Source organism: Entelurus aequoreus, linkage group LG13 (genome assembly GCF_033978785.1).
Source record: "Entelurus aequoreus isolate RoL-2023_Sb linkage group LG13, RoL_Eaeq_v1.1, whole genome shotgun sequence".
Classification (NCBI taxonomy): Eukaryota; Metazoa; Chordata; class Actinopteri; order Syngnathiformes; family Syngnathidae; genus Entelurus; species Entelurus aequoreus.
This window is the reverse complement of record NC_084743.1, coordinates 43,730,754-43,802,842: the sequence shown is the minus strand read 5'-3', so window position 1 is coordinate 43,802,842 and position 72,089 is coordinate 43,730,754. Positions and strand designations below refer to the sequence as shown.

Here is a 72,089-nt window from a genome sequence, read left to right as displayed (position 1 = left end):
GAGGCACAGACAGGAGGGATGTCGTTTAGCACTATATTTACTCATATATATATATATATATATATACACAATATATATGAAAAATAACGTGAAGTGTGTAATTAATCTGACAGTGTGTGGTGTGTAACTATGTGTGGAAATTAACTGAGCATTACCCTGAGTGTTGAGCGAAAGAGAGACGGAAGTCCAATAGGGGCAGAGCAGGCTCGTGGATCCGTGAGACAGGCAGGAAGTCGGGGCGATAGAGAGGCGTCGAAGGTCTGTGTCCAAGCGGGAGGTCGAGATCCAAGAGGCAGCTAGGGAAGCAAAGGGAACGCGGGAAGACGAGACACTCAGCTCGTGATGTGGGAACGAGGGCAGGTTGCAGGGAGGACAATAAGGAGGACACAAGACAAACACGACGGGGGAGAAACACAAAGAGAGAATCCATAGAGCTAGATGGTCGCTTACGGTACAGGAACAGATGCCTCCGTTCTGGCCCGGGATAGCAGGTTGTGCAAGCTTATGAAGACAGGTCCTCTAATCAGCCACAGGTGCGCTGATTGCTGGTGATTGATTGCAGCCACTTGCTGCTGCCGGACTGACATGCGCCTGGCGTGCTCCTGGAAGTGCGCTCTGCGCAGAGCACACATGAATGCGCACTGACGTGCACCCGGGCCGTGACAATCCCTGTGATATTTCTACCTGAATAAATGCTTCTGCTATTCTGTACATTACATGTTGTACAAGTTAATGGTCTTCATATTTCTGTGTGGCCTGCAGACCTGCAGCGAAGCCGGTCCTGGCACACCCCGCTTCGCTGCAGGTCCCCAGGCCAGGACCCCCCACAAGAACCATCCGGATTGTTAGAGGCGCAAAGTTCAAAAGCCAGCATTTTATGATGGTATGGGGTGTATTAGTGCCCAAAGCATGGTTAACTGCTCCCCTCACCTCCCAGGGGATAATGAAGGATAATGGGTCAAATGCAGAGAATAATTTCGCCACACCTAGTGTGTGTGTGTGACAATCATTGGTACTTAACTTTAACTTACAAATCTGTGAAAACACCATTAATTCTGAAAGGTACATACAGGTTTTGGAGCAACATATGTTGCCATCCAAGCAACGTTATCATGGACGCCCCTGCTTATTTCAGCAAGACAATGCCAAGCCACGTGTTACAACAGCGTGGCTTCATAGTAAAAGAGTGCGGGTACTAGACTGGCCTGCCTGTAGTCCAGACCTGTCTCCAATTGAAAATGTGTGCCGCAATATGAGGCCTAAAATACCACAACGGAGACCCCGGACTGTTGAACAACTTAAGCTGTACATCAAGCAAGAATGGGAAAGAATTCCACCTGAAAAGCTTCAAAAATTGGTCTCTTCAGTTCCCAAACGTTTACTGAGTGTTGTTAAAAGGAAAGGCCATGTAACACAGTGGTAAAAATGCCCCTCTGCTAACTTTTTTGCAATGTGTTGCTGCCATTAAATGTTAAGTTAATGATTATTTGCAAAACAAAATAAGTTTCTCAGTTCGAACATTAAATATCTTGTCTTTGCAGTCTATTCAATTGAATATAAGTTGAAAAGGATTTGCAAATCATTGTAATCTGTTTTTATTTACAAATTACACAACATGCCAACTTCAATGGCTGCAGGTGTCATAAGGGCTAACATAATTACTGGTATTGGTTTACCTAATATGCCTTCTTTGTTAGTTTCTCTACAGACTGTGAAATTGTATTTAAACTCATATAGCATTTTTAATTCTGGAATAAACTTGTGTGTGTGTATGCGCGTGGGTGCGTGAGTGTGTGTGTGTGTGTGTGTGTGTGTGTGTGTGTGTCTATGCGTGTGTGTGTGTGTGTGTGGGTGTCTATGCGTCTGTGTGTGTGTGTGTGTGTGTGTGTGTGTGTGTGTGTGTGTGTGTGTGTGTGTGTGTGTGTGTGTGTGTGTGTGTGTGTGTGTGTGTATGGCTTGATATCAAAAGCGTTTAACACACAGCAGCAGTGGGAACTAATGGTGTCCTAACAAATGCATATTCTTTGCTCACTTCCTAATTTGGATGTTGTACACTATGTGGAGCATTAGTGACCTCAGGCAAACCTAAGAGAGACAGAATCAGAGCAGGGGAAATATGGCATACAGAGAAGCAGGGAGAGTGCGAGAAGGAGGCAGATTGCTTGAAATATAGCCTGCTAAATAATTCAGCTCGGCTGGAGTCTGGAGGTAGATGAATGTTACGGAAAGCGGGGAGTGCTCTAAGCAAGGGGATTGCCTTGGGAGACGAAGAAACATAATTGCTGCTGTTTGAGGATCTATGGTGGCAGACAAACCGCAATTTAAAGCACAATACCACAATTATAACACAACACAAACTCAGACCACAACTGAAAATTGGCACAATAAAATTGAGGCACTGCAACCTTTACTGATCTGCATGAATCACATTTTGAAGTAGCAACATAACATTGGGCTTCTGGCAAATGACGCCATAATATATCAACAAATACATTAATTATTTGAATTAAAATCAATATAAACTAGAAACCAACCTTAATAGAATAGAGCATGAGACAATGACAAAACTACAGGTGGCTACTCTTGTTAGGTGCAGTTAAAGTACAAGACGAGCAATAAATAACACTTTAAAAATAAATACATGAATACTAGTACGAACAGCAGTGTAACAAAAAAGTTTTTACCTGTGGGCAATTAGGATATTGAATTTAGCCCAATATCCTACATTGTTTTTACTGTTGCTGTTCGTACTAGTATTTATGGATTTATTTTTAACGTGCTATTTATTGCTTGTCCTGCTCCAAAATCTCTTCGCAGCAGATTGAAAAAGTGCCTACCACGGGAAAAGCTGTCTGCCAGGATTTTCTTTGCTCTGCCAAGGCAGCGAGATCGAAGAATGTCCTCTAGGGAGGGTAGAGTGCGGCCAATAATCTTCTCCGCTGTCCTGGTCTCCCTCTGTAGGGCCTTCCTCTCTGCAGCAGAGCAGGCATCAAACCGGACAGTTTCAGCTAGTACACAGCTCTACGGTGGCTCCTTAAAAAGATACCTGCAGTTTCTCCTCAAGTTGATTTCTCTGCAGCACACAAAGGAAGTGGAGTTTCTGATATGCTTTTTTAACCAATGCTGAAGTGTTGACAGTCCATATGAAGTACTCTAGATGTAATGTAAGTTCCCATGAACTTAAAAGAAGCCACTGTTATTCTTCTTTTACAACAAGGGGAGCATGTTCCACACTCTGTCTCTTAAAATAACAGACTATCTCCTTGGACTTTGTGATGTTCAGTTTCAGCTTGTTCTTGGTGCACCACCCTGCCAGCACCTGTATTTTCTCTCTGTAGGCTGTTTCATCACCCCCAGTGATCAGGCCCACCACTGTGATGTTGTTGACAAAATTGATGATGGTATTCGAGGGGTGAATAAGGAAATGGTCATACAAATCTAAGGAGTAAAGGAAGGGGCTCAATATGCAGCCCAGAGGGGAGCCAGTGCAGGGTGGGTCAGTTGGTCAAAATTTTCAGATTGTTTTTATCCAAGAGAGGGGGTTGACTCAGGAAGCTCAGCTTCTCCACCAGGATGTCAGGGGTGATGGTATTGAACGCTGTGCTGTAGTTGACGAACAGTATCCTGACATAGGTATCCAGAAGTTCTAGATGTTGAACATCTGAGTGGAGAGCAGTGGCGATAGCATCCTCTGTGGACCAGTTTGATCTGTAGGCAAACTGGTGTGGATCAAAGTTCTGGGGGAGGCAGGCTTCAATATATTGGAAAACAAGCCTTTCAAAAACACTTCATAACCACAGACATCTGTTACGGGTCAGACCCCTGCCGTCTGTGTGCACCTGGGGACACGCCACGGCCGCGCAAATCCAGGGATGCGCCACGCGCGTCTCCGCCCTGCAGCAGCCACCAGCTGCAATCACTCACCGGAGAGCTGCACACCTGGGACTGATGAGGGCGAGCCGCATAAAGGGACCAGTGAACCCAAGGATCGGCGCGGGAACTTAGTTTTCTCATGTGACCCGTAAGCGAAGCTTTAGCTCTCTCTCCTTGTTTTCCTCTCCGTGCCTTAACCCCCCTGTCTTCTTCCGTGTCCCCGCAGTACCCTCCGTCGCCTGGACAGTGAGCTGTGCGTCTCACTTTTCCCTGGATCTCCCCCCTGTGTTTTTGGACTGCCTTTCTTGTTCCTGACTCCTCGCTCGCCCCTGGACTTGACGCCCCGCTTGAATCCTGGATCACCTGCCTGCCCCCTGGACTTCCTCGTCTCTCGTTCAACACTTTGGTAACACACACTTCAGTTAAATTCTACACATAGTCTTACACCACACACAATCTTATTCTAGTTCACACTCCATTTCCTTAGTTTAGTCGCATTGTTTATTATTATTATTCTTATATACTGTATATTATATTTATATATATATATAATAAAACATTATTCATACTTTCCCCTGGTGTATGTTTACCGTCACCTCCCTTAGTAAACACAACAGTAAGTTCCCGCCAAATGATATATAAGGAGCTGACGGTACAGTTTTTCTTTAGCTCCGCCCCCAGTGACAATTTTTCTTCCTCCTTTCTTTTTGCCGCTCTCACGATGGTTTTTTCTTTTCAATCCACCCTGGAAAAATTTTCTAGCCCACCTCAGAAAATTCATGGACTGTTTAGCAGTCCTGTAGGGATAGAAGAATTTTCTCGTCGCCTGGACACCCTCCTCCCACCCTTAAAGACTGTTCCTCAGTCAGCAGGAAGCGTCTGGCATCCGCTTTCGGAGGGGGGAATGGTACTGGTGGCTGTGCTGGTGTGGGGGCGCAGCTGCAACCAGACAGACTTTCCTCGGCCAGATTTATTCCACCTATTTTTTGTTTTTCCCAGCCACAGCCACCAGCCCCCTGGCTAGCCCCTGAGCTAGCACCATCCCCTCGGCTAGCCCCTGAGCTAGCACCAGCCCCTCGGCTAGCCCCAGCCCCTCAACTAGCCTCCGAGCTAGCCCCAGCCCCTCGACTAGCCTCCGAGCTAGCCCCAGCCCCTCGACTAGCCTCCGAGCTAGCACCAGCCCTTCGACTAGCCTCCGAGCTAGCACCAGCCCCTCGGCTAGCCTCCGAGCTAGCACCAGCCCCCAGGATAACCCCCGGGTCTCCACCAGCTCCGAGGCTGGCCCCGACCTTCGCACCTCGGCCTGCAGCGCCGACCTCTGCACCTCGGCCTGCAGCGCCGACCTCTGCACCTCGGCCTGCATCGCAGATGACGTCCGCTGCCTCCACGCTGCCGATGACGTCCGCTGCCGCCACGCCGGCGATGACGTCCGCTGCCGCCACGCCGGCGATGACGTCCACTGCCTCCACGCCGGCGATGACGTCCACTGCTTCCACGCCGCCGATGACGTCCGCTGCTTCCACGCCGCCGATGACGTCCGCTGCTTCCACGCCGACGTCTTCCTGTTCCACTTCACCTCAGACAACGATGTGCCCTCCTCTTCGTGTCCAGCGGGCTGTACCATGGACACACCCACGGCCGCGCAAATCCAGGGACGCGCCGCGCGCGTCTCCGCCCTGCAGCAGCCACCAGCTGCAATCACTCACCGGAGAGCTGCACACCTGGGACTGATGAGGGCGAGCCGCATAAAGGGACCAGTGAACCCAAGGATCGGCGCGGGAACTTAGTTTTCTCATGTGACCCGTAAGCGAAGCTTTAGCTCTCTCTCCTTGTTTTCCTCTCCGTGCCTTAACCCCCCTGTCTTCTTCCGTGTCCCCGCAGTACCCTCCGTCGCCTGGACAGTGAGCTGTGCGTCTCACTTTTCCCTGGATCTCCCCCCTGTGTTTTTGGACTGCCTTCCTTGTTCCTGACTCCTCGCTCGCCCCTGGACTTGACGCCCCTCTCAGCCCCACGGACCCCCGCTTGAATCCTGGATCACCTGCCTGCCCCCTGGACTTCCTCGTCTCTCGTTCAACCCTTTGGTAACACACGCTTCAGTTAAATTCTACACATAGTCTTACACCACACACAATCTTATTCTAGTTCACACTCCATTTCCTTAGTTTAGTTGTATTGTGTATTATTATTATTCTTATATATATTATATTTATATATATATATATATATATATAATAAAACATTGTTCATACTTTCCCCTGGTGTATGTTTGCCGTCACCTCCCTTAGTAAACACAACAACATCAGTGCCACTGGCCTGTTGTCATTCAAGTATTTTATGGCTGTCCTTTCGGGAACTAGGATTAGAGTGGCTGCCTTGAGAGAGGGTGGGACTTTGGCTAGTGCCAGGTATGAATTAATTATCCCTGTACTTCTGCCAGCAAGTCTGCACTGTTCTGAAAGCACCTTTTTTCAACATTTATTTACCCAGAAAAGTCCCATTGAGATTAAGAATCTCTTTTTCAAGGGAGTCCTGCACATCCATACACCAGTGCAGGTGCCATTGGGGGAAAGACACAATGGCCGAGATTAGGATAGCGGAAGCTGGAATCGCACCTGGAGCTCTCAAGTTGCTACCATCCGAGTCACGTCGTGCACTGTATGTCATCTGGCTCAGCCGCTTTACGTGAGTTTATATCCAATCAGTGCCCGCCTCACCTGAGCCCTCCTGCAACAAACTTACGAACAAACAGAAATCTTCCATATGCCTTCTTTCACGGCATAGATGAGATGTACCGAAACTGACTTTGACGTTGAAATATGCGCTGCCTCACGGAAACACCATAGCTGTCGTAAGTACATTTCTGCAGGCTGTGGATACTTAAAGGCCAACTGAAACCCACTACTACCGACCACGCAGTCTGATAGTTTATATATCAATGATGAAATCTTAACATTGCAACACATGCCAATACGTCCGGGTTAACTTATAAAGTGCAATTTTAAATTTCCCGCTAAACTTCCGGTTGAAAACGTCTATATATGATGACGTATGCGCATGACGTCAATCGTTGAACAAGAAGTATTGGTACCCCATTGAATCCAATACAAAAAAGCTCTGATTTCATCTCAAAATTCCACAGTATTCTGGACATCTGTGTTGGTGAATCTTTTGCAATTTGTTTAATGAACAATGAAGACTGCAAAGAAGAAAGTTGTAGTTGGGATCGGTGTATGAGCGGCTGGCTGTAGCAACACAACCAGGAGGACTTACTTGGATAGCAGACGCTCTAGCCGACGCTAGCCGCCAACCGCACGGATGATCGGGTGAAGTCCTTCGTCCTTCCGTCAATCGCTGGAACTCAGGTGAGCACGGGTGTTGATGAGCAGATGAGGGCTGGCGTAGGTGGAGCGCTAATGTTTTTATCATAGCTCTGTGAGGTCCCGTAGCTAAGTTAGCTTCAATGGCGTCGTTAGCAACAGCATTGTTAAGCTTTGCCAGGCTGGGAATTATTAACCATGTAGTTACATGTCCATTGTTTAATAGTATTGTTGATCTTCTGTCTATCCTTCCAGTCAGGGATTTATTTATTTTGTTTCTATCTGCATTTGAGCCCAATGTTATCACGTTAGCTCAGTAGCTAAAGATCTTCGCCGATGTATTGTCGTGGAGATAAAAGTCACTGTGAATGTCCATTTCGCGTTCTCGACTCTCATTTTCAAGAGGATATAGTAGCCGAGGTGGTTTAAAATACAAATCCGTGATCCACAATAGAAACAGGAGAAAGTGTGGAATCCAATGAACCCTTGTACCTAAGTTACGGTCAGAGCGAAAAAAGATACGTCCTACACTGCCTCTCTAGTCCTTCACTCTCACTTTCCTCATCCACAAATCTTTCATCCTCGCTCAAATTAATGGGGTAATCTTCGCTTTCTCTTTCCGAATCTCTCTCGCTGCATTGTAAACAATGGTAAAATGTGAGGAGTCCTTCCTCCGGTGACATCACGCTACTTCCGGTATAGGCAAGGCTTTTTTTTATCAGCGACCAAAAGTTGCTACCTTTATCGTCGTTGTTCTCTACTAAATCCTTTCATCAAAAATATGGCAATATCGCGAAATGATCAAGTATGACACATACAATGGATCTGCTATCCCCGTTTAAATAAAAACAATTCATTTCAGTAGGCCTTTAAGTGACACATGGATGTGATGCTGGATAACAGTTCACTTAAAAAAGTGCCAACTTTTACCTCTCAGATTGATTGATGTGCCCATCAGAGACAGATGAACAATTCATTTGTCAAGGCGATCATTTCGCCGCCTATTGTTGTCAAAATGTGATCCTGTGACTCCTTAGCCATGTCAGGCAAAGCTTGGCCGACCACTTCGGTGTCGCCAAAGTACCCACAATGTTGGGGGAATTCTAAACAATACTTAAAAATAAACATATTGTAAAACAAAACGTTACACCGTTCAAAATTGCAAAGCAAAATACTGTTTGAAACCGGGGAACCGGAACCCCTCAGACATGTCAGGTTGACGGACATTTTAGTCAGGACAACGATCATGTTTAATGCAATACATGTATAATGAAAATAAATCATAACTTTTTAACATGAATTTTCAACTGATTTTCATGCATTTTTCTTTATTGCCAGGCAAAGCAAGCAGAACTTAAATCAAAATCACTAAGTTTATTATGATCAAGTACGTCAGATGATTTGAATGCCTTAGCTATCTACAGTATATATGTTAAATGCCGTAAACCGTATCTTGGTTTAGAATTAGTGGCATATTATTCGAACTCCAGTGACTCAGTGACTTTGGACTTGACTCAACCTTTCTTGTCTTGAGACTCGATTTGAATTTGGTATTGAGGTAGAGATGGGATTTATGGCTCCTGTGGAGCAGTTCCTTTCCAAAAGCTGTTTAAAATACTGGCTAGTTATAAAGTTTTTTTTTTTTTTTTTTTTGCTTTTTAAAAAGGTAACGTAGCAGTTATAAGATAACATGTTGAGCAGAATAATTTAAATTTACTCAAATATTACTCTATTGGAATTGGAATTAATCAGAAATGTTGGCTATAATTTTATTTACGTTTTGTTCTCATTTTAAACATTCCTTAAGGTGGTGCCATATCCACACGCTTTGAAAATGACATCAATATGTATAATTTTCTATCACTTAAAAAACCTAGCAATACAAAAAAATGCACAAGTAATAAGTAAACATAAAATGTATATACGTAAATAAAAGCATAAATGAAACGAGACTAACAATCAAGACTTGATGAAAATGTGAATACAAAATTGTACAGTACAACCTACTAAATGAACTATAAAAGTGGATCAAAATAAATAAATTAAAACAATTTAAAGTAAAAAAAATATGAATTGTACAGAACGATTTACCTGTAGTGTGTGCGCTTAAATTTATTTAGACAACAGAAAAATTAACTCTAAAAGTGGATCAAAATTAATAAATTCAAACAACTGAAAGTAAAAAATATGAAAAGGTGAAGCTAAATGCTGCTATGTTCTGTTTCACTCATTTTCTGGTCCAGTTGCCAGTCGGGTGACGCCCTATCTGCATGTGCATAAAAACAACGTCTGTCAAATGAATGGCTCGCAACTGCGAAAGGGTTCTCATCGTCACTTAAAAGAGCCATTCAATGGACTCGATTTGTTCTCAAATGTCACATTTCTACATTAAAGATTTTTGATAGTTAGATTTTGATTCTTCTGTTTTCATAAATATTTTATATTTTCTTATCTAATAACTGCTGCGGTAATTTAGTTTTATATATTATTTGTAATGATAATAAAGCTTTCTTACATGCACAATTCTTTCTTCCAGTGTCTAACAATCTAAAAAAAGCATTTGCATTGTGTCAGTTGCTTTAGTAGTATCCAGGTTAAACTTTTATTTTGAAGCTTGATTTGCACTGAACAGTAAGTGATTATATTCACGTTGTAATAGAATAGAATAGAATAGAATAGAAAGTACTTTATTGATCCCTGGGGGAAATTCAGCACCACAGTTCACTCACAATAGACAATAATAATAATAGATAATATAATATATATAATACATTATATATATAATATATAATATATAAATAATATAAATATATTCCACATATACTCTACATTTAAGTGCAGTCAAGGAACATATAAATGATAAATGATAAATGGGTTGTACTTGTATAGCGCTTTTCTACCTACAAGGTACTCAAAGCGCTTTGACAGTATTTCCACATTTACCCATTCACACACTGATGGCGGGAGCTGCCATGCAAGGCGCTAACCAGCAGCCATCAGAGGCAAAGGGTGAAGTGTCTTGCCCAAGGACACAACGGACATGACTAGGAAGGTAGAAGGTGGGAATTGAACCCCAGTAACCAGCAACACTCCGATTGCTGGCAGAGCCACTCTACCAACTTCGCCACGCCGTCCCTATGCATAACATATGCATTATACAGTCTGATGGCTGTCGGTATGAAGGACCTCCTGTGTCGTTCTGTGTTGCATTTTAGGAGTCTGAGCCTTCCACTTAACGTGCTCATTCTCTCTGCAAGGTCCGAGTGTAGTGGGTGGGAGGTGTTGTCCATAATGGCTTGGAGCTTTGCTAGACTTCTCCTCTCTGACACCACCGCCAGAGAGTCTAGCTCCACTCCCACCATGTTACTGGCCTTCTCTACCAACTTGTCCAGTCTGTTTGCGTCCCTCGCTTTCAGCCCGCTGCCCCAGCAGGCCACGGCGTACAAGAAGGCGCCCGCCACCACCGACTCGTAGAACATCTTCAACATCTTTGTACAGACGTTGAAGGATCCTAGTCTCCTGAGGAAGTAGAAGCGGCTCTGTCCCTTCTTGTAGATTGCCTCAGCGTGTTTTGTCCCATTCAGCTTGTTGTCCATGTGTACACCGAGGTATTTATAATCCTCAACCATGTCCACATCGACCCCCCTGATGGAAACAGGGGTCGCCGGAGTACTCCTCCTCCTTCCCAGGTCCACAACCAGCTCCTTGGTCTTCGTCACATTAAGCTGGAGGTGGTTCTTTCCACACCATGTGACAAAGTCCTCCACCTGTGCCCTGTATTCCTCATCATCACCATCCTCAATACACCCCACTATCGCAGAGTCATCAGAAAACTTCTGAAGGTGGCAGGACTCTGAGTGATAGTGGAAATCAGTGGTGTAGATGGTGAAGAGGAAGGGGGAGAGGACTGTGCCCTGCGGGGCCCCAGTGTTGCTGACCAGCATGTCAGATACACAGTCCTGCAGTCGCACGTACTGTGGTCTGTCAGTCAGGTAATCAACAACCCAGGACACCAAGGGGGCCTCCACCTGCATCGTCTCCAACTTCACACCCAGAGGCACATAACAGGGGTTGAGGTAAACAAGGTTGTGGTCTGACCGGCCCAGCTCTGGTAGTGGTATGGAGCTATACGTATCCTTGATGTTTGCGTACAGCAGGTCCAGGATCTTATTTCCTCTGGTGTGGCAGCTGACATACTGAGTGAAGTTGGGTAGTGATTTGTCCATAGTAACATGGTTAAAATCCCCCGAGATGAGGATGAGAGCTTTCGGGTGCTTGGTTTGTAGTCTGGCTATCGAGCTGTGGATGACGTCACTGGCAGCTGCAGCGTTAGCAGAGGGGGGGGATGTATACTGCCATCACGATAACATGCGGAATCTCCCTGGGCAAATAATGTGATCTGAGTCCTACAGCTAGCATCTCTATATTCGGGTCACAGTGGCGCTCTTTTATTGTGATATGACCGGGATGACAATATTTGTTATTAATAAACAAAGCAAGCCCCCCTCCTTTCCACTTGCCGTTGGTTCGGTTCCGGTCAGTGCGCACCGTTTGAAACCCGTTTATAGAGATGTTACTATCCGAAACATCGTCGTGCAGCCACGTCTCAGTAAAACACATTAGGCTACACTCACGATATTCTTTCTGACTAGCGGCAAGCACCGACAATTAATCCATTTTATTTGCCAGAGACGGCACGTTACCCATGACGACAGAAGGAAGATATGGTTTATATCTCCTTCTCTCCCTCTTCGCTTCAGCCTCTTCTGTCTCGAGCGTCTCCCTTTCCCTTGACAGCCACGACCACCTCCATAAGTCCTTTTTAGCTTCTCCAGGATCTGGTTAGTTAGTGCCGGGTCCATTAGCTGGATGCTAATAACTGGCGTCGCTAACAACTGTTCCCTGGTGTATATAAAAGAGTCTCTCCACTGTTGTCCGTCTGAGCTCTTCAGTAGCGTCCCCACCGTCAGTTGGACGAACAAAACACGTCTAAACTGCATGTTTAGAAGGGCACGACTAGGTAGAAAGTAAATGTAGAGTAAATGTAAAAATATAAAAAACTATAAAGCGAACAAAGAACAGAAACAAAAGACAAAGACGGAGCAAACTGCAGCAGCGGCCGTCTAGATCAACGCATGCGCACAATATATAATGCTCCCAAATTCAGTACTTTTATAGGTACCGACCAAATTTTATGTTGACAAAAGAACAATAAGCTGACATACGGGTTGTCGAGTTAAACGGTATCGTCTTGAACGGGTTCCATTGCAGTCCAGTGCCAATAATAATAATTATACATACATTTGTACAATGGGACAAAAATACTTCCCGATTTTTTTAATAGGGGATTCAGGGACAGAATTTTTCTTTGAAAAAAGAGCACTTCTTTTTCTCCTTAAAACGCAGAATAAATTATTTAACACTTTAAATGCCTCAGATAGGAGGCATGGTGTTGACAAACCTTCCGGAATTTTACTGTATATTACTTGATCAATTGGTGCGTTTTAGATGGTGTTAGAAGATGGAGAGCAGAATGGTTTTCATGCACATATTGTGGGCCAAGACAAATTATTGGGACGTGTTGAAAGGGATAAAGCACATATTGGAATATGAAATAATGTCAAATCTTGCACAAGAAAGGAGTAAGTGTTAGGACATTATGGAGTAAATAACAGAGAGATTCACACACTATTCAAGATGGCAGTAAATAAGCTACAACATATTTTTTAGATTTGTAGTGAAACTTGTCTAGTAATAATTTTTAGTGTGTTGTTCTGTGTTAAAACAAACATACAATTCCCTTCCTCCTCAGTAATTTAACATATTTTTATGTGCAGTGCGTTACATACAATATCCCTAAGTAACACATATTCTGTATTTGCTTTCCCCCCCACATGCAGCAATTGTAAACTGTTTAAATATTTCCCCTGGATTTTTTCCCCCATTTTCTTTGTGGATTACATGCATTGTACATCACAACTAAGACTATTCATAGACTCATACACATGTGCACACACTCCAGAGTGTAGGGCTCTGGGGGAATAGAGCATTGAGGAAGCTACAGTATGAGCCTTCACCAAGCAAGGTCTGTCTGGTGCCATGGCAACCGGTGCAGATTACCCCACTCTCTCCGTCAGACGGAAAACGAGTGAGATGGACACGCGCACACACACGCATGCACACACCAACAGGCATATGCAAATATATGAAGGGATCTCTTTGTGCAGATTTAGAGGTCACACCTTGTATGAGCTTCTGCACAAAATGTGTGAAAAGTATTTATATATTTTTGCAACCATCTGAAATTGGATGCTTACTGAAGCAAAAATACACTGAATGAAAGGTTAAAATGCAAAAGGTGTTGCAAAGGAAAAACAGGAGCTAGCAGGGGAGTTGGTAATGCAATGAAATCGAGAACACTGCAAGGTTGAGATGTGTATAATGAGGCCTGAAACAGAAATAAATATAAATATATGTCAAATATCATACTGTGTGAGATGAAGAGCTCTTTGTGCATGCATGTTTACAAACACATGTTTTACACATCCATCACATAATTTATTCACAGCACATTGTTGTATTTACAATTTCAATCTACATGATTTACTTCTCAAAAAGATAACATCAAGACATTAATAGTGCATAGAGTATCTTCATGGTATGGTTGACAATGTTGTTATTTCATAAACATTTTTTGCAATTTCTTTCATTACTTATCACATTGAACAGCCATAAAGGCTATTACTGTCTAATCTGAATTACTTTAAACAAAGCACAATAAGTGAACGTATGCAACATGTATCAGATATTTCCTATGGCTCTAAGAATTAGGGCTGTCTTTGACTAAAGATTTTTATAGTCCAATCTTATACGTTAGATTTTGGCCATAGTCGACGGTCAGTCAAATATGCGGCGTCCTTTTAAATGTTTTTGTTAAAGAGCACAGCTAATGAGGATCCCCATGAATAAACGTATTGTGATGATACGTAGTACTATACACTAGTCACTAGGTGTCAGTAACCTCAAATAGATGTACTGTATGTATACCCGCTACATGATGTAGAAAAAAAGATAACAACTAGAAACTCGGAAATGTGACTCTCACAAAGTTAATAAAAGAAACATATAAAAAGAAAACAGTCTTTCACTTAGGAGTAAAAAACAGATCTCATTTTCAACTTTTTCCACCTTGTAGAAGAAGGGTAAAACACTCAGATAAACACGGTAGAGATTGGATGGTTTAGTGAGGGTCTGGGGGAGTGTCAAGAAGACGATCAAACTTGACTAAACAGAGGAAGTAAAATCATAACAAAGTTTCCCTAAGTGAACCTGCAGAAAGATTATTACCATCGCCAGAAGGGAGAGTGAGGAAGACCTCCTGCCCGAGCAAACTAGTGGAAGCTACACCTCCCCCGGATAATGCGGTGGTATGACGATCTCCGTGTCTGATGGAGATTAGTAAATTTGGGTGTTCAATGTCCGACAATTGGATTTCTAGGTTTATAGTCAAGTCAAGGCAGCATTTAGCTGCAATGGCCCCCACCTGTGAAACAGCCTGCCGGAGACCCTCAGGACCTGCAGAGAGTTGATATATTTTTTTAAAGGTTAAAGGCGCTTTTTAATCAAGCTATTTACTAAACATTTTTCTTAGCTTCTTAATTTGTATTCTATTATTTTCTAATGTATTTATTGCTATTATTACAATTATTATTTCCACTATTTCATGTTTTTTATTTATTGATTAATGTAACATTTTAAGTTATTTTCACACATATTTTGAAATATATTTCATATCATTTTTTTAGATGGCATAAATTTGTAGTTATTTTTCAGTGGGGACGCCTCATAGATGCCGTTTTTCATCAATCCTCAGTGCAATGCCATGTCGTGTTATTGTCAATAGTGTGTCCGTGCATGTTTGATTGATTGATTGATTTTTACTAAAAAGTCGATACCTAAGTGGATGTCAACATACCAAGACAACCGTTTTTGTCATCAGAAAATGGGGTTAATGTCTATAAAAAAAAAAATGGTCCGTTTATGTGTTGACATGTGTAATAGTTTTGTTAACCTCATCATTTAATCAAACAAAGAAGTTTGGGTCGGTCAATGATAAAGGAACTGCCATTTATCTTCAAAGCTTTGCCATAGGACAAAAAGTTTGTTCTTCTTTTGCGGTAAACTTTTCAGCCGCTCTATTCTATTTCTATTCATTCTATTCCCCGCAACTAACAAAATGCAGCCTTTAAAATGTAGCGCTGATGGACGGAAAAGATGCCACAAACCTCTGTATGTTCAAAAATCATTTATTACCACATAGTCTACTTTTGTCTCTGGCCAAAGTCAAAAGTCAATGTGCAAACAGTGGCTAGTTTCAGTTATGTTGACAGCCGTTAATGTTGACATAAGTCAGCCCATTCAAGGGATGTCAACATAAACAAGTTACACTGTACTATTCCAAATGCACAGGAACAGGAACATTTTCCTCTATATCTCGGCCAGGGGCGTCTTTCAAATTTTTTTGGAGGGCCACATCGCAATTATGGCTGCCCTCAGAGGGCCGCATGAAACAGTGAATATTTATGAATACAAACAAATCATTTTAGATATTCATAAAGTGTAGAACGTATGCAATTCATGTGCAACACTTTTTTAGTCACAATTGACAGAACAAATGCACTTAGCCAGAAGGTGCTTTTTTATTTCCAAACATGGCGGTAGAATTGTGTAGCGTGCCACATTAAAGTTAAGTGGCAGTCCACAATAAAATGATGGGGCGGCCCACATTGGAATGATGTGGCGGGCCACTTTATACGGGCCTTGAGTTTGACACCTGGGATCTAAGCCATGGAGATCAGTCATAAACTGCCACTGTTGGTTCCTGTCTTCATCCAGGCCCTGAGAAGCGACAATGCATTCAGGATTTTTCTCTTCTTCCCATTGACAGGCTAAATGAAATTATTATTGTGATCTTTTTAAACTTGTACTTTTAACAAATTATCAATCAATCAAAGTTAATTTATATAGCCCTTGATCACATGTGGCTCAGAGGGCTGCACAAGCCCCAACGACATCCTCGGCTCAGATCCCACATCAGGGCAAGAAAAAACTCAACCCAATGAGATACGATGAGAAACCTTGGAGGGGACCGCAGATGTGGGGACCCCCCACCTGGGCGACCGGTGCAATGGACATCGAGTGGATCTAGTTAATAGCAGAGGTGGGACCAAGTCATTGCTTTGCAAGTCACAAGTAAGTCTCAAGTCTTTGCCCTCAAGTCTCGAGTCAAGTCCCGAGTCGAGACAGGCAAGTCCCGAGTCAAGTCCAAAGTCAAGACTGGAAAGTCTCAAGTCAAGTCCCAAGTCCTGCATTTTGAATTTCGAGTCCTTTCAAGTCCTTTTAACCACAGACTAATATATTTACACAGATTGTGTATGCTTTTAAAACGCTGTATTTATTTATTAAAACAAGTGCATTTGAAATTGCAGGAAAAAAAATAATGCTGACATTGCACTTCATAATAGCACTATTGACCAGTCATTTTAAACATTTAACTCATTCCTTTACAGAATAAACACATTTGAAAAAACAAGTGCAACTGTACTTATTTGTACAAAAGTGTTAACATTGTATTTCCATGGCATATTGCATTGTAACTAGTTCCACAGCAGTTTCTATCCTGTTCTTACCTTATCTCATTGATCTCATCTCATACTGTATGTGTGTTGATGTGTGCGTACACATGAAAAACATAACAAATACATGAACAAAACAATGAACAGAGTTGTACTTTTTAGATGTCAGGGCCCTATGCAATATGTACACATATTTTTAATATAGTGTACATTTTACTGACCTTTATTTGACTATGTTTGTTTTTGTAGGTGGCTAAAATATGCGGTGCTGCTGATCGCCGTCTAACGTTACGTTACTGTGTGTGATACATTGACTAAAGGCCTACTGAAATGAATTTTTTTTATTTAAACGGGGATAGCAGATCTATTCTATGTGTCATACTTGATCATTTCGCGATATTGCCATATTTTTGCTGAAAGGATTTAGTATAGAACAACGACGATAAAGATTGCAACTTTTGGTATCTGATAAAAAAAAGGCTTGCACCTACCGGAAGTAGCGTGACGTAGTCAGTTGAACATATATGCAAAGTTCCCTATTGTTTACAATGATGGCCGCATGAAGTGAGAGAGATTCGGACCGAGAAAGCGACAATTTCCCCATTAATTTGAGCGAGGATGAAAGATTTGTGGATGAGTAAAGTGCAAGTGAAGGACTAGTGGGGAGTTGAAGCTATTCAGATAGGGAAGATGCTGTGAGACCCGAGGGTGACCTGATATTCAGCTGGGAATGACTACAACAGTAAATAAACACAAGACATATATATACTCTATTAGCCACAACACAACCAGGCTTATATTTAATATGCCACAAATTAATCCTGCATAAAAACACCTGCGTGTTTGTTATGCTAGCTCCTAGCTCCTCTGCTAGCTCCTAGCTCCATAGAACACGCCAATACAATTCAAACACCTGATCAACACACACAATCACTCAGCCCAAAAGACAGTTTACCTAACCCAAGGTTCATAAAGCTTATATATTTTTAAAAAGTTACGTACGTGACGCGCACATACGGTCAAGTTATCGAATGTTTAGCAGCCAAGGCTGCATACTCACGGTACCTGATATTCAGCTGGGAATGACTACAACAGTAAATAAACACAAGACATATATATACTCTATTAGCCACAACACAACCAGGCTTATATTTAATATGCCACAAATTAATCCTGCATAATAACACCTGCGTGTTTGTTATGCTAGCTCCTAGCTCCTCTGCTAGCTCCTAGCTCCATAGAACACGCCAATACAATTCAAACACATGATCAACACACACAATCACTCAGCCCAAAAGACCGTTCACCTAACCCAAGGTTCATAAAGCTTATATATTTAAAAAAAGTTACGTACATACGCAAAAAAAAGCCAAAGCTGCATACTCACAGTAGCACGTCTGCGTCTTTGTCATCCAAATCAAAGTAATCCTGGTAAGAGTCTGTGTTGTCCCAGTTCTCTACAGGCGTCTGTGTATCCAAATCAAAAGTCCTCCTGGTTAGAGTCTCTGTTATCCGAGTTCTTCCATCTTGACTGCATCTTTCGGGAATGTAAACAAAGAAGCGCCGGCTGTGTACTGTTGTGGCTGACTACGTTCGAAAAATACGTCCATTTCGCACCGACAACTTTCTTCTTTGCTTGCTTGGCTTCCTTCTCCATAATGCAATGAACATGATTGAAACAGATTCACGAACACAGATGTCCAGAATACTGTGGAATTATGAAATGAAAACAGAGCTTTTTCATATCGGCTTCAATGTGGAAGGCATACCCGTGTTCGCCGGGCTACGTCACGCGCATACGTCATCCGCAGAGGCGTTTCGAACCGGAAGTTTAGCGGCAAATTTAAAATGTCACTTTATAAGTTAACCCGGCCGTATTGGCATGTGTTATAATGTTAAGATTTCATCATTGATATATAAACTATCAGACTGCGTGGTCGGTAGTAGTGGGTTTCAGTAGGCCTTTAACGTAACGTTAAGTATAGGTACCTCATGCAACCCTGCTTAAAAAAAATCACTTGACAAAAAGTATGAATAAGGTAGCGAACTGCAGTGGACGCAACATATTGCCGTGTTTGCAATGACGTTATAACCATAGACATCTTATAAGTAGACGCAGCATTGGCTGCTTTGACACGAGCAATTTGGCCGCCATCTTGAAGTGGTGATGAGGAGCCGGCGAGCAGCCTAAACTGACAGTTGACAGGTAGAAAACAAAGATGGTGTTCAGCGTTTTCCTAATCAAATGAGCGGACTGTTGAAAATAGGAATCGGGTGATTACTTTTCACAAGTAAGATTTAACATTAATGTACTACTGGTTGTATTTTATGAAAATAATATTACCACAGAGTTGAGAAGGAGCAAAGATCTTCAATATATGTATGTGAAAATCACAAAGAAATCTTCTGGGGGAGGATGACCCCCCTACAGGGGTTTGGTTTACAAACTTTCAGCCCCACCTAAAACAAAATTCACCAGCCGCCACTGATTATGATGCATTCTCATTTTAGGCAAAATATAAGACAATACTTTCTTAACAGTATAATTGTAACCAGGAATAAGTCTTCAAGTAACAATATTCAAATACTAACATTGTTGGGTAAGACAGAATTTGGTTTTATTCTGAATCCAGTGAAACAGATTGGTGGTTTTAGCTGATATTAAGACTTTCAGGTGTTTATTTATGTTGAAGTATTTGGCAGACGCTTTTATCCAAAGCGACATACATAAAAAATACATATATAACAATCACTGTAAACATTATCATTTAAGGGAAGAATGTAATACAAAATATCAATACAAAGTGTCAAGACAGAATAAACTCTCTGCTGCTGCAACAGAGATACAGTCTATAAGATATATAGATATCTAATGTATTCATACATTGTTTATGAGAGTGGTGCAAGGCCAACGTCAGAGTGGTAAGGCCAACGTCAGATGCGTCAGTAATGCTGTAGTCTCGCGAGAGAGAGCGTACGTGACGCGGGAAAAAAAAATTTTAGTCAAGTGGCACACTCAGCTGCCAAACAATTCTGATTCATTCAGAAAATAAAGCAAATAAAACTTAAATATCAAAATCTGGAGGCACTTGAAGGCTACATCGAAGAGTGCTACGACCGTCTCGTCATGGGGAAGCCATCTAAGACGCCAACGTCTAAAAGAAGCCGCCCGGAGGACTCACCTGGCCATGTGTCACCACCCGGTACAAACTTCACCGACATCCTGGATTCCATCGACAAGAGGCTGACTTGTTTGGATGGCCGCCTCGCACTTGTTGAGGTGCTCCACAAGGAATTCCAAGCCATCCGTGAGAGTTTGGAATTCGGACAACAGCAGGTCATGTCTCTCGCCAAGGAGAACGCCGCTCTTCGTGAGACTGTAAAATCCCTCACCGACGGAGTGACGCAACTCACCCGGGACAACAGGAGCATGAAGGAGACGATGCTAGACCTCCAGGCGAGAAGCATGAGGGACAATCTGGTCTTCGCGGGGATACCGGAAAAGACCGAGGAAGATCCAGAGGAAACCATCAAGTCCTTCATGGAACATCAGCTCAAGCTTCCAGCAGACACCATCAGGAACATCACCTTCCATCGCGTCCACCGGCTTGGAGCCAAAAAGCCGGAGAACAGGAGGCCGAGACCCATCATAGCCAAATTCGAACACTTCAAGCAGAAGGAGCGAGTGAGGAACCAGGGTAGAGAGCTGAAAGGATCCAACTTCAGCATCAACGACCAGTTTCCTAAGGAAATTCTCGACCGGCGACGCCATTTGTTTCCGCTTCGCAAGAAGTTTATCACCGAAGGATGCCGTGCAGTCATCGCGGTGGATAAACTTTTCATCAACGGCCAACTTTACCGTGATCCGGAAGCCACGCCGTGGCTGTATTATTAGCGTCTGAAACACGGTAAATGTTGTATTTTGTTTTTGTTATTTCATTATGCTTCAATCCCTCTCTTTCCCCCCCCTCTTGCTCACAATACACCTGTGCGTCATCATAGCGCACACGTAAACACCATACGCTCTCTCTCTCTCTTTTGGTAAACCAACATGTTTACTGTTTTACTTTTTTGTTTTCCTTTTTATGTTACTTATTTCACTACCTGTTCAATCCACCACTCTCTTCTTTTCTTTTTCTTTTGTTTTTTGTTTTGTTTTTCTCTTTCTATTTCTCCACCTGTTGTGTGTGTCCCCTTGTCGTCATCAGCATTTACACTCACAGCTAATACATGCACAACTATACACACTATACACACCTACATATATGCATGATAGGCTTACATTTAGATACAGACATGCATTATTTACACATAAAGTACACACATACATCCACACGCTTAGTTACAGTCTAGTTTAGTATGTCCACTGTTCAGTTTGTCACTTGGAATGTGCGTGGAGTCGGGTCAAAGGAAAAAAATATAAAAATTCTTAATCATTTGAAGAGTATGCAAGCAGACATTGCTTTACTACAAGAGACTCACCTCTCCAAGTCCGATACCTCAAAACTGCATTCATCGCAATACCCACACACATACTTTGCTAGTTACAACTCCAAACAGAGAGGCGTAGCCATTCTCATTAGTAGAAAGGTCAACTTTACATTCCATAACTCCATTACTGACATAGAGGGAAGATACATCATTCTTAATATTTCTGTTGACGGGAGAAACTTATGTATCGCCAACATTTATGGTCCAAATGTTGATGACCCCTCCTTTTTTCACACTTTCTTCTCTTCACTTTCTCCTCACTCAAACCACTGCTTGATTCTAGGAGGGGACCTCAACTTAGTATTTAATCCAAATATAGATCGGTCCAGAGTGACTGCGAGTCACCGTGAGTCTCAATCAGTGGTAATACTTAAGCAATATATGAACGATTATGGTCTTTGCGATGCCTGGCGTTCTTATCACCACACTCTTAGGGAATACACTTATTTTTCCCCAGTTCACCACTCATTCTCTCGCATTGATTACTTTTTAACTAGTAGCTCAATTTTATCTGATATCGCAAACATTCACATTCATCCTATCATCATCAGTGACCATGCACCTGTCTCACTTTCCCTCACTAACAAAACTATAACTGCACCTATAAAACAATGGAGACTTAATACATCAATACTAAAGGACCCAGACTTCCTCAACTATTTTGAGAAAGAATGGACAGATTTTTTAGATTTTAATGATCAACCAGAAATCACGTCGTGCATTCTCTGGGAGGCCGCAAATGTAGTTATGCGAGGAAAAATAATTTCTTATTCATCATACAAGAAAAAAAAAGCTAGGTTTACTAGAGCAGGAACTTGAAAATGAAATAAAAATATTAGAAATAGCTTATGCGAACTCACAAAATGAACATACTCTGAATGAACTGAGAAAACTCAAATTAGATTTAAGAGAAATAATTGATAAGAAAACTCAATTCCTGCTCCAGAGGTTACGCTTAGATAAATTTGAACATGACAATAAACCAAGCAAATATTTGGCTAACCAACTAAAATTAAACAAAGAAAAAAACTCCATACCATCCATTAAGGATTCAGCTGGGAACATTACTCACGTTCCTGAGGAAATTAACTCCATATTTAGAGACTTTTACAGAAACTTGTATACACCCCAGATTGACCCATCTCTTTCAGACATTGAGACATTTCTCAATGGTATAGACTTACCTAAATTAAATACGAGGCAGGTATCAAATTTAGATCTTGCTATTTCTGTAGATGAACTTCACGATGCTCTTCAACAGATGCCAAACAATAAAGCACCAGGGCCTGATGGGTTCCCTGTGGAGTTCTACAAAACATTCTGGTCACTGCTAGCTCCGATATTTACAAAAATGGCTTTAGAGATTAAAGAAAACTCATTCCTTCCTCCAAATATGAACTTTGCCACAATCAGTCTCTTGCTAAAACCTGATAAAGACCCAACACTTCCATCCAGTTACCGGCCAATCTCCCTGATTAATGCTGATCTTAAAATTATCTGCAAAGTATTAGCTCAAAGATTAGAAAAAGTCACTCCATATATAGTACATCCTGATCAAACAGGTTTCATCATAGAGAGACAATCGTCCAACAATGTTCGCCGTCTACTCAATGTGATAGACTATTCTGTTATTCATAATTTAAAAACAGCTGTTGTTTCATTAGATGCTGAAAAAGCATTTGATAGAGTGAATTGGAATTTTCTTTTAGCTACTCTACAGAAATTTGGATTTGGAGACTCATTTATAGAATGGATCAAGGTCCTATATAGTTTCCCTACAGCCTCGGTTAGAACGAATAGCCAAATCTCCCCAAGGTTTAATCTTATGAGGGGCACAAGGCAAGGGTGTCCACTTTCTCCGTCACTGTTTGCTATATTTATTGAACCTCTTGCAACCGCAATTCGACAGCATGCAAATATTAAAGGCATCCATACCGCAACCGTTCATCATAAAATAAGCCTTTATGCTGATGATGTATTACTTTTCTTACAAAATCCACATTCTTCTCTTCAAGATACAATCTCACTTATCAATAAATTCAGTTCTATTTCAGATTACTCAATCAACTGGTCCAAATCTACTGTGTTACCAATACATTTTGACTTCCAGAGCACCTCATCGATTCCACTGCATAAAGGGAACATTAAATACCTGGGAATCAATATTTCCTCCACATTGTCAGATCTGAATCGCTTGAATTACTCCCCAATCTTAAAATTGATTGAGGATGATCTGGCGCGTTGGAAAGCACTGCCAATCTCACTTATGGGAAGGGTTTCTACCGTGAAAATGATGGTCTTGCCTAGGGTTAATTATCTCTTTTCAATGATTCCAACCAAACCTCCTCAAATCTGGTTTAAATCACTAGACTCACACATCAATCAGTTTCTTTGGAAGAGTAAACCAGCACGAATCAGCCTTAAAACTTTACAAAAACCAAAAGAATACGGGGGTCTAGAACTCCCAAACTTTTCATATTACTTCCTTGCAAATAAACTACAATATATACTAAAATGGACCGATCCCACTTTATTAGATAGTTTATGGTTAGAGATTGAACAATCACTTAGCCAGGAGATCCCAATTTCTAACTTGCCCTTTATTAGCCGAATTCTCCGAAAACACAACTGCTTCAAAAGTATTAATATACGCACTACCTTAACAGCTTGGTGGGAGTTTTTGAAAATAACTGGATCCCCGCTCACTCCCTGTCAATTTACGCCTATTTGGAATAATCCTGATTTTCTTTTAAACAAGAAGCCATTGAACTTTCCAACATGGTATGATAAAGGAGTCAGATGTCTTGGGGATATCATCAATGCAAACAGTTTTATCTCTTTTAAAAGTTTAATAACACAATATGCAATCAATCCTAATAAATTCCTAGAATATATACAAATCAAATCTGTAATTAGCGCAAGATTCAACAAAACAACATGAGAAAGTAATCCTACGACCGTTAAATTCTTCAAAATATCTGCCCCCAAAGCTTTATCCAAATTATATGCTCTCTTATCAAAAATAGATAACACAATAAGTATCCCAACTTCCAAATGGCACTCAGACGTATCCACAAGCCTTGACCCAGAATTCTGGAAACAAATATGCCTCAATACTTCTCGTTTGATTAAGAATCCAAATTTACGACTGATTCAGCTCAAAATACTTTACAGAATACATTACACCGGTCTAAGAATGTATAAAATGGGTTTAGCCGACTCTAACATTTGTGCACACTGCTCAGATAATAAGGTAGATAAGTACTTACACTCAATGTGGTCCTGTGCTCCCGTGAGTAACTTTTGGCTTGGAGTGCGCGAGAACCTATCATTAGCGTTAGAGATTCCTACTCCCATCTCCCCCGCACTCTGCCTGTTGGGTGATCTCTCCGCAACTGACTTTGATATAAACAAAACATACCTCCTTATAAATGCAATAGGCATCGCCAAGAAAACTATTCTCATGAATTGGAAATCAAAAAATAATTTATGTATAAACCTTTACAAAAACATTTTATTAGATTATGTAGTTATGGAAAGAATGTCTGCTGAATCAAAACAACAACTGACAGAATTCAGATCTCTTTGGGCACCGCTAATTGATTTCCTGACCTGATTCCCATGGGGGCCGGGGCTGGGGCTCTGTCCCGGGGGTCTTGCTCCGTGGGTGGGGGGTCGTGGGTGCCGGGGGGGCCGTGTGCCGCGGGGTCGGGTGGGCCTGGGGTGTGTTCCCTGGTGCCGGCCTGGCGGGCCGATCCGTGAGTGGTCTGGGGGATGGGGGTGGATGGGGGTGCCTGGGCGGGGGTTGGGGTGCGGGTGGAGCTGTTGGGGGTGGCCGCCTTGGGTTGGGTGGGGGGCTTCCCCTCTCGTGGGTGGTTGGGCGGGGATTGCGCCCGTGGGGCCGGGGCCTTGCCGCTGTCGGGCGGGGGTCGGCTCGTGCCCCTCTGGCTTCGGGTGTCCGTGGGCTTTCCTCCTTCCCCTGGGGCGCTGTCTGCCCGGGGTCGCCCTACGCTGCGGCTGTGCGGGCCCGCCTAGTGCCGGGTTGGGGGGGCTGCTTTCCTCCCTTGTTGGGGCCCCGGCGGTGCTGCCCGACTGCCCTGCGGGGGTCTCCCTCCTGTGTTTTACTCCGCCCTTATTTATTTATTAATTTTATTTATATATATACTTATATATATATTTTTTTAATTATCTATTTAATAAATTTTATTTATTCTGTTAAATTATATATATGTATATATAGGTGCGTGTGTGTGTGTGTGTGTGTGTGTGTGTGTGTGTGTGTGTGTGTGTGTGTGTGTGTGTGTGTGTGTGTGTGTGTGTGTACGTTTGTATGTATGGTGGAATCTGTGTGTATGTATGTAGGTACATGTGTGTGTGTCGCTGCCCCGGTGTGCATTGCTGATCGCGGCACCAGGCCTGCAGAGATGCCATGGCATGCCGGCTGTGGGTGCGGGGCTGGGCCCTTATGGCTTTTTGCCGGATGGGGTGCCTGGTGGGTGGTGGGCGGGGGGGCCTGGACGTGCGGGTAGGGCTGCAGGGTTTGGTGGCGCTGGACACTGTTGGCAACCAGGCCTCATGTTTATTTTTGTTTTATTTTATTTAAAGGGTTTATTTTATTTTATTTATTATTATTATTATTATTATTTTTATTTTTATTTTAATTTTTTATATTTTTTGTTTTTGTTTTTGTTTTGTTTTGGTGTATGTATGTGTGTGTATATGTGTGCATATGTATATGTATGTAGGTGTATATTTGTGTGTGTGTGTGTGTGTGTGTATGTGTATATGCATGCATGTGTGTATGTGTATGTATGTGTATATACATATATGTATGTATATGTGTATGTGTGTATGTATGTGTGTATGTATGTGTAGGTGTGTGTATGGGTGTGGATGTCCGGTGGATCGATTGGCCTGTATGTGGATGAGTTGGGGTAGGTGGGTTGGCGGCCTCTGTGGTAGCTGGGGGTGTGCGTTGTCGTGGTTTACGGGGTAGGTCGCTTTTTTTTGTTTCAGGTTTCGGCGGCCGCGGGTGTTTGTACTGCGGACGGGCGGTGGTGGTGATGGTTGCTGTGGTACTGCCGGCGGTTGGCGTCGCTGTGTTGGGTTGGGGTGGTTGGGGGACTGTGGCTGGTATCTGTGCGCTTGTGGGGTTGTGGGGGCTGGCTGGCGTTGGCTTGCCGGCTGGTTTGGGGGCTGGCGTGCGGACGGGGTGCATTGACTTCTTCCCCAGTTGGGGGGCACCATCCCCTGGCCGGAACTCGTATGGGTACGTTGCTGTGTGGATGGCCGGGATGCGGTGTTTGCATTGGGCATGGGGCTGTGCAGTTTTTCTGTGTTTGGTTGCTGGTATGGGCTCTGCGGGGTTGGGTTGGGGCGGGCGGGGGCTGGCTTTGTTTGGCGGGGGGTGGGCTCGCGTGACGTCACGCTAAAGTGGTCTGGTGTGGGTCACGGGCCGTGGGGGGGGGGGCTTCCTGGCCGTAGTTCCTGGTTGTCGGCCGCATGGACTGGGGGGGATGTCCGGGCCCTCTACTCCTCCTACTTATAGCACACACAGTCACACAAATATAGGACTTTGGGGGATTGTCCTGCGGGGAGGCATGGCGGGGGGTTGAGGATGCCTCCTATGGGGCTCCGGTCCTCCTGTCTTGTCCCCTGCTCGTCCATCCCTCAATCTTAGCTGCATATTAGACACTTAGGATTTGGAGGGCTCGGCTTGGTTGGGACCCACCAAGACCTTGACGTCCCCCAATTTTAATCGCATTATTAGTTCCCACAAGCATACATATCTCACTCACGCTACAGTACACGCATCAATAGGGACTGGAGGTCGGCTGTAATGGCTGACCTCCTAATTTTAACTACACAGTAGACACTCTGGGGGCCTTGTACACATGCATGTGGGGGGGTTGGGGTTCGGCGCACCCCTCATTGCCTCGTTGGCCGGCGCGGATTCCGGGGACTGCGTTCTGGTGGCCTGCCAGGCTTTTATTAATTTATTATTATTATTATTATTATTTTTTATGTGTATATATATGTGTGTATGTATGTGTATATATATGTATGTATGTATATATATATATATATATATATATATATATATATATATATATATATATATATATATATATATGTGTGTATGTATATATATGTATGTGTATATGTATGTATATATATATGTATATATATATTTATATATATATATATAAATGTATATATATATATTTATTTATTTATTTTTTATTTTATTTTTTTTTAAATAATTTTTATTATTTACTTACTTTATTTTATTTAATTATTTGTATTTGTTATTTTTAATTTAATTTGTATTTCATTTTATTATTATTATTATTATTTTTAAATTATTGTTATTTTTGTTTAATCTTATTATTTATTTGTGTGTGGCGTCGCGCGGGTCTCGCTTCCTGTTGGGTGGGGTCCGTGCCCGTGTGGCCCGACCTTGCGCTGTGGGGTCTCTGTTGGCGACTTGATGTGGTGGCGGCGCGGCGCCCGTGTCTGGTCTGGATACTGTGTCTCGGTTGTTTGGGCGGTGGTGTGTTTGTGCGGGTGGGGGGTGGGGTGGGGGGGGGGGGGGGGGGGGTGTTGGTGTCTCTTGTTTGCGTGTTGGCGTTTGGGCTTGCTGGCGGGCTGGCGCTGGCTGGTATCTGTGATCCTGTTGGCGTGTGGTTGCCGGTCGCGTTTTTTTTTTTGATCGCTTTGATTTGATTGGGTGGTGCTGGCTGTCTGGGGGTGTTGTGGCTGCTGTTTCTGCTGCCGTTTGTTTGTGGTGTGGGCGCCCGTGGCTGCTGGGTCTGGTGCAGGGGGGTGGCTGATGTTGTGACTGGTAGCAGCGTGCGCGCGTGGTGGTTGTCGGGGCTGACAAACTGTGTATATGTATGTGTGTGTGTGTATGTGTGTGTGTGTATGTATGTATGTATGTATGTATGTATGTATGTATGTATGTATGTATATATATGTGTATGTGTATGTGTATGTGTGTGTATGTGTACATGTGTATGTTTATGTGTATGTATATATATATATGTATGTATATTTCTGGGGGTACGTTCTGGGCCTGCCTGTCAGGTGGGGTTCGGCGCCTCAGGCTACTGCATCCGGACTGCGTGTCTGGAGCTCCTGGGTCCCGCCGTCCATCCCTTCCGGGTGCCCGTCTTGGTTGGGGCCTGCTGGGTCTGGTCCCTGCGTCTAGTGTGGTGGCTTGGTGCTGCAGGGTATTCCGAGGTGCTGCGAGTCGGCCAGTTGTTGGGGTAGCGACCTTGTGTGTCAGCATGGATCTTCTTTTAATTCTTTTTTTATTTATTTATTTTTTAAATTTTTTTTTTATATAAATAGATTTAATTATTTATTTATTTTTTTCCTTTTTATTTTTTTTAATTTTTTAAATATATTTTATTAATATTATTATTATTATTATTATGTATTTATTTATTTTATTTATTTATACCCCTACCTCAGGGGGGGAGACTCGGCGGGGCGGTTGCTGGTTGTTCCATCTCCATCGTTGGGGTCCCTGCGGGTGGGGTGGGTGGTTCCTGTGGCCCCGTGCTGGGTGGTCCTGTGGCGGCCGGCTTGGGTGGGGTGGCCGTGGGCTGGCCTCGCCGCGCTCTCCGGGGGTGGGGGGGGGCTCGTGGGGGCCCTGTTGCCGGTGGGGCGGGGGCGGTCTTCCCGTCCGGTTGCGGGGGGTCTCCGGGCCCCTCGGGCGGGGCGTCCCGCCTTTCTGTCCGTGTGGGGTGTGGTCTCTCGCTGGCTTGGGGTCTGGCTGCCCCCTGTTTTTCTCGTGCCTTGTCCTCTGCCGGGTGCGTCTGTCTGCGGCCTGCTGCTGGCCCTTGTGGGCGGCACGGTGGGCCAGGCTCTGGGGTTCCTGTCACTGTCCGGCTTGGCTGCCGATATGACGAATTCTGACATACCGATGAATCGGATAACGTACAAAAAAGGCAATATTAACCGTACAGTGGAGTAGGTGTGTTAGAGTGCACAGATCATGCACACCTTAAACTTGCTCTGAGCGCAGTGTAAACAAACATGGCGTCAATCGTGTGGAACTTCTTCATTGTTTGAGAGGAAGACATTTTGTGTGCTATTTGCATCAAATGTTCTTGCAATATTTTGCGAGGAGGGGAAAGTTACGTTTAAGTTCCCCATTCACAGCTGCATGAGCTTATACTCGTCTTGTCTGACCGTGGGAATTCATGCCCATTCATCCAGAACAGGGGTCGGCAACCTTTACCACTCAAAGAGCCATTTTGGCAAGTTTCACAAATTAAAGAAAATAATGGGAGCCACAAAAAAAAAAATTGAATTTAAAAAGAAAAACACCGCATACAAAGCTTAAATGCTTTGTGCTATGTTAACCAGGGGTCTCAGACACACGCACCGGCACGCACTTTAATGTGGAAATTTGATGTTAGGGCGGCCCACGAGTTTTGAATGAATGGCGCTTGATAGCGTCATACTTGCCAACCCTCTCATTATTTCCGGGAGACTCCCAAATATTAAGGCACTGCTTTTGGCACCCTCTACAGCCTACCCAAACAGTGTACCTGCTCGACCACATGTTGAATGCAGTTTCAGCTTGCTCACGTAAGTGACAGCAAGGCGTACTAGTTCAACAGCCACACAGCTTACACTGACGGTAGCCGTACAAAAACAACTTTAACACTGTTACGTTACAAATATGCGCCACACTTTGAACCCACACCAAAAAAGAATGACAAACACATTTCTGGAGAACATCTGCACTGTAACACAACATAAACACAACACAACCAATACCCAGAATCCCATGCAGCCCTAACTCTTCCGCTCAACCAACGCACGGAGGGGGGGGGGGGGGGTTGATGTGTGGGGGGATTTGGTGGTAGCGGGGGTGTATAATCTAGACCGGAAGAGTTAGGGCTGCATGGGATTCTGGGTATTGGTTGTGTTGTGTTTATGTTGTGTTACGGTGCGATGTTCTCCAGAAATGTGTTTTTCATTCTTTTTTGGTGTGGGTTCACAGTGTGGCGCATATTTGTAACGTAACAGTGTTAAAGTTGTTTGATACGGTTACCGTCAGTGTAAGCTGTGTGGCTGATGACTAAGTATGCTTTGCTGTCTCCTATGTATGCAAGGAAAAGCTACATACAACATGTGGCCGGGCTGGCACGCTGTTTGTAAATGCTATGGAGGACAATTACTACAGTGCAATTAATTTAGTAATTAGAGTGAAAATAGGATTATATTTTCCCTGGGAGTTATCTAGGAGAGGCACTGAGATCCATAAGTCTCCTGGGAAAATCGGGAGGGTCGGCAAGTATGCAGCTGAGCCGCATCAGAGTGGTCAAAGAGCCGCATGCGGCTCTGGAGCCGCGGGTTGCCGACCCCTGATCCAGAAGAACACCCAGTCAGAGGTGACTGATGAAAGATAAGATATGTTGGCGCAGTATCTCTTTTCTTGTTCCAAATGTGTTGCATGTATGCAATACAATTTACGGTAGATGAGTGCAACTAGAAAACAGTTATTGCACTTTGATGGCTGTGTTTCTTCTATACAACACACTTTTATAGGTCTGGTATTTTAAAAAAAGTACTAATTGTTGTACTTTAAATCTCACTTTTTTTCTGTAAGCACATAAACTAGTAGGCCAATGTCATTGGATAACTTAAGGAAAATTACATTTTAAAATAATATTCTGTTATTTTTCCTCTTCATGTTTTTTGTTCCGTCTTTTGAATGAAAAAAAAAAAAAAAAAGACAACATGAAAACGACCGGGGGCCTGGCGTACGCCCTTTTTCATGGCAAAAATTAGATGTATAAAGAACGAAATGAACGTGGAAATCACAAACTTCATGCTTCACGTACACAAATTTCTACAAGCTGTGGACACTTTGGCGACTCACAGAGAGGTAGTCGTTCGGGCTTTGCCAACATTTGATTTCAACAGTGGCAGGCTGTGCATTTCCCACCTAGGCCTTCAGTGATGTCCGACTTCAATGATTACCTCTCAAAATACCATCATTTATGTCACCACATGACCATTGCTGTAGAAATACTATACAGGAACACATTTATGCACTACTGTGCAATGAAACACCACCAACAGTGTACAAAACGGGTTGTTTTCTGGCGCATTTAAAAATCAATAAACCCGCATCAGCAATCAAAACATATCTTATGTGGTACTGTAAAAATCTAAATTGCAAAAAAACATAATAAACAAAATATTTGAACTCACAATTTGTTGCACCCATTCAAGCTTCCGGGGTTGGTCGACATCGTCTCACAAGATGTAGTTTATCTTTAAATATCTTTCTTGAAAATGGCCTTGCAAATATATGTGTTGTCTTGTCTAATCATAAAAGGTGCAGACGAGGCGTGTTGGCTGACTTCTTAAAATTTACTCCACAGCGTGCTCATCAAAGAACATCCAGCTGCCGGCATGTCTACATTCAACAACCTAAACTGGGCTAATGCGGATGCTCTTTACTACTGTGGCATGCTGGGTAATGGAGTTCTTATGTTAGCTCATAACATTACAATATATATCTGCCTTAGGCCAGCTAGAAGGCCTTACTGAGGGGGGAGTAAAAACATATTCAGTCTAAGGCTGGACTCCCGGGGAGAAGGTCCAGACTGAGATCAGGAAATAAAACCTCAATAACCATAGCACACACAAACAAGTTACAAAGAATACACAAGACTTGCAACAAAGTCAATCTGAAAAATCCCTCCTTTTTGGAACCACCCTAATTTAGATAGATTTCACCACCAGGGGTGAAAATGAGACATTTTCTAATAGATGCAATGGTTTTTTGTATTGGGACCATGTTTTCGGTCCTAACTTGTTCACCCGTCCTCATATGGTAAGTACTTTTCCTTGTTGATGACACACACACACACACACACACACACACACACACACACACACACACACACACACACACACACACACACACACACACACACACACACACACACACACACACACACACACACACACACACACACACAGCTCTTGAATTACTGTGACAAAGAACTACCAGAGTACAAAGCACCGACACATTACCGTACTTTCCGGGCTATTGAGCGCACCCGTATTTAAGCCGCACCCACCAAATTTTAGAAGACATAAATATTTATGCTTACAGTATATTAGCCGCACTGGACCGTAGGCCGCAGATAAGATTTTGTAAATGTTTATTTACATACCCTAATTGTTACCAAACAGTGACTGTAACATCGCAGTAAAAGGGCTAAACAAACAAATCAGAAGTCCTCGTCATGGACCCACTAGCTGCGGAAGCTAGCTCTCCAATCAGCTAAACAGACTCAATAAATCCACAAGGACATTTTCGCGAATTTACGAAAATGAAACAATACAAAAGAGTGCCATTGTAAGTTAATAATTCTAACACAGATATGTGTAAACGTGTTAGCATATTCACTAATGCTAACAGTGCTAGCTTAATTATATTACGATAGCATGTACAAATATGCATTAAAACACTCCTACATGCATCACACATGGGATGCTTTAGTAAGTATAAATCGTTTTAGTTGTATTGTAAAACCTACTAACGTTGCTTGGAGTGATGAATGAAGAACCTGCAGTGAGCAAACTTGTCCAAAAGATGGCGCCATAGCACAAACAATAACACACCTTTACAGTATCTATCAGTGTTGTATGAAAACTATTTGTTGAATACAAAATGTTATGGCCGTTTGCAAAGAGAAATTTATAAATTAGCGTAGGAAAAAATCAGAAATAGAAAATACAGTATTCTTCTTTGCTTTACATTTGAAAATCGTTGTTTAAACTCCATTAAATATTAGCCAAACCCTGACTCTAAGCCATCTTACATTTTCATTCAACATGTCATTTGTTTTCACCTTAAAAGAAAATGCTGTTTTTTAATGGTCACATTGACATGGAATGGATGGAAGAGTGATTGAACATAAGGTCAAATAGAACCGCCAACCTGAAAATATTTAAGCTTACAAATTATTTCGACACATATTTTTCATGTTTCTTTTGGTGCACCTGTAGTGTCTGCGAACGCAAGTGTAGTTTTTTTGGTGATGCCATGTCTAGTTGCCATGCTCTCAGTCTGCCTCTGCAAAGGGAATATGGGAGGGGGTTCTGCTCTGTGTGTGTGCGTGCATGCATGCGTGCGTGTGTGTGTGTGTGTGTGTGTGTGTGTGTGTGTGTGTGTGTGTGTGTGTGTGTGTGTGTGCGTGTGTCTGCGTGTGTTTGGTTCCAGGTCATGCCATCCCCATGCTCTATCGCATGGAAAGCTGCCAATGCTGACGGCTGCTGCTATGTGTCTGGCACAAGGAGCCCCGCACACCCTCCTCCCACCTCCACTGCAGGATATTGATTAAGTGGGAACTCAACCTCACCTGCTGTAGCCAGCCAATAGAGATACACCACATGCTCCATTCAGCCAATACCAAACTAGGAAGGTTTGGCGATGCTCGAGACAAAGCAGCAGCCATTTTTTATTTTTTTCCTTACATAGAGACGAAAGAAAGATGCAGGAGGAGCTAGGGTGAAGGTAGGTGGTCAAGAAATGTGAAGAAAAAAGACGGCTAGGCTGAAATGTGATGGATCACCACGACGATGGAGGTGTGAGGGGCAATTTTTATAAAAAAGGAAAACATTGAGAATAGAGCGTGCTGGGAGAAAACACACTCACACATAAGCAGTAATGTGCGAAAAAAAAAGCCAAATGGTGATGCTTTTTTTGCACATCATAACCTACAAGGAAAACTGCAATTATGTATTTTGCCGTCTGGCGTGCTGTTCAAAATTCAAATTACTCTTCGGCACTGTTGTCAACACAAACGTTTAAAAATCATACGTGAGTCTTTTTACTGATGCATCATATTTAGAATGTATTACAGATATTGTTGTTGTTTGCATCTTACTCTGATGTATTTGTACACATTGGGACCCTCTTAAGTGGAACCCCCTTGTGGTCATATGACAAGAGGCAAGCACTAAAGTGAAAAGACCAACAATAATAACAATTGACATTGGCTAATAACTTTTATTAACTTGTTACATTGGCATGATACGTATAATTGTCAGGGGCGGAGCTATGTGTGTGTGTGTGTGTGTGGGGGGGGGGGGGGGGGGCTGAAGAGGAGGGGGGGTTCCCCTGGCCTGGGGGTCCACATGGACAAGCGGGCCCCTCCCTTGGCTCTGCACTGGGCAGAGCGGGGCTCTCCTGTGGCCCGAGACCGAGCCCGTAGGAGCTCAGAATGGTGTAATGTAAAATATTTCATAAAATGTTACGCTGTTATAACTGGCTTTATTTTCACTCTCACATTTCACTTTATGACGTGCAAATAATTTACAAGTGGATCACCGAAGACGATATCATCAATATTTACCCAGAATACACTTGGAGTCCAAGTGTATTTGGGGTATTTGGACTCAGTATTTATAAAAGCATGACGTTTTTTTTTCCATAGAGATTACAACATTGTGGTTTGTTGTGTGAGAGATGACAAGCAGCATGTTTTAACGTCTATTGTTTGGTAGTCTTGAACGGAAATACCAATGTCTTCAATGTCATTGTGTACATTTATTGATGGTTCTTTTTACTTTAATCGGAAATGACAAAAACACAATGAACACCATAATAAACCATAATTTTAAGTAGCCGCTGTCATCGTTTCATTTTCTTACTTGTCTTCGCATCATCATAAGTAGTATTCTGTCTTCAGCATACCCAGTGAGAAAGTGCTAACTTAGTTTAATTAAATTTGGATGTTGGGGAAAGATACACAGTGGTTCCTGGATTTTTTTAGTTTAATTGGTTCGGTGACGGAGCTTTTATGTCCAAAAATGTGTGTCTCAAATCATCATCTTCCATTGAACTGAAATCAAATAATTTTAATTCGTGCTTGCTCCCCACCCCCAAAGGCACACATTTAACATACCTTTTAAAAAGAAAAAAACGTTTTTCATAATAAATATTGTATAAAACAATACAATAGAATGCACTACAAATAACTACAGTAGTTTTATGAAGTAATGCAATAATAATGAACAGCATTTCTCATAGCGAAGCAAAATTGAAGATGAACGCTCCTGCAGAAGAATATTTAAGGCGTGGCATAAAAATGTTTTCGGGTGGGGCGCCCTGCCAAAAATTGATTCCCGCCGCGGTAGCGTGCACACTTGTTAAAGCTTTAATGCTGGCCTCAGTTCGACATGTAAGACCAACACTTTATATTTGTGGTTTTCGTAAGGATATATGGTTTGAATAGTTCAGGCCTTTATTGTGTCCAAAAAATTAAAAGAGTTGGCCATTTCTATTGGATTAATTGTTAAGGACTGTTGTAGATCCAATCTTGATGTGCTAAAACCTAGTTATTGTTCAACAGCTACATACAATAATGACTGTTATATATTCATGCACATATTACATATTAATAAAGTGTTTGGATGTATTCATTAAAGCAATGTATTATTGGTTGCCAAAAAGTGATGCAAAGTAATATTTTGATATCTCATGTGTGCATACATTACTAAAATGCCCTGAGGAGATGTACGAAAGACGTGTCAATATCAAAATATTATTTTGAATCACTAAGATGTCGTTTGGGGTTGATTTTTAGCTTATTAAAGGGTAATTTAACACGTAATCAGTACAGTACTGTAAGTACTTTATTATCATCTTTGTAACTCTTTTATGGGTATAAAACACGTAAACAGTACAGTAGGTACATTATTATTAGATATGTTACTCTCTTATGGGTATACATTGTACTTCAAAACGTAAACCGTACAGTATATGTACTTCATTTACATATACAGTATGTAACTCTTTTCAATTAATACACCCAAACACTTTATTAATATTAATTATGCGCATGTACAAAGATGAGTTATTATTGTACGTAGCTTCTAGACAAGAAAGAGGTTTTAACACATTAATATCGGATCAATAATAGTCCTTTACAATCCCATTTTAACCATAGAAATGGCCAACTCTGTCATCTTTCGGACACAATAAAGGTTTAAATAATTTCAAACACATGTCCTTATCAGTTGTGGAGAGAAGAAGCCCGAACGCAGTACTTTGCGGTGGGAATCAATTTTTGACACAAATCAGTTTTTGGCACAACACTGATAGCAGCATATAAAAGATTTGACTTACATTGTGTCGATGTCAGAATCGGCAATTCGCCTGTAGGTGGCATCATAACAGTAAAAATGAAATGTGTCCTGTTCGCTATTTTCTTGGTCTACAAATATTACATGTTAAAGCCATACATATTGGTTTTGGCGGTGACTTGGCTTTCGTTCATACCTAACCCCCACCCCTCTTTCAATGTACGCTATTTAAGAGCTGTGATTGGATATATTCTGAATTTGACCCACCCATCGACAAGACGGAATTAAATACGATTGGATTTTGTTTCTGTCATCTTCTTTGTCTTATAGTTATATTTTTACTAACATGTCAGTTAATTGTTTTATCGTCTTAGTCAACGTGCCTTTGTTTTGATTACTGATCATCTTATTTTTAAATGCTCCTGTAGTAGAATTTCTGACCTTTGACCTATAGTTCATGTCTGTCAAGAATGTATGCTCATTTTGATTTCTCTTCTATTCTGTGGGACAAAAGTGAATTTTAAGTCATGCCAACCTGTCTACAGAATGTGTTGACTGTCTAAAGGATTCGAGTTGTTATGGAACAGATAGGGAAAACAAAAAGACATTGACGCACTAACAAGAGAGATAAGAAAGGGATAGAGTCAAACGAAGAGAGTGTTTTGGTAGCCATTATTCCATGCTGTCGGGCGCGCCCGGGGGAAAACTTTCTGTGTGCTCGACAACTCAACCCAACCATTGTACCATTTGATTATGAGTAAAATAAAACTCTTGTGTTAAATCTACTTTGGTTCTCATTGACAACCTGGACTTTCCACTACACGAATGGACGCATCGTTGCTGGCTAGGTGTTTTCTCTCCTTGGGGTCCTCCCAATCCGGTATTGGGTGTTGGTCTTGGATTGGCTTTGACCGTGCCCCTCTTAGCGAGTGCAAAGGAATCTGGCGTGGCTGCTTTCATCCTCAAATCTGCACAGAGGAACTGGCACACAAATTCTACATTTTGCAAACTTACCATTTTGGTCTCATGGTCTTTCCGCTTTCCTAGGAAGCTGCTAGTCCTGGGAAGGGCTAGTCTGTATACAGTTCATTTGGTGACAAATTCAAAAGCGTGAACACAGTTTTTATCAGGGACATTCAAATGATCCTTAACATTAAAGGCAACATGTCAGTCAAGTTCAATTTGGTCTTTGCATGGATTTTAGCCAATTTGTTTTGATTCTCTGGTTTCTCCTTTCAACCTTACCTTGTGACTGAGGTTGATAACCTATTTTCTTATAAACGGGTGCCGTTGTTTGACCTAATCTTTTTGGGGTAACCATGTCGAGATATTAAATCATTCACAAATCATTTAATTACTGAATTTGCATCCTCCTTTGAGGTTAGGCTCAACCTTGACACAATCCAAACTCACCTCCCCCCTCTGTCCCCGAAACAGGGACAGTGTTAGTCGTGGTAATAGTAATAGTAGTAGTAGTGGTACTAGTAGTAGTTTCAGAAACATCCAAGAAAAAGAAAAGGCAGCTGATAGTCAAGTGCAGCAAGAACAGAGGCGGAGGACAGGTCATGTTTGAGGTCAATGTTTGCTTTTTCAATAGTAATTTGATATTTTTACAACACCTAGTGAATTATTTAATTTAGACTTGATATAATAGGACAATGCACAGAACCATTTTAATTCAAAGACAGACCATAATCTTAACAGCCAACCTTTATAATTTACATTAGACCCAAATTGTTTAATTAATCCAAGGTATTATTATTTTTAGCACTTTTCTTTCTGGAAAAAACCTTAGTCGTTCTCGTCATCACTGGACAGGTGGTCTCTCTCCTCATCAGAATCCTCCCCGTCCGGCATCGGGTACATGTCTGGGATCCTGCGTGGTTCATTAGTAAAAACAACCATCTGCCTCTCTACTGTCCTGACTAACAATGACTTCAATACTGGACCACAACAATAGAGTAGAAATCCCATCATCATATTACAACCAAGGGCTGCCACTGCTAGCCTTATTAAACCCTGTCTCCATCCTCCCATCAAATTCTCAAACCAACTCGACCAACTTGGGGCAATATATTTTCCTGCATTTTCCTTCACCTCTGACCTGAGAGTCCTGAGCTTCCTCATAGCCTTGGTAAATGCCCCCTCTGGAGCTGTGTGCCCTGGAATATATGTGCAGCAATACTCACCAATGAGTGCACAAACTCCACCTTTCTCAGCCAACAACCAGTCCAGCGCTTGTCTGTTCTGCCATGCCACCGCACTGTTTGCACTCACTTGCTCACCTAGGGAACTTAATGCATCCTCAGTGTAATTAATGAAACGCTGCTGATTATAATAAATGTAATTGATCCATGCATTGCATCTGATTGGAACACTATTCCGAACTGTACTCCAGACAGAATCAAGTCACATCCGATGCCCTTGCAGTCATTGAAAGCCTCCCTCTCATGGCTGAACTGGACGAGAAACCCACTGTGGCTGAACTGAAGAAGGCCATTGAGAGCCTGTCCTCAGGGAAAGCGCCTGGGAAGGATGGCATACCACCAGAAGTCATCAAGTGCGGCGACAGCACACTGAGGGAACATCTTTACGACCTCCTCTGTCAGTGCTGGGGGGAAGGAGCAGTACCTCAGGACATGAGAGACATCGTTACCCTGTACAAGAACAAGGGTGATAGAAGCGATTGTAACAACTACAGAGGAATATCTCTCCTAAGCATCGTAGGCAAAGTCTTTGCACGCGTCCTCCTGAACAGACTGCAGAAGCTTGCTGATAGAGTATACCCAGAGTCACAGTGCGGGTTCTGCTCGGAAAGATCAACCATTGACATGGTCTTCACCATCAGGCAACTGCAAGAAAAGTGCAGAGAGCAGCACAAGCCCCTCTTTCTGGCCTTCATAGATCTGACCAAAGCGTTTGACCTTGTCAGCAGGGATGGGCTCTTCACAGTCCTAGCGAAGATTGGCTGCCCACCGAGACTCCTGAGCATGATTAAGTCGTTCCATGACAGCATGAAAGGCACAGTTCAATATGACGGCTCGACGTCAGATGCTTTCGACATCCGCAGTGGTGTCAAGCAGGGCTGTGTCCTCGCTCCCACTCTCTTCGGCATCTTCTTTGCCGTTCTGCTGAAGCATGCCTTCGGATCGTCGACCGAGGGTGTTTACCTCCACACTCGGTCAGACGGCCGACTGTTCAACCTGGCTCGCCTAAAAGAAAAGAGCAAGGTCCGGAAGGTAACCATCAGAGACATGCTGTTTGCAGATGACGCTGCTCTGGCCACCCACACAGAAGAAGAGCTACAGAGCCTGATGGACCGCTTTGCAAAGGCATGCGAAGAGTTCAGCCTGACTATCAGTCTGAAGAAGACAAATGTGATGGCCCAAGATGCTGAACCACCCTGTATCACCATCAACGACTATGAACTAGAGGTCGTCAGCCAGTTCACATACCTTGGTTCCACCATCACTGACAACCTCTCACTGGAAGCAGAGATCAACAAGAGGATCGGCAAGGCTTCCACAATCTTGGCCAGGTTGTCACAAAGAGTGTGGAACAACAGCATGCTGACAATCAACACCAAGATCGCTGTGTATCGTGCCTGCGTGCTAAGTACTCTCTTGTACGCCAGCGAATCCTGGACTCTGTACTCCTCGCAGGAGAAGAGGCTAAGTGCCTTTCACATGCGCTGCCTCCGTCGCATACTCGGGATTATATGGAGCGATCGTGTGACAAACAACGAGGTGCTGATGCAAGCCAAGATTCCCAGCATGGTCACTCTGCTCCGTCAGCGTCGCCTTCGATGGCTGGGCCATGTGCGTCGAATGGACGATGGCCGGATCCCCAAAGACATCCTCTACGCAGAGCTTGCCTCCGGCAAGAGGACAACGGGACGGCCACATCTCCGCTTCAAGGATGTCTGCAAGCGTGACCTGAAAGCGCTCGACATGGACCTGAACACCTGGGAAGAGCTTGCTCAGGACAGATCCAGCTGGAGACACACCGTGAACACTGGACTGAAAGCTGGTGAGGCAAAACTCAGCCAGCTTGCAGATGAGAAGCGAGCTCAGAGAAAGAGCAAGCAACTACATCCTGTCGCTGACTTGACTTATAAATGCACCAAGTGCAACAGAGACTGTCACTCCCGTGTGGGTCTGTACAGCCACAGCAGACGCTGCATGACCAACTAAATCATATCCAAGGGGCGCTAATCCATTGCCTTCCGAGACTTACGGATGCCAGTAGTAGTAGTAATTGATCCATTCCGTGTTTTTATTTGCAGTTATCCATGGCAAAATAGACTCAAATCCTGATCTAATCTCATGTCTGGCCTTGTACTTATCTGGAATACCTCTAGGCTGACCTATTGCATCTAAGTACACCCTATCATCTGGAGCATATTGTCTCTTCACCCTGTTTCCAGTGCTGCTGTTACCACTTTCTGCAGGCAGTATCACTACTTCCTGCACTATCTGCACCCTGGCACATCTCCCTGCCCAACCTACAGGAAGAACAGAAAACAGTTGTTGTTCCCCACACCACCAATAATGATCAGCCAGAGCCAACGTCTGCTCATGATAAGGACAAAAAGGCACAAAGACTGGTTCTATTGAGGCCCCCTTGACTTGAGTAGCCCCTCTGAAGATTGGCTTAGTACAATTTCCATCTACTCTCCACAAAAAGTTGCATCTCGCATCTTCCACTCTTCCCACATGCACATTTCCAGTTTTTTCCAAACATTCAAACAACCCTACAGCTATCAGAGGCATCCCCCTTGGCATACCCATTTCAGCGCTAGTCATGCTTATTCTTTCGTCTGTCTCCTTACACTGGTTTGTTTTTGATGTACCGTTTCCTTTGTGTCTTCCATAATACATATATGTGGGCGTCCCTATTAACAGCAAACACTCTGCGTTGCACAATGGTCGGACCCTCCCTCTCTGTCTGGCAGCCTCTTCAGCACACCTCTTCCAGCTATAAATCGTGTTTGTCACAAACAAATGTTCAACTTTGGCCTTGGTACATATGCAGCAGTCCGTTTTACCATTAACCTGACCAGCATATTGAACCCACTTATACCAACCATTTTCCCCTGGTCTAGTCGCTATCCCTATCTTCTCTCTGGCCTTGCTGCTTGCATCCTCAGGGGAAGGGAATAACTGGGAACTCTGCTGTATCGGTGTCGTGACCACCATGTCCAGAACTAGGAGGCAAAAGAGGATCATCCCCCCTTCCAGGGCATCTTCTCCCTGGACGTCATCACTTTCCCTCTTTTCCTCTGCAAGGATGCCCTCTGGAGCTTTTACGCAGCGGTTTAAATGATACCACGTGGGAGAGCCTTTTACCTGCACTGCTGTGGGCGTAGCTCTCACAACCTCGTATGGTCCTTCTCGCCGAGGGATGTTCCACTTCCTCCTGAATACTTTCACGTATACCAGGTCTCCTGGTCTCACCGACAGCGGACCGTCCTCTCGTTCTACCTCTGCCTGTAGGGAAATGAAACGTGCAGAGATACTCCTGTGTATGTTAGTCATTTGTTTCACATAACATTTCATGTCATTCATCAATTCATCAAGTGAGGGACCCTTGGTGGTTTTGTGCACAGGTGATGGCATCGGCCGGCCAGTTAATGCCTCATGCGGTGTGATTTTTAGGTCCCTGTGTGCACTACTTCTGTAAGCCATAAGCGCTAGTGGCAATGCATCTACCCAGTTTAACTCTGTGCACATGCAGATTTTAAGCAACTTGTTTTTTAGGACACCATTCACTCTCTCAACCACACTCTGTCCCTGTGGATTGTACACACATCCAAACCGCTGTTTAATCCCCAATTTTTGCAGCATACACTTTACAGTTTTGTCCACAAACTCTTTCCCATTATCTGAACTTATCCTGATTGGGATACCGAATCTTGGAACAATTTCCTGACACAAAAACTTAGCCACAGTCTCTGCATTTTTGTGTTTAGAGGGCATGGCTTCAACCCATCTGCTGAATCTGTCAATTACCACCAGCATGTACCTTTTGCCTTGCACTGGTCTTATCATGTCTACATAGTCCATGACCAAGTGCATAAATGGTCCTTCAGGTGTTGGAATGTGTCCAGTGGGAGGCATTGCACCTCTTCGAATGTTACTCTTTAGGCATATTTCGCATCGACCAATCACACCATCAACATACTGCTGTAATTTTGGGGCCCAAAAGTTCCACTTGCGGATTTTTCTCAACACTTCACCTCTTGACTCATGGCTTACCCCATGAGCCTCATTGATCAGCAAGGGTAAAAGTTCACTGGGAGCTACAAAGAATCCCTGATGGTTCCTCCATAGTCCTTCCCCGTCTTTAGATGCTCCTCTCTGAAGCCAGAGCTGGTGTTCTGCTTCTGGGGCTCCTTCTTGTAGCAACATCAAATCTTTACTGGTCATTTTTTCCTCTAAGTCCACAGCATGATTCACCATGATGGATTTGTGACTCACTGAAGCTGCTCGTTTTGCTGCTTCATCTGCTGCTGCATTTCCTTTGGTTATCCATGAATCACCCTTCTGATGTGCAGCACATTTTATGATGGCTAAAGTCTTTGGCTTCATCATTGCTATCAACAAATTCATGATCTGGTCCCGGTGTTGGATGGGAGAGCCGTCAGTCTTTCTGAAGCCCCTCCCCTTTCACGCTGCACCAAACACATGACACACCCCATGTGCATACGCTGAATCAGTATACACATTCGCATTTCTGTCCTCCATAATCACATGCACTCGTCAATGCCTTTAGTTCTGCCAGCTGGCTTGAACATGGCTGCACACATTCTTGCATCTTCACAATCCCAGCTTCACCATTCTTCCATTCAATTACTGCAAACCCCGCTCTTAGGGCCTCCCCGTCTCTGTAGCAGGAGCCGTCCACAAACAATGTCATGTCGTCTGACTCCAAAGGGGTGGCGCTCAGGTCAGATCGCAGTTTGGCATATCTCTCTGACTCAGCCACACAGTCATGTGGTTCTCCCTCAAACGGGAGTGGGATGCTATCTGCAGGATTTTTTACTCTACAGGTGTGCATCATCACATCTGGATACTCAAGTAGTCGATGGTATTCAGTCAACCGCTGTGCAGTTAAAACAAATTTCCCTCTTTCAATCAAGTTTATCAGTTTGTGATGTGACAAAATTTCTATTCGATACCCCATCATGAGGGATGATGCCTTTTCATACAGTAGGTGAGCAGCAGCAAGGTGTCGATAACACTCTGGCAACCCGAGCTCCACTGGTGTTAGCGCAACAGAGTAATAGGCTATTGGCTGAGCACAAGACCCTACACCTGTTTTCTGGCCTAACATTCCTACTGCATGACCCTGACGACATGACACAAACAGCTGGAACGGTTTCTCATAGTCTGGCAGAGTCAAAACCGGTGCTTGTTGTAGCAGTGTTTTTATAGTTTCAAATGCAATGTGCCCCTCTGAAGTCCAAATCAGTTTACTTCTCAAGTTTTCAGCTCCTTTTTCTCTTATCATGTTTCTCAGGGGCTGGACGATAGCAGAATACTTATCGACCCACTCAGAACTGTACCCAGTCATTCCCAAAAATGTCATCATTTCTTTCACAGTGGTAGGCCGAGGAGCTTTTGACACAGCCTCCAACTGTGCGGGGGAAACTGCTCGCGTCCCCTCTTTGATTAACCTACCCAAATACTCTACCTGATCCATACAGTACTGGAGCTTTTTCAGAGAAGCCTTGTGGCCTTTCTCAGCAAGCATATTTAGCAGGATCATAGAGTCATTGTGGCAGGTTTCCAAGTCTGGCGCACACAAAATTATGTCATCCACATACTGGATAACTGTACTGGTGATTTTGCCAGTCAAGTCAGCCATGTCTTCTTTTAACACTTTGTTGAAAACATGAGGGCTGTGTTTGAACCCCTGAGGGAGACGTGTGTACGTATAGGACTGACTTCTATACGTAAATGCGAACAAATGCCTACTAGCTGGACTTAGCGACACACTGAAAAATGCAGAACACAAATCGATTACTGTGAACCACTTAGCCTCGGATGGAACACTTGTCAACAATGTGTGTGGATTTGGAACATTAGCTGGACAGTCCTCAATCACCTCGTTCAATGCGCGCAAATCATGTACCGCGCATGTACCAACCGATGTTTACTCTTATCTGCTTTTAGCACTGGTAAAATTGGTGTGTTACTGCATGGGTTCGACTCAACCAACAATACTCCAGCCTTCAACAGACCTGTTATGGTTTCCTTAATTCCCTCCTCAGCCTCAGGTTTAAGAGGATATTGGTGTTTCCAAGGTGGTCTACACCCTGGTTTTAACTTGAAATCCACGGGTTGAGCTGATTTAATCATCCCCACATCAGTATCATGTTTTGCCCATAATTTGGTTGGCACTGCCTCCAACATTTCTTTTTTCAGGTCTGAGTGCTGAACATGGCACTCCAGTTGATGTGGAAGCCGAACTGCTTGCGGCTGAGCCCAGCCCGATGCAGAAATTGATATTTTGACAAATGATTTATCTTCACTTATCCAAATATCCTTGTTTTCAGTGGTGATGTAAATAACACTTTTCACCTCAAGGACCATTGGCCCCAAATGCTTTTGTTCATAGCCTGCATTCACTAACAAAGTTACATGCGGAAGATGGTGTTGGTTCCGCTGGTGTCATAACCGCTTGCATCTTTCTTTTTCCGTCAGTCAGCTGTTGTTGTGTCAGTTTTCTTACAGCTTCCTCATCAGCCTGCTTCAGTTGGGAGATTTTGGTTTTTGTCTTGGTCACAGCATCCACTACATAGTCTGTGAACTGCCCGAATGTCATAGTATATAGTCCCACAGCATCATTCAGTCTGCTTTGAGCTGCCTGTGGTAGTCCATCGGCTATTATCTTCCTGAGAGCCACGTTGTGGAAGGCATATTGGTCTGGCTGTGCACCAGTTGATCTGATCCACTCTTTTCGGGTGTTGTGCACATAAGCCTGCGGGCTTTCATCATCTTTGATGGGTTTAACAGCGATGCTGTCAGGCTGGATTCTGGCTGGATATCGTTGTCTTAGTGCTGTCCACATCATGTTGCGGTATCTGTTGAAGATGTCACCATCATGTACCTGTGTACCCGCATACTGCTCCAGTCCTGCAGCACGTATGATTTCTTCCATCTCATTCTTCCCAACAATTTTCCCCCAGACCGCTTTAAGATCTCCCATCGCCAAAATGGTAGCAATTGTCTCTTCTTCAAAGGCAGCTATCCATTTGCCTGCTCCATCGTGGATGCAGGGAAGTCTTTGGATTAGTCATTCCAGATCCATTGTTGCCAAGGGGACGTATTGCAGATTTGGACCTTTCGCCAGCAGGGGGTACGCTGATTGTGTTGATCCTTCCAGCACTGTTGAGGTGGCAGGTGGTCCCTCTGTCACTAATCTGATTTCACCATTCACTTGTCCTCGTTCTTCCACAACTTCATCACCACCAGGGGGTGTATTTGCTGCAAATCTCGGATGATCCTCCAACTGTCCCTGGTGCTTCAGTGTGGCTCTACCAATGCGGTCCCCTCTTGTCGTCCTTGGTTTTGCCCCTCTCTCTTCCATGCTTGCCCCTGGATGGCTTGGGGTGGGTGTAGGCAGTTGATAGAATTTTACATTCAGGTGGTTTGCAATGTCTGTACCATTACCTCCTGTTGCCCCTTCATCCGCCTCCTCATCGTCTTCCTCCAGGTCATTGTCTCCAGCCTCAGCCCGGTGCAGAGTCCTCTTGACCGTTTTGGTGAAGCCACTTGCGCGTCTGCCCTTTTTTCCTACTTCCTCCCATGGCATGTGTGTGGGTTCTTCAAGTTGTCTTGATGCTTTTTCCAATTCCATTATTAAAGGCCTACTGAAACCCACTACTACTGACCACGCAGTCTGATAGTTTATATATCAATGATGAAATCTTAACATTGGAACTGTTACACAGCTCGAAAGATGGGCCAACTCTTTCGTTGTGCGACACATTTATTTTTCAGGATCAAGCTGCAAAACAATTAACACAGCGTTACAACCGGAGCTTGATGCATATGCTTCTTTTCATACCACGTACTGACAGACTTCTTCTACGGCGCCAGCTACTGATACCAACGGCACCACGCGCCCTCTGCTGGTGTAACTGAATATCGCATGCTGCATAGAAATACATAGAAAACCTTGACATCACAAAAAATTAGTCTATAAACAGTATTTAAATCGAGTTTTCTGACTTTAAAGAGTTTTTAATGGGGGGGCAACTATTTTAGTCAAATTAAATCACTTAGTGCCACACTCTCCCCCACAAAATTAAATGTCTCCTGACATTTCTGTTACTTAGTCCGTAACCTTAGCACCCTTGGACAGCCCAGGGTCTCCAAAAAGTTTTACTCTCAATAACCTGAGTCTTTACCTTACAACCCCTCTGTACCCAAGTCGGCTGACCTAAAGTGTTGTAACTCAGTACCATAGGTGGTTGTCTCTGTCGCTGAGGTCGCTGGTTCATAGTCTTAATCTCACCTTCATCGACGACTGAGACATCAGTGTTGGACTCACCACGTGCTAGACTGTCTTGTTCGGGATCCGAATCATTTTCTTCAGTCTCTGGTGGAATGTCCTCTTCACTTAGTAGTGGCAAATCCTCTTCACTCTGTAGTGGTTTTCTCAGGAGCTGGGGGACTGAGCAGGCTGTACAGCGGGTGGGCCACACGAGAGAAGTTGGGTATGAAGGGCCTGTAATAAGAGAGAAAGCCAAGCATTTGACGTACCTCCCCAACAGTTGCAGGTCTTTTTTCTTTTAGGGCCCTCACTGGCGCCATCTCTGCCGGATCCATGGTATAGCCTTCTCCTGTCACCAGCTTTCCCAGAAACTTAACACTACTCCTAAAAAGTTCACATTTCTTTGGCGTCAACTTTACACCGTGCTCTTTGTATCGCTGGAGGACAAGACGGATGTGTTCAACGTGGTCTTCAAAGCTGCTGCTATGCACAAGGTTGTCGTCCAGGTATGGGAGGCAAATAGTGTCTCTGAGGCCAGCCAAGCAATTATCCATACTTCTCTGGAACTCTGCGGGTGCGGAGCTCAGGCCAAAGGGAATGCGCACCCATTCATATAATCCCCAAGGTGTGATGAAGGCTGTCAGCGGCCGGCTTTCTTTATCAAGGAAACCCTGGTGGTACGCTTTTCCCTGATCTAACACTGAAAACCAGGAGCTTCCACCCAGCGTATCCAACATGTCTTGAATCCTTGGTATTGGATGACGGTCTGGAACTGACTTGCGATTAAGCTCTCTGAAATCACAACAGAGACGGAGGCCCCCATCTTTCTTACGAACACACACGACAGGCGACGAGTAGGGGGACCGTGAGGGTGTGGTCCAACCTTTGTTGAGCAGATCTTGCAAGTACTCTTTGACTTCATTGTGAAGGGGTTTTGGGACAGACATGTAGGTCTTTTGCACTGGGCTGGTGTCACTTAGGGTGATGTGCATCTTGAGTGATGGTATGCAGCCTACATCATCGTTGTCAAATGCAAATGCCTCACATTCCTCCCTCAACATTCTCCTTGCCGCTGCTTGTTGATCCTGTGTTAAGTGTTGGAGGCTCACAGGCGGATCCCACGACTTTGGTCTGTGTGTGTGTTGATTCTCGGCCGGCTCTGTGTGGTTTGGCTTGTTTGTCTTAAACTTTGTGCTGCTTTTGTCTTCTTTTGTCAGTTTGTTTACTTTTGTTTGAATGTCTGCAGAATGAACTGTCTTCACTGATTCAAGATGCCCAATAACTTTACGACTTTGCAAGTAGATGGTGTGGTCTGTGGTATTGGTCACTGGGATGGGCACGTACGGCAATTTTCTGTGTGAGATTTTTACCAGTATCTCGTTGTAGACGATGCCCTCTGGTGGCGGATCAGATGTGTCAGGCGAGAACAACATGTCTTGGCCCCTGACTTGTTGACTAACATGTGCCCGCATGTGAACTACTGTGACCTTCTTAGCTGGCAATGTCACTGTTTTTACACCAATACGCACCACACCAATGTCTGACTCTTTGTTGCTGTTCTGCACTAGCTTGACGACGTTGTGAGCAGTTCTGACAGTTATTTCAAAAGCTTTACTCACTTTGTGGGCAAGCTGATTTCTCCCCCCTTTAGTTTTGCCTTCATTGTTGTTGACAATGGCCTCGATCACATTGTAGCCGATGATGGGGTCACTGGCCACTGCTGGGTCACTGCAAACTAGTATTGGCACTTGAAACTCACTTTTGGATGAATCACTGTCGAGCCGAAATCGGACTTCAATCCAGCCAGTGTAGGGAATGGGCGTGTCATTAGCAGCATAAATTGTGAGTGTCTCATTTTCTAACAGTTCAGCTATCGGCCGGACGACTGTGTGGGGAAGATGCTGTTGTCGCCAGTTTTCATTAACTATGCTCGACTGGGCCCCTGTGTCCCACAAAACTTTGACTGGATGATTGTCCATAACACAGTTCACTGTACATCGGTTTCCCACAAGGCTGACTAACTGTGACTTGCGTTGAGGGGGTAAATAGTGAACTTCGCTTACACTGGCCTTGGCTGTAGGTTGTGGGGGGGCTGGTTCCGGATTTGGGAGCTCACCTTGGGACGATTGGCTTTGGACTACTGCTGGTCCCATCTCAGTAGTCCCTCCCCGTTTCCCGACTGTCTCAGAGCTCGGCATCCCCGAGAGAAGTGACCCTCACGCCCACATTTGAAGCAGTGTGAACAGTTATCTCCTGTTCCCTCTCCTCTACACTTTGTACAGCCCTTTTCTCTCTGCTTTGGTCCACTTGCACGGGGACTGGTCTCCATCAAGGTCATAAACATTACCTTCATTTCTTTACGCAACTCTTCAATGATTTGTTGTGTATCAGCGCTTTCACTTTTAGTCTCTTTACTTTTCACAGCTTTCACGGCCACTGCAGTCTGGGCTTCCCTGGGCTTTGCAGGGCTCTGGACAGGTGCAGGGTCTGCCTGGCATTCTGTTTGGAGCTCTTGCACTTTGGGAATCTTGGTTGCAGCTGACCTTTTACGTTTCTCAAGTCTTTCACTTTCCAGCTTTGACGCTTCAGTTACTCTTTCGATCAATTCTTCATCTGTTGTGCTCACATCACTGAGGAGGGGCATTAACTGATACTTAACGGAATCGCTGAGCAGCCCTGTTTCAATGGAACGTAAAAACTTGCGCTGGATTGTGCGTCGGCTGTAAAGTTCATCAGTTTCCTCATTTGCGACTTTCCACAACAGTTTCTCTTTCAGTTCAATGGCACGAAAAACAAAGTTCAGGACAGTCTCTCTGGGCTCTTGGGAGATATTGAGGAGCTGGTGGTATAGCTCAGTGGGGCTGTCTACCTTGTAGTGTCCCTTTAATATGGTGAACAGCTTATTGAGGGTCAGTTCACGTTTTATTTCCAGCATATCTCTGAGGGGCAGGCCTGGACTAATAGCCCTGATTACTGCTTCGATTATTTCAGTCTCTGAATGTCCTTTTTCAGTCCCCACCCCAATTTGACGCACAAGACTGAGGTAGGATAGCTTATCCCTCTGTCCAGGTTCACCTATCTGCCCACAGATCTTGAACTCCCTTCTCAAAGTTACCTCTTGCAGAGAATGTTTTTGCTCTGGTCGAACTCTGAGTGGAGAAGGTGTACTTTTGGGGGAAGTGTCATGCTTAAACAGTTTTTCTGATCCTTTCTTTGACAATAGTTCACCGTTTAATTTATTTATATATTTACTTAACTCTATATAACATTGTTCAACTTGTTCTTCTTGTTCACTTTCCTCAATCTCATCAAACGCGCCTTCTGCCATATTGATGAGCGCCCTTCTTGACTTGCTGCGAGACTCTCCGCTGTCCAGGCCGGAACATTTCAGTCGCCCGCAGACATCCACGAGAAGCTCTTCCTCCAGCTGCCACAAGGCTGCACTCAGTTCATCACGCAGTGGCTGTACTTTTTCCATGTTTAATAGAAGAATAAGGTTCGTCTCTTGGGAAGGAGGGTCGATGGTGGTGGTGTTGACTCACTGGTGCCCCCTCCTGGCTGGCTCGCCAAAATATGTTACACAGCTCGAAAGATGGGCCAACTCTTTCGTTGTGCGACACATTTATTTTTCAGGATCAAGCTGCAAAACAATTAACACAGCGTTACAACCGGAGCTTGATGCATATGCTTCTTTTCATACCACGTACTGACAGACTTCTTCTACGGCGCCAGCTACTGATACCAACGGCACCACGCGCCCTCTGCTGGTGTAACTGAATATCGCATGCTGCATAGAAATACATAGAAAACCTTGACATCACAAAAAATTAGTCTATAAACAGTATTTAAATCGAGTTTTCTGACTTTAAAGAGTTTTTAATGGGGGGGCAACTATTTTAGTCAAATTAAATCACTTAGTGCCACAGAACACATGCCAATACGGCCGGGTTAGATTAGTAAAGTGCAATTTTAAATTTCCCGTGAAATTATTCTGCTGAAAACGTCTCGGTATGATGACGTTTGCGCGTGATGTCATGGATTGTAGCGGACATTTTGGGACACCATTGTGGCCAGCTATTAAGTCGTCTGTTTTCATCGCAAAATTCCACAGTATTCTGGACATCTGTGTTGGTGAATGTTTTGCAGTTTGTTTAATGAACAATGAAGTCAGCAAAGAAGAAAGCTGCAGGTGGGAAGCGGTGTATTAGCGGTGGGCTGCAGCAACACAAACACGTAGAGAACTGGGACAACAGAGACTCTTACCAGGAGGACTTTGAGTTGGAAACGCAGCTGCGGCTTCCAAACATTTGATCGCTTGCCCGTACGTGCGTGCCGCTATGTGCATGTCACGTACGTGACTTTGGGGAAATATATGGGCTGTATGAACTTTGCGGAGGTGAACGGTACTTTGGGCTGTGGGATTGAGTGTGTTGTGCGGGTGTCTGATTTGTATTGGCGGGTTATATGAACGGGAGGGGGGAGGTGTTTGTTATGCGGGATTAATTTGTGGCATATTAAATATAAGCCTGGTTGTGTTGTGGCTAATAGAGTATATATATGTCTTGTGTTTATTTACTGTTTTAGTCATTCCCAGCTGAATATCAGGTCCCACCCGCCTCTCACAGCATCTTCCCTATCTGAATCGCTTCCACTGCCCTTTAGTCCTTCTCTCTCACTTTCCTCATCCACGAATCTGTCATCCTCGCTCAAATTAATGGGGTAATTGTCACTTTCTCGGTCCGAATTGCTCGAACGAGCCGATTTACACATGTTATAAAGCGAAAAAAGAAAAACAAAAGTTTCTTTGTCTCTCATAAGTAGTGTGAACGATAGGCCAAATTCCCCAAAAAAGTGCCGTTCCCCTTTATGAGCTGTTATGCTTTACCTCAAAACACCTTTAATGTCATGACCCGTCACATCAAGTCATGTCTTGTTTTTCCTTTGTTTGTGGTTTTCCTGTGTTTGTGGTTTATTTCTGTTCCAGCGCTTCTTTCAATGTGTACCTCTAGTTGCTAGGGGCGCTGATTGAACACACCCGGTTTGTGTTTGTTAATTAGAAAACACGCTTGCGGCCAATCGCAATCATGCCTCCTTTTAGACCTGTCTCGCCGTCCAGTAGGCGCGGGTTCAATGTATATTCTACGCAGACTCCGCGCGGAATGGCCACAGTCATCAGCGCTTCCATAGTCGTGAGCACTGCCACCCTGTAGTTTCATGTGAGTATTTGGTTAAACACCACATTTTCCGCACATTCGTGTACATTCGTTTGTCATGGCACCCTACTGTACACTAGCGATGAGGAAGTGGAGGTGCTCTACCTGCTTGTTTTGCAAAGTGTACACAAGACAGTCTCTGTAAAGCTTGTTTTCTTTTTGTGTCATTGGGTTGCTTGAGTGTAGATCACTTTTACAACACAGGAGGGGGCATTGAACGCATCATTGCATCAGCAAGCTCTGAAAGTTACGGTGAACTTCGATGTCAATTGTTTAATTGGCAGTGTGTGTCAATACAAAGTGAGTTACTTTATATACACTTTAATATCACTTGCTATGTGCTTAAAACTGTATTGCAACTCATTTTGTCTGTTTTATTGTCGTGTAATGGCTGTTTGGCCTCAAGTTCACAAGCTAACTGCTAGCTGAATATCATACCCTGCTTGGGGCCTGTTTGTAGCATTGGACATGTTTGTTAGCCCCAATTTACTATTTAGAATTATTGTTGTGATGCTATTTACATTATTTTATTCATTACATTACTTAGGGCTGGGATGTTCAAATGATGTGCATTAATGTACATGTGTATGTACAGCTAAGTGATGTATATTTTAACAGCCCTGTAGGAGGCTTGTGCCTATATTTCATTGCATTGTGGTCACTTTAGTTGATTTATACAAAGCACTGAACTGAAGAGCAACGTTCCCTCTAAGGTGCGTGTCTTCACAAAGCAAATATAATTACATAGCAAATATAAACACATAGCAAATATAAACACATAACTATTTGTTCTACAGAATTTTGCAATGCAACTCTGTGAGTGACAGGTGACAACAAGCGGTCACAACAGGTAAAGCAATGTTTATCCACGCTGTTCAATTATTGTAACGTCTATCAATATGCTTTGAAGAGGACAAGAATTCCATCAATCACTTTTTTGAGCCGTAACCACACCTAAAACATTAGTAAAACACTTCTATCTAGAAAAACCAAGCTACATTTGGGCGGAAGGCAGGATATTCCCTGGACAAGTCGCTACAGGGCATACAGAAAGATTTATCCCAAACTACATTTAATCGTAGAAACATTTCCTACAATTAATGGCAACGGTAGATACAATGAAGCGATAAGTCCAATAACAGTACATATTTAACCGTTTGTAATGATACGTTAGCATGTTGCATCCTCCTGACCATTGATGTTAGCGAGTAGGACACATATAGTTGCAGGGTTAGAGTTTAGCATACATTGTTTATTGTTTTGCATTACATTCAAACAATCTGTTTTGTCTGCGTTGTGGTATACAACTATTACTGTATCACTCAGTTGACAGATGTAATGATACGTTGGCAATGTATCATTAGCAGGTTTCAACAAGTCAAATGTAAGACTTTTTAAGACAATATTTAAAATTATTTAGGACAATTTTATATTCATACAGACATAAATACAAAGACGTAAAGGGAAATTAGAGGGCCATAATTCATTTAAAGTATATGAATTAATTCACTGCTCTTTTCACATTGGAAAACAACATGGTTAAACTAACTAGATACACCAGAAGCCTCTCTTTTGTTAACTAATTGGAAAAAACATTAGCAAACATCATAACAGCCATTTTTCAGATTTGCCATAAAACTGTTTTCTTGCAAAAGGTGCAGTGTGCTTCATATTAAGTGTTTTCATGTAACAATATATTGTCTGTGAAAGGGACTGGTAGCATCTCTGCTGAAGCTAAATGGTTATTTTTGCAGTGTTTTGCGGCTATCAGAATTGAGCAAACAAATATAAACATCTTCAGTACTACTGTATCTGTACAAAGTTGTGAAATACAGAGAGTGCAGACAGATTATGGCTTGCCAGCTGCAAACAGAAATTGGATGTGAATAATGTGGATAACATTCAAATTTGCTCGGATCATTTTGTATCTGGTGTATAGGAATACATTTCACCTGTTGTTTTGTGACTTTTTTGAAAACATATTGCTAATAAACACAGACTTGTGTTTATTTACGAATGACAAGATGACATTCGCAAATCTTCTTTGCTTTCCTCACGCCACAATAAACTGTGTAAACAATAAACAGACAACCTTTAAAGCTTTTAATGTCAGTTGCTGTATCAACTTGAAGAAAATATTAGGCATGAGATGCTATACCGGGATAGTGATGGCAAAAAGGTGACTGCCCAGAGTGTTTGTTATCCGCCGTAGATATACGTAGTGTTAATCGTGTGAGGCAATGCACATATAATGCAAATAGCGCGATACAAATAAAAAATAATGACCCACAAATAACGGTGTGCCCCTATAATTGGTCCGGGGCATTGGTGACAGTTATGCCAGCCTGTTTGCCTGCTCGTAGTGTTTTGGGATTTTGTACCTGAGCCTTTTATTACAGTGCCTTTTTGTTCTATTGGCACCATAGTTTTTGTTTTATGAATCATGGACAGTGTGGACAGTAAAAGACTTGTCGCACTCACCGCTCTTGTCCTCAGTAAGCCGCAACATCCCGCTTGGTAGCACCTTGACATTTCTTTTTCGGAAGTGTTGTGAACGTAGCGCGCTGAGACGAATGTCCGCGTGTGGTCAATAGAAATGGGGCGGATTATATTCACCATAAAACAAGTTCCAGTATTTTTACCGGTAAGAGGTCTTGTTGAAAGGAGAACTGCACTTTTTTTTTGCCTATGATTCACAATCTTTACGAGAGACAAAAACACATGTTTTTCATTTTTTTAAATGCATTCTAACTCATAAGTAAACGTAAACAAAAAGTCAGCTTGCATGAATGGGATCTCCTCTATTTCACAGATAAAGCCCTCTAAATAACCATACTTAATTTACATTTTGTGACCTGAATATTAACCCAATATTCTGTCTTGCCATTGTTTGGTAGTTTTGAATGAAAAAAAACAACGTCTTCAATACCATTGTGGACATTTGTTAATGGTTCTTTCTAACTTTAATCTGTACTTTTGCTCACATTTATTTACTAATTAGAATGCATAACAAAATAATAACCTGTGTTCTTGTCTCACATAAGGGTTGTGAACGATTCCAAAACAAAATTCAGTTCCCTTGTAAGTCTATATTACGGTACAGCATGTCTTACAGGTATGATAGTACAGTATATGTCTTATTTTCGATAATCATATCTACTAGAGTTTGTTTAAACAAGTGTAAATATGACCATGTTATGTCTCTGTCAGGTTTGTCACTGACAGTTTGGTTATGTTTTAGTTTTTCCTCTCAGTTTGTCTATTTCCTGTCAGCGCTTTTATTCACCATCCTCTCCGGTGAGCCAGCAGAGGGCGCCACCATCCTCTTCGGTGGGCCAGCAGAGGGCGCCACCATCCTCTCCGGTGGGCCAGCAGAGGGTGCCACCATCCTCACCTGTGGGCCACCAGAGGGCGCCACCAACCTCTCGTCGGCCACGGATGTGATCGTTCCATGGGCGACCGCCTTGCCAATTGCGGCAGCATTCAACTCGCCGTTGCCACCTGACTCTTCCCCACCACCTTGTCCTCCCTCCACCCTCCCGTGACTTTGGCCTGTTTTTTTGGGGGGAGGGGGGGGGTTTCTACAACGTCTAGTATCCATTATGGGAAGGGGGGCTACTGTCAGGTTTGTCACTGACAGTTTGGTTATGTTTTAGTTTTTCCTCTGAGTTTGTCTATTTCCTGTCAGCGCTTTTATTTTGGTTGTTTCCTGCTTGTCTCCCTGAGCGCTGCTTCCCCTCAGCTATGACTGATTGGCACCTGGCCACACCTGGTGTCAATCAGCCAGCTGCTATTTAAACCTGTCTTGCCATCCAGTCTGTGCTGGAGTATTGTCGATATGATTGTCGATGTCAGTGTAGCTGTATGCTGTAGCTGTAAGCTGAATGCTGTGGACTGTTTGTTTTTTCCATAGTTCCTGTTTTCCTAGTATCCTGTTTCCTGTCTTCAAGTTCCTGGTTTGTGTTTTCTTTATTGTTTACATTAAATCATGTTTTCCTGCACAAAGCCTGCCTTCTCTGCATCTTGGGGTTTGTCACCAACACCCTGTGACAGTCTCCAGGGCTGTCATAACATTGAAAAGAGTATTTAGAAGGTTGTTAACATGTTTTTATGTGCTACTGTTGCGATGCACATTTTTTTGATTTATAATGAATAATTCCAACTACGTGGAAATTAATTTACCACGGTCAGGCCTTGAATCAATTAACCATGATAAACGAGGGTTTACTGTACTTAAAACCTTAAATGACTCTAGTTAATTTTGGTAAGCCGATGAGTGGTACAGCAGTGATTTTTGGTTTTGCAACTTTTCCTGCAAATGTGAAAAACTAAACAACAATCACTTCATTGTAAAAACAAACCAACAGTTGTGTATTCTGTGTGAACCTCCCGTTTGACAGCTTCAAGTGTCTCAATTAGACACAATATGTCTGCCGAAAGACCATCTCATTTGAACATGAAAAGCCTTGGCTTAAGGAAGTCAACACACACCTCACTAGGGAAAGACTCAAACACACTTGCATGCAATTACTAAAAATACAAGCAGATCTCCTTCAAACACTCAATAATGCTTCTTACTTCAGAGAGTTTCATTTGCATATCTTTATATTCTTTGAGGGGCTTGCGGTACAAGTTTGGTTGGTTATTTTTGTTGCAAAAAGCATTTAAAAGAAAACTGAAAAGAAAGTTGTGGTAATTTGATATTTTGGAAACGTGAGACATATCCCTGTTGCCAACTCTTTTTTTCTCCCAGGCCTGTACACTCTCCATCTGTGCATGAATAGAAAGGTATTGAGTCTTTTAATTGTAAAGGCCGGTCATCTGAGCTGGTACAATCCCACAGCTGACCAACCAACATCAGATTTAATGTGGAAACTCTTCTGAGATGTTCAGCATTCCAACTGATTTACATAAAGAAGAGCCAAATAGTTTTGAGGTATCTTGACTGGCGACAGACCATATTTACTACAAAGATGATTAGTAGTGGTTAGTATATCTGCCACAGTTGGATGATCCAGTTTGAACCTCCATTGGAACTGATCTGGGTGGAGTCCCCACTGTTTTTAAATGCTATGCTAATATTGGACTCTTGGTTTAAAGTCTGACTAAAACCACGTGTTTCATTATTATGAAAATCCAAAATTATGCTTATTACTTAGATGTGTACGCTTCTCTGGGTTTCTTGTCTGGCATCTTTCTCCTCGCACTCGATAGTGTAGGGAGTTCTACAAGCTCACTTTTCGCTTCGAGGGAGATACTTCGCCCTTCCCCCTTACCTGACGGATAATTTGAACGCCTCTTGATTGGTGTGACCGCGCAAATTCAATGAAGGTTATTCGAATTGAGCCTAAGTGCCTGCTGGTATATACAGTAGCTCTTAAGGTAACTGAGGTACACAACTCCTTGACCATAAGATGGTGGAAGTCCCTCAGGGTGGAGGGACTAAAAAATAAGTAAAATTAATTAAAATACAGTATCCTTCATCCACATTTTGTCAACCATCACAACATTTATCTTAACTAGATGGCCTAATTCTTATAATTAATTTAACCTTAAGTAGGACTTCGATATTTAAGTAAATATTGACAAAACTGAAAAGTACAGCAGTCTTACGAAAAATGCTAAAGATTATTCTCAAACTAGTTCATCATCAGGTCAGCTGCATAATGCCTCAACGTCTCTGTATTCCCCACTCATTTACACAGAGAAACTTAAAAAACTAATGTGTACGCTACGTCTCTGGCAAAGCAGGTTTGTATGTGTGTTGAAAAACAGAGTTACGATGCAGGCCTTCATCATAATTTGTTTATGAGTGCAGTAGAAGCAGTTAATACACATAGCTAACTTAACGTTGTGTAGATGTCCCGATAACTTGCCTGCTGATGGCATCATATAGCGTCAAAAATAAAATGTGTCCTCTTCACTTTCCCCCAGGTGTTCACGTATTACAAAGTAGAACATATTAAATCCACTCCTTTTTGTCTTGGCGCCGCCGGTGATAAATTCAACTGCCTCGTTTTACAGGGAAAAGCATCTGATTGGCCGTGAGTGCGCGGACTCGCGGAACATGAGTGAGGGACGTAGACGAGGGAAGATGGTACTAGTGTCATGTGTCTCTTTTTAAATGGCTTTTTCTCCTACTGTCGAAAATTTGGTCAACTTGTAATACGTACACTTTTTGAGTCCAAAAATACTACATATTTGTTGTCTATTACCAAGTCTGCCATGATGAGAAGACACACACGCCTTTGTTTCCGGAAGTAGGAACACAGAGGTCAGCCGTGCGCCGCTATCAAATCAATGCGCAGAAGAAGTCAGTCACGGCGATGATAAAATGACTAAAATATGATACATGCTGAACATATTACATAATGTTATGTTGATGGATAGTTTTGATGTTGTTTTAGAGCAGGGGCGGGCAATTAATTTTTACAGGGGGCCGCATGAGCAACCCGAGCACTGCTGGAGGGCCACACCGACAATCAGGCGCCGCTAGGGATTTTGGGCCCCATGAAAATAATCTTTACAGGGCCCCCAACACAGCAGCAACAGTATAATTTCATCATCATTAGGGGCCTCTCTGGGCCCCCCTCCATCATGGGCCCCTAGAATCCGTCTCCTTTACCCCCCCTTTTTGGCGCCCATGCCGACAATATTTCGATTAAATTTTGAGAGAATGATGCCCAGGTCTGTGCTAGATCCACTATGGACTGGACTCTCACACTATTATGTTAGATCCACTATGGACTGGACTCTCACACTATTATGTTAGATCCACTATGGACTGGACTCTCACTATTATGTTAGATGCACTTCTTCTGGACGCTACAATTGATGTCAGAAGTGGGATGAAATGCCTCCCAGTTCGCCTTGCCATCAAACCTGGGAGTCTTCATTGAGGGCGGAATTCCCCCATGCCAAGCAGCGTGCGCTGCACCTGTAGACGCTGCCTCTGTCTTTCCTTCCTCCCTCTCTCTCTCGCTTTGCGGCGAGCTCCTCACGTCCTGGACCCACACAGACATCTGCAGTGCTGCTGGCACCTTAAAGGCCTACTGAAATGATTTTTTTTTATTTAAACGGGAATAGCAGATCCATTCTATGTGTCATACTTGATCATTTCGCGATATTGCCATATTTTTGCTGAAAGGATTTAGTAGAGAAAATCGACGATAAAGTTCGCAACTTTTGCTCGCTGATAAAAAAAAGCCTTGCCTGTACCGGAAGTAGCGTGACGTCACAGGAGCTAGTATTCCTCACAATACCCCATTGTTTACAATGGAGCGAGAGAGATTCGGACCGAGAAAGTGATGATTACCCCATTAATTTGAGCGAGGATGAAAGATTCGTAGATGACGAACGTTACAGTGAACGACTTGAGAGGCAGTGATGGACGTATCTTTTTTCGCTCTGACCGTAACTTAGGTACAAGCTGGCTCATTGGATTCCACACTCTCCTTTTTCTATTGTGGATCACGGATTTGTATTTTAAACCACCTCGGATACTATATCCTCTTGAAAATGAGAGTCGAGAACGCGAAATGGACATTCAGTGCCTTTTATCTCCACGACAATACATCGGCGAAATGCTTTAGCTACGAGCTAACGTGATAGCATCGTGCTTTAACTGCATATAGAAACAAAAAAAATAAACCCCTGACTGGAAGGATAGATAGAAAATCAACAATACTATTAAACTGTGGACATGTAAATACACGGTTAATGCTTTCCAGGCTGGCGAAGGTTAACAATGCTGTGCTAACGACGCCATTGAAGCTAACTTAGCAACCAGACCTCACAGAACTATGTACTCTCTCCTTTTTCTATTGTGAATCACGGATTTGTATTTTAAACCACCTCGGATACTATATCCTCTTGAAAATGAGAGTCGAGCACGCAAAATGGACATTTAAAGTGACTTTTATCTCCAAGACAATACATCGGTGACACACTTAGCTACTGAGCTAGCGCGATAGCATCGTTCTCAAATGAAGATAGAAACAAAATAAATAAACCTCTGACTGGAAGGATAGATAGAAAATCAACAATACTATTAAACCGTGGACATGTAAATACACGGTTAATGATTTCCAGGCTGGCGAAGGTTAACAATGCTGTGCTAACGACGCCATTGAAGCTAACTTAGCAACCAGACCTCACAGAACTATGTACTCTCTCCTTTTTCTATTGTGAATCCCGGATTTGTATTTTAAACCACCTCGGATACTATATCCTCTTGAAAATGAGAGTCGAGCACGCGAAATGGACATTTAAAGTGACTTATCTCCAAGACAATACATCGGTGACACACTTAGCTACTGAGCTAGCGCGTAGCATCGTTCTCAAATGAAGATAGAAACCCATCAACAGCCGTGCTCACCTGCATTCCAGCGATCAACGGCACGACGAAGAACTTCATCCGTGGGTTTGGCGGCAAGCATCGGCTAGGCGTAGTAAGTAGTCCTTGTTGTGTTGCTGTAAGTATTGTAATGCCCCGCAGTGGAGAAGGAGTCACACAGACGAGGAAGCGCTGCTCAATCGCTTTATTAAAAAGCGGTAACTGGTTGTAGTTAAAAAAGTAACGCACACACATACACGAGCTGCTGTTAGCCAAAACTCCCGCTCACACACACACAAGTTCTCCGCCAACGCACTCGCGCATGCGCGTTCCCCAAACCCTTAAAGACAGTACACTAATGCAAATATCACAGATATTACAGTATTGTACTTAGCCGCTAAGACACCGATCGATCCCACCTACAACGTTTTTATTTGCAGTCTCCATTGTTCATTAAACAAAATGCAAAAGATTCACCAACACAGATGTCCAGAATAATGTGGAATTTTGTCGAAGAAAACAAGAGGCTTTTCTATCGGGTCCGATGGGGTCCAACCACTTCCGTTGCTTTTGTGACGTCACGCGCATAAATCATATCCAAAGGAGTTTTTCAACCGGAAGTGTGGCGGGAATTTTAAAATTGCACTTTATAAGTTAACTCGGCCGTATTGGCATGTGTTGCAATGTTAAGATTTCATCATTGATATATAAACTATCAGACTACGTGGTTGGTAGTAGTGGGTTTCAGTAGGCCTTTAAGACCCCTCTCAATGTCCTTTCCCTCCCGTTCCATCTTGACAAAGTCGCCAGGAAACATCGTGGCACGTACCTCCCGATGACGTAGCAGGCTGAGCACACAATTAAGCAGCGGCAGTATGCACAAAGATTTACTTCTGACACCAATTGTAGCGTCCAGAAGAAGTGCACACCAAGTCTGACGCTCTTTTTAAACTTTTATTGAGCAAGCTATACTAACACAGCTCAACTTATCTCGTTCCTTCCACACGCACGTTTATCCTCACTCCTCATTTACGCAACTCAAGAAGACAACATCAACTTCAGCAGGTCGTTACACTATATTCTTTAAACACAGCAACATGTGTACTACAAATTAAGCACACGGCTTTACCTTTACTTGGCAGTCCATGTCTTGTTGAAAACACGCCATTCGTCATCAACTTTTCTCTTTTTAGCGTCTCGGGGACAACCGGGCATCACTTGTCGCTATGCGCCTTCCCTCACAGGACATACGCCCATAAATAGCACTTTTCAAAATAAAAGCATCACAGTTGTATTGCATGCACGACATAGATGATTTTTTAAATTTATTTTGTAATTTGTGATTGCCGCTGCGCGCACGAGCATAGGTCCACACGGAAGTCATACAAATAACGATTTTCAAAAGAAAAGCAGCACCGTTGTATTGCACACTCGAGATAGATACTTTTTTAAATTTATTTTGTAATTTACGATTGGCCTCACGCCGCCCGGACAGGGACGTACAAAGGGCCGGATGCGGCCCGTGGGCCGCAAAATGCCCAGGTCTGTTTTAGAGGCTTTAAAGGCTACAAAGTCGACTCCCGTTAGCCGCATCTTCCAAACGTTCTTTATCATCTCTGAAATCCTACTAAAAAAAGACGTGTGTTCTCGTCTTTCAAAAAGTGCTGTTCCCCTTTAAAGCACCTGTAAACTTGATTGCACACAAAAAGCTGATTACTAAGCTTGTGCACAGAGGATTATGTCTTTAAAGTAAGCAAAAAAGGAATGCAATCTATATAGCGTGTCTGTCTTTATAAATACACAAAATATATGCTGATTATGAGAAACGCCCACAATACTGGAAGAAAATGCAAATACAATTATTTAGCACACGTGGTGTGATTTATTAAGACTAAAACTGTTCTGCGGCCGCTGTTTTGCGTCTATATTTAGGACATCGAGAAAGAACGTGCAAACTGGCAGTTGTACAGAAATAGCTGTGAGAAAGGAGGCAATGGCGCTGCAGCTCTGTCATACAAAGGCTCTTCAATGTATATGGACTGTCGGAAATAAAAAATATTGGACTATAGACAGTATTGTCTATTCAGAATACTTTCGTGTCATCTGACATTTTTTTCAAAAATGATGTTTGTTTTTCATGCAATATGGGTTTTCTTGCAGTTGGAACATTCCAACGCACACTTGCAGTTCGTGCCAGCGTCTCCCATAAGCACACCTTCAGCGCGCTATAAAGTAGGTTACGTCTTAGTTTGCACTGCAGGACTGCGTCCAAAATGCCCATAAAAAGTAGTACATGATAGTCTGTTGCATGTTTCAAAAAATAGTAATGCAGTGCTCATTTATTCTCCATTTTTTTCTAATGAGTCCTTGTTTCAGGCCCCTCTATCTGCAGCCGTTCTATCACTTTGGACTTTCCTCTGTTTGTGTACAAGAGTCTTCCAAGCTATACAAGCCTCCAGCTAGTGGAAGAACGCTAGGCACGATGCCAGCCAGCCTGGGCGCCAGTCGGGTAGAACATCAGTAGCATTAGTGGATCTGCCTGGCTTAGAGCTCTGATCCCCTGTGTGGGCCCCTCAACTCAACGCTGCCCCTCGCTTCCATTAGGTCCTTCTTGCTTTATCAGCGTAGCACTCAGACACCCAGGGTGCTGCTTTATGTCTCTGAAAATACGTACACAAATAAATGAGTTGGGCGCTTGAAATAACTACTTTTTCATCTCCAGCCAAGCAACCCTGTCAATCAGATTTTTAAAGGGACAGGAACTTGGAGAGAAAAGAAATACAAACTAATAATATGTGTTCCCATTGTTTTATTAAAGAATACAAAATCAACATTTGTTCATCTTGTACCATAGTATGTCATGTACTGTTTTGTCATGTTTGAGCCACCGTAGCCTGTGTTCAGTGTGTGACGTCACGAGAGCGAGGGAGAGTTTGGACTCTCGAAGTTGTTAATGAACCGGGAGCTATCCAAGGCATTGAGTTGAAACGTGTTGCCTGACTATTATTAAAATAAGACACCTAAATAAGTATATAGGTAAAACAGAGGACATAACAATAGCGACGAGTGATGCACAGAGCCTGCAAGCCAAGTGAGATAACACCAGCATACCGAAGTTTAATCTGAAGTGTAACAGAAAGGTGCAGTTAGCGTTAGCATAGCATTAGCATGGAGAAGACGAGCCTGCCTGCGTTTGATTGCTACTCCGACCTGGCGACGTCTGGACCGCGGTGGACAAGATGGCTAATGTCATTTGAACTGTTTGCTGATGGAAAAGGTCTGATCACACATGATTTTGTGAAACAGCGGCGGAGAGCACTTGTTTTGCATCATGCAGGACCGGACACACAGGACATCTTCTCGACGCTGGATAACACGGGAGGTGCAGCAGACTATGATGATGCTGTTACTGCTTTGAACAGATACTTCGTGCCACAAGTAAACGCCACTTTCGCCCGCCAGACATTTCACAAAATTACACAAAACCCAAGTGAAACTTTACAACAATTTTCCACACATTTAAGACGTGCTGCAAAGGACTGTAGTTTTGGTGCAGGTGCGGACGATCAGATTAGAGATGCTATTATTAGCAAATGCACATTGAGCTATATTCGCCGTAAACTGCTGGAAGAAGGACATGGGTTGGTGCTTGCTCGCACACTTGAACTGGCAGCACAATGTGAGCTAATTGAGGGACAAATGGTGGAAATGTCTGGAAAAGGGGAGAGAGCAGAGGCGTCTGTGAACCGCGTTACACAGAAAGGAGGGAAATATCAGAAGAAAGGACAAGGAAAACCGGGCATGGACAGAGATAAAACAGACAAAACTTGCTACCGGTGCGGACATGCTGACCACTTTGTGAGGGATCCTAAATGTCCCGCTCGCGGTCAAACATGCCGCAAGTGTAACGGTAAAGAACATTTTGCCAAACAATGCAAAACAAAAAGTGCAACAGGAAAATAAAAAGTGCATAACATAGAGAGAGCAACATGATTATGCTTTTAAGCTAAATGACACTAACAGGTCAGAGAGACTTAACATAAATGTGGGAGGAGTTAGTTTGAAGATGCTTATTGACTGCGGGGCTACATGTAATGTGATAGATGAAAAGACATGGGAGGGATTAAAAGCAGAGAAAATAAAATGCCACTCCTATATTCCAAAATTAGAGAGAAAACTATTTTCTTACTCATCCAACCAACCTTTGCCTATTAAAGGGGCATTTACATGCCAAGTAAAAATAGGAGAGCGCAGTGAACAAGCAGAGTTCATAGTAATCAGAGGTGATGGAGAACCTTTACTGGGAAAAGAGTTAGCCATGGAACTGGGTATACTGAAAATAGGAACCAACATATCAGCAGTCACAGACCTGAAACAGTCACTTCAGCACCAGTACTCGATTGTATTTCAGGGGGTAGGGAAGCTGAAAACAAAACAGATAAAGCTACACATAGACCCAGAGGTGACACCAGTAGCACAGCCGCTCAGGCGTATACCCTTTAACTTACGGGCGCCTGTGGAGGCTAAGATTAAAGAACTCTTAGACTTAGACATCACAGAACCGGTCGATGGACCAACACCATGGGTAAACCCAGTGGTCATCAAACTCGGAAATCAGACTGTGTCTAGATATGCGACAGGCAAACCTTGCAATCTGTCACGGCCAGGGCGCATTGGAATGCGCCCGCATCATTGCGCTCTGCGTGTCACACCTCGGGACACGCCCATCCAGGGACGCGCTGTGCGCGTTGCCGCCCTGCAGCAGCCACCAGCTGTAATCATTTACCGGCAATCAGCACACCTGCCGGTAATGAAGGAGCTCCCTTCATAAGCCTGGACAATTTGGCATGCCGGCGCCGGAATATAATCTTCTGTTGGTGTTCTTTCCCTGCGTTGATTGTCGTGTCCTCCCTCACCCCGCAGTTCTCTGTGTGCATCCCCGAGTCAAGCTGTGCCTCTTGTGCACTCAGATCTTCCCTGCCTCCACCGCGCTTCCTGGTTCTCGACTACCCGCTGGCCCCCGGACTACGACGACTCGCTCCTGCCTCTCGACCACGCTTCCGCCCTTCGATGGCGCTCCTTCGCTTGACGTTGGTGAAGAGTAAGGCGAAGTTGACCAGATATGTCGACACGCACACCAGGACATCCCTGCCTGCCTTGCCCTTGTCGAACAGCACTGCTCCTCCCAACACGCACCGCCAACATTTACAGTAAAACGCTCCAGTTAAATACTACACATAGTCTTACACCATACACACTCTTGGATTTTGTCACACTCCATTTCCTTAGTTCGTATATTTAGTATTGTTTTATTATTATATATATATTTGAAATATATATATAATAAATTATTGAACATTACTACCCTCTGGTGTCAGTTGCCGTCATCTCCCCCTGTTAAACCATAACACAATCATCAGAGAGAGATATCCTATTCCAACAGTGGATGAACTGCTACAGGGGATGAATGGATCAGTGGTGTTCAGCAAACTGGACTTAAAGTGGGGCTAACACCAACTCGAAATGACCCCAGAATCGCGTGGTCTTACCACATTTGCCATCCACAATGGAGTCTACAGATACAAAAGACTTATCTTCGGCGTGTCTTCAGCCAGCGAACAGTACCAGCATGAAATCGCTGCCGCACTTGCTGGTATAGAAGGGGTGGAGAACATCCCAGATGATGTCATAGTTCACGCGAAGGATGAGGAAATGCACAACGAGCGACTACATGCAGTCTTGAGAAGACTGGAGGAATGTGGACTGACGCTGAATTCTGACAAGTGTCAGTTCAACATGGATCGGCTGATCTTCATGGGAATCCTGCTGTCTGAAAAGGGAATCGGTCCAACAGAGGAGAGTGAGAGCTGTGAGCGAGGCAAGAGAGCCGGAAAATGCATCAGAAGTGAGAAGCTTCCTCGGACTTGTGAGTTACAGCAACATATTTATTCCACAGTTCGCAACACTGTCAGAGCCACTGCGACGTCTGACAAGACAAGACACTACTTTTGAATTTGGTCCCGAACAGAAAAAAGCGTTTGAGGCGCTGAAAGAGGGCTTAGCCAAAGCAGGGACACTAGCCTACTTTAACAAAGATGCACCAACCAAGATTATCACTGAGGCTAGTCCAGTGGGGCTAGGAGCAGTGTTAATACAGAGCCAGAAGGGAGAGAATGTTCCCATGTGTTACGTCAGTCGTGGTCTAACTGACCGCGAACGTAGGTACTCTCAGACAGAAAAAGAGGCCTTGGCTCTTGTGTGGGCCTGTGAGAGGTTACACCCATACGTATATGGTAGACAGTTTGATTTGGTTACAGACCATAAGCCTTTAGAATCTACAGTCCACGTTCAAAACCATGTGCTCGTATAGAGCTATGGGTTCTAAGGCTACAACCTTATGATTTTAAAGTAGTACATATCTCGGGCAAAAAGAACATAGCAGACCCGTTATCAAAAACATGCACACGGATCCACCGAATACGTGAGATTTGTGGCAGTGAGCGCGACACCCAGCGCACTGACAACCCGTGAGGTTGAGGAAGAATCAGCCCACGATGAAGAGCTGAGTGAGGTGCGTAAAGCCATCGCTAGTGGACACATTGAAAAGTGCACAGCTAGTGAGTTATGTGTGATAGGACAACTGGTTCTACGCGGGACGCGCATCGTGCTGCCACAAGCACTGCGGGCACGCGCTCTCTCACTAGCACATGAAGGACACGTGGGAGTCGTCGGTACCAAACAGCACCTCAGGAGCAAAATCTGGTGGCCAGCTATGGACAAAGCAGCTGAGAGACATTTTAAATCCACGGTTGACAAGTTGTTGCTCGCCCAGATGCAGCGAAACCTTTGAGACCAACACAGTTAGAGGGGCCTTGGCAAGATGTTGCAATCGACCTACTCGGACCCCTGCCGACAGCTGACTCAATTCTAGTTGTAGTTGATTACTACAGCCGTTATTATGAATATGACTTGTTAAAATCCACAACTACATCAAAGGTGATAGACAGTCTAGAGACAATTTTTGGTCAACATGGACTTCCCATCACATTGAGGTCAGACCAGGGTCCTCAGTTTAAATCAGAGCAGTTCAGTGAGTACTGTGACACCAACAGCATTAAGCATGTGAAAACGACGCCACGATGGGCGCAAGCAAACGGCGAGGTGGAGCGTCAAAATGCTTCGCTGAAAAAGAGGATTCGCATCGCTGTCTCAGATGGACTTGATTGGAAGCGAGAACTCAGAAAATATGTCACAGTATACCGGAGCATCGATCACACAACCACGGGGAAGAGCTGAGTTGCTTTTCAATCGAAAAATGAGGGGGAAGTTGCCAAGCATCACGGCAAAAAAAAAGGGAGAAATGTTTGAGTCAAGTTTAGTGACAATATTGTGTGATGTTGTAATGTGAAATGAACAAGTTCAAAGTAATAGTGAATAACATTAACTGCTCAAGAGTGAAAATGTGTGTTAATAGTGAATTTATGCATGGTTGAGAATACTGAGAAAACATACAGAATATTTGATTATGTGTTTAATAAGAAATGTTTTGAATACTGCCTAATGTTTATATTTGATATTTGAAAATAACCTGAAGTTTATTTCTAAGGAAAGGAGGGATGTCATGTACTGTTTTGTCATGTCCGAGCCACCGTAGTCTGTGTTCAGTGTGTGACGTCACGAGAGCGAGGGAGAGTTTGGACTCTCGAAGTTGTTAATAAACCGGGAGTGATCCGAGGCATTGAGTTGAAACGTGTTGCCTGACTATTATTAAAATAAGAAACCTAAAACAGTATATAAGTAAAACAGAGGACATAACAGTATGGAGGTTATTATTGTCTTTATTACCGCTTTATTGCTGTCCAACGCTTTTTTACCCTGAATTTTGTCAACTGAATTTTTTTACATCAAATTATGCTGTAAATTTTGTTTAATTATAAAAAAGTGTGAGCAAAATATGTGTGTTTAAAAATGCAGTTTGTCAAAATACTATGTTTGAAATTTTGTGCAAAAAAAAAAAAAATTCAGTGCAGAAATATTTGTTGCTTTAAAAACTCAAGACCCAGTTCCAGTAAGATATTATTAATAATAATAGTAACACTCATTATAATAATGTATTAGATTAATATATGGGCTTTTTTTGGCATAATACAGCCTATTATAATTTTCACTCCGGCCGCCAGCCGTATTCAAATTGTTTTTTTAAACCTTTCAAATCGTAATTGTAGCCGCTAATCAGGGCCGTAACCAGTATTTGACAAATACTGAGGTCAAGAGAAGCTTTGAAAGGCTAAAATCTTGGGTATCCCAGCACCATATGAATAATATTACCTTGAGCAACACAATTTCCAGAATAACTAAAAACTTTCATCGAGGTAGCACTGTGTTAGAATATTTAACATCTTTGACAATCAGCATGATTTTGTAACGATCCATTTATTTTATTTTTATGCTGAAGTTTAGCTGAAGTAAAAGGGGCAATCTGTCCTTATATTCCAATAAGTGTCAGAACATGACATGGCCAGGATTACATTTGGGGTAAATTTAATATGAAGCGCCTTGTCATTCAATAATTTACATTTGACATGTGCTTCTTTACGCAAAACGGTACCCCACGGATCGCGAGGCCCCACAATGCTGTTCTGCGTTTAGAGTGTTGCGGCCTCGATGTCTGAACAAAATAATCACCTGACCGACATGACAAGTGACAATTTAGTTACATAACTGCTGTCTGCAACGGTATTACATTGACTCCGTTTCACATCAATTTCATTCACGTCAGTTTAATCTAATGTTAAAATTATGTTGACAGCTCATTTCTGATCGATCGAATTATGTTTAAAGTAAAAGTGGACTTTGAATATATATATATATATATATGTATACATATATATAGATATATATATGTATATATATATATATATGTATATATATATATATGTATATATATATATATATATATGCAGTCAGTCATATCATATTCTTTTTTTTCACTTAAAAACAATTACAGAGGACATGACCTCTGTGTTCTCAATTGTAGTTACGGCCATGCTGCTAATACACAGTGCATTTGGAAAGTATTCACAATGCTTAATTTGTTATATATGTTTCCATATTCCAAAACGGAATAAATACATTTTTGTCCTTAACATTTTTTAAACAGTACTCCATATTTATTTTTTATTTTATTTAGTAAATGTTTCAAAAATATCTTCACTCGATACTTTGTTGATGCAACTTTGACAGCAATTACAGTCTCAAGTCTTTTTTAATACAATGCCACAAGATTGGCACTCCTATCCTTTGGACAGTTTCACCCATTCTTCTCTGCAGCACCTTTCAAGCTGCATCATTTTGAATGGGAAGCGTTGGTTTTCATCTTGGATGTCTCTGTACATTGCTGCATTCATCTTACCCGCTATCCTGACTAGAATAGTTGCTAAAAACATCCCCACAGCATGATGCTTCCCACCATGCTTCACTGTAGGGATGGTATTGGCCTGGTGATGAGCAGTGACTGGTTTCCTCCAAACATGATGCCTGGCATTCATGCCAAATAGTTCAATCTTTGTCTCAACAGACCAGATAATTATTTTTTCTCATGGTCTGAGAGTCTTTCAGGAGCATTTTGGCAAACTTTTTACTGAGACATAGCTTCCGTCTGGCCACGATGCCATATACAGTAGGCCTGATTGGTGGAAGGTTCTCCTCTCTCCACAGAGGAATATCGTAGCTCTGACAGATTGACCATCAAGTTCTTGGTCACCTCCCCGACTTGACTAAGATGAATGAAGTAATGTACACAGACATCCTGGAGGAAAACCAATGCTTTCCATCCAATCTGATGGAGCTTGATAGATTCTGGAAAGAGGAATGGGCGAAACTGCCCAAAGATAGATATGCCAAGTTAGTGGCATCGTATTCAAAAAGATTTGAGGCTGTAATTGCTGCCGAAGTTGCATCAACAAAGTATTGAGCAAGTACATGAGATTTTAAATTGTTGTTATATTTAGTACATTCTCAAAAAAACAACAAAAAAAAAAATTAAATTGTCATTATGGTGTATTGTCTGTAAAATATTTGAGAACAAAAAAATGTGTATTCCATTTTTGAATAAGACTGTAACTTGACAAAACGTGGAAAAAGTGAAGCGCTGTGAATACTTACCGGGTGCACTGTAATGTGCAGTACCATTTTCTTTCAAGTCTTGAGCTATGTAAAGTATTCTAATGGGTGGAATCTGAGCTTTTGAGTGACACACAGTTTATTACATTAACCTTAGACCCTTTTCATTTGACGTCATACAACTAACGATTTTGAAGACGGTCGCCATATTGGATGGGTCAGTGCAAATAAACAACACATAACACATCGACATTTAAGTTTAGAACGGCTTGCGAATTGGGGTTCACTGCTATATTGTCGGTTGCTCCAACAAAAGTGGGCAGTGTACGGTATCATTCTTTCCTCTTCCAGCCATCAAAAATAAACAATGCATGAAAACGGACCAATGAAAAGGCAACAACTGTGGCTGTGTTGTATCAGCAGAGCCAATCCAACAGTGAAATGCATCTGCCTTCTTTGTCTGAACGTTATGTCTTTCAAAGACATGTATTCATGGTATAAACTATGTATCAACAAATGTGCCTTTCAGGTCTGGCAGATTTGCAAAAATTATTTGCACTGGCACTGCTACACAGTGTTGTAACATTCAGGAGCTCTGGGCTATTCACTGATCGACTGGTGAGCTCAAAATTTTTGTAGGACTCTATCCAAAGTTTCAATTCCACATACAAGTCAGTAGCTTCTATGTTCAAAGTGAGAGGTGGTGATAACTTCAGCATAGCATTTGTGGTCCCACGGTAGCATTATCCATCTTGTAGCTTTAGCTTAGCAACTTCGCCGATGAGTTGAATGCTCAGTGCAAGTGTTCTATTCCTCTTCAGGCAGTTAACAAGTCCTCCTCAAACTTCTTTATTTTGATCGCCTTAAATGTTGCGTTGTCAACTAAAGAAACTTGCAGTATGTGTTGTTTACTTCTTTTATTGTCAACTTTATCCTCGTGCTTCACTGTTCACAAGTGAATGGAGGTGCATAAGTAATTACAGCCTTGGCTCAATACTTTGTTTTAGTAATTATTTTGACAAGCTTGGCACATGTATTTTTGGGGAGTTTTGCCCATTCCTCTTTGCAGCATCTATCAGGTTGGATGGGAAGCGTTGGTTTTAATCCAGGATGTCTCTGTACATTGCTGCGTTCATTTTAGTCTAGTCAGGGAGGCAACCAAGAACATGATGGTCACTGTCAGAGCTACAGCATTCCTCTGTGGAGAGAGGAGAACCTTCCAGAAGGACAACCATCTCTGCAGCAAACCACCAATCAGGCCCTCTATGATAGAGTGGTCAGACAGAAGCCATTTCTTAGTAAAAATGCACCTGAAAGATTCTCAGCGCATGAGAAACAAAATTCTCTGGTCTGATGAGACAAAGATTGAACTCTTTGGCGTGAATGCTAGGTGTCATGTTTGGAGGAAACCAGGGATATCATCACCAGGCCAAAACCATCTCTACAGTGAAGCATGGTAGTGGCAGCATCA

The 72,089-nt window shown here is 43.1% G+C and overlaps 1 protein-coding gene across 1 annotated transcript; it reads left to right on the top strand.

The window, feature by feature from the left end:
• Positions 1-19,874: 19,874 nt before the first annotated feature.
• On the top strand, positions 19,875-56,116 carry LOC133663863 (uncharacterized). Its single transcript, XM_062068577.1, has 2 exons — positions 19,875-20,733; positions 55,435-56,116. Exon 1 carries the CDS (start codon positions 19,953-19,955, stop codon positions 20,718-20,720), a length of 768 nt encoding a protein of 255 aa, XP_061924561.1. The 5' UTR covers positions 19,875-19,952; the 3' UTR covers positions 20,721-20,733; positions 55,435-56,116.
• Positions 56,117-72,089: the final 15,973 nt, after the last annotated feature.

What these genes read in the sequence shown, in the direction of transcription:
- LOC133663863 (XM_062068577.1), top strand. Translation starts at nt 19,953, where the DNA reads ATGGGGAAGCCATCTAAGACGCCAACGTCTAAAAGAAGCCGCCCGGAG.